The sequence below is a fragment of the Strongylocentrotus purpuratus genome, unplaced genomic scaffold (assembly GCF_000002235.5).
Source record: "Strongylocentrotus purpuratus isolate Spur 01 unplaced genomic scaffold, Spur_5.0 spur5_scaffold_3, whole genome shotgun sequence".
Lineage (NCBI taxonomy): Eukaryota > Metazoa > Echinodermata > Echinoidea > Camarodonta > Strongylocentrotidae > Strongylocentrotus > Strongylocentrotus purpuratus.
The window spans coordinates 32,102,915-32,175,003 of record NW_022145609.1 but is presented as its reverse complement, the minus strand read 5'-3'; the positions used below and the strand labels follow the sequence as shown (position 1 = coordinate 32,175,003).

Sequence of the window (72,089 nt, the reverse complement as noted above, 5' to 3'; positions counted from 1 at the left end):
CCCACTACTGGACTTGTTTGTGATGATGTCATCTGCGGCTGAAGATGTTGTTCTGCAGTACGGTGGTCAAAAAGTTACAAGAGGTTTTCCAAGATCAGGAATATCTCGTCATCTTGGCTCCTGCTGGGGTTCGGGTGGTAACGGTATCCCAACTACTGAACTTGTGGGTGACAACAGTGACTGTGCCTTGAGGCGTTGATCTGGTGTACAGTAATCCTAAAGTTATTGCAAATGAAAACAAGAATTCTTATGACTTTTTCAACAATTTACGCAAAGTTGCACAATCAGTGTTAAATCTTAAAACGCGTACCATCCCAGTAAATGCTTGGTGGCCATGGCTAAATACTCACTGCTAAGTTCATGAAATTATTATGTAAACTAAACTAGAAATGTAATGAAAGACTTGAGAATTGAACATGATTCAAATCAAGAAGAGTAAAAGTGAGGTGAACATATTCTTCATGGATCATGAAGCTCAAGATATTTTTGAAAAGAATTGATAGACTAGGGCCCTATCTTACAAAGAGTTGCAATTGATCCAAATCAATCTCAAGTTTGCAATCTTTTATCTCCTCTGTACATAGTTGCGATTGATATTAAATCTGAGATACACTTGCCTTACTTGTTATCAGTGTCTGTGATATGGTGTAATATTGAAGCCCTTAAAAAAAATGTAATTCAAAATGATCAAGAAATGCCTCAAAAAAGTAAAAATCTTTGAGTGACCGGTTTTACCACACTCGTTTTCCCCAATAGACGGTAGTGTTACGAAAACCGTTTGGCAAACGGTTTTCAAAATTTGTAATTCCAATCATAAATATCTTGATAATCAGACAGGCGATCGGCTTGTAAAAGTCATGGGGTTCCTGACTGACCTAAAGGTTCATAATTATCATTGCAGCATGAGCTAAATCCAGAATTTTGTTTCAGAATCTGAGACAAAGTTGCCGGATCCCTTTAACTCTTTGTAGGACGGGCCCAGTTGTGTTGAATATGGATCTGAATATTAAACTCGATCTTGACTTCAGGTACTGAAAACTTGCCAAATTATTGACTTGTATGTAAGCAACAGCTCATACACATAAAATGCATTCATCAGGTAGATGCTTCAAATGGGAAACCCATCGTGATATTAAGTTGGTTTTAATAGAAGCAGAACAACGAGTAGAACAGGTCAGTAAAAAATTGAGCAAAATCCAATTAGGAATGAGGAATTATTGAAGTTCCAATCAAGCAAACACAAAAAAGGGAACTCTGTGACATATCTTGCAAGGACCTTTCAAAATTCACAACATTCCTATTTTTAATAGGACATTGCTCAAACTTTCACTCATATATTTTTCTCATTTTGCTGCCAGCTAATTATCAGGGTGGACTTCCTCTTTAACAAGATCATGAGCTTGTTTGTAAAAATGGATTTTCATGAAAAAACAAATCTAACAAGGCCTCACCCCATCGTCATAAAATTGATCTGTAAGTAAAATACTAACTTTCATCAGACTCAAACAAATATTGAAAATCATTTCAAATTAACAAATGAATTAATAACCTCCTTATAACAAATTCTTGGGACCGGCCGTCTGGTTGCTTACTAACAAGCATTTATGCTTTCTTAGCAGTCAGGGAAAATAACCACCACCACGAAAGTATCTTCTTGGATTGAAACCTGGTTATATCAGGGTTAGAAAAAGAAGATGAAACAGCAAAAATTACCTAGTTTTGTTTTTTGTGTAATTTATTTTTTTTGTCTGACTGCTAAGAAAGCAGGTGTATGTTTGTTCGCGATCAACCAGGGGACCAACAGCTTCAAGTCATTCTCAGAGGGACGTGGTATGCCTCACCAGAGGATACTCATGCATTAACTTGGTTTTGAACCAACGACCCCCTGGTTAACCCTATTTTAACTGGGCTATTTCAGACCAGGTTTTTACTGGGGGGGGGTCAATTTGACCCCCCTTAAGATCTCGGCCGTTTCACGGCCGATCGCTGCGAAAATTTGCATACATGTTAAGTGAAGTGTATAGAATGATATGGTAATTTCAATTTTTTGAAAAATTCACTCATTTACATATTTATGGTAATTTATGCAAATGAGGTCATAAAATTCACATTTTTGCCCATAAATCATACATTATTGATATTTAAGCATTCTTTTTCACTACATATATTTGTTAGACCCTTTGGAATAATAATACAACACAAAAAATTAGAAGAGCCAGGTTATTCCTTATGTTATCTCTTGTTTTGATAATTTCTTATGTATTTCATTGTTTTTTCAACTTATGTATTTTTTTGTTTTTGTTGTTTTATTTCATTTATAACTATAATTCAACTATTTTGACCCCAAAACAAACACCCAAACTTTAAACAAGACTAAATAACCAATGTTTTATCTCTTTTTAGGAAAAATGACATTTCCATATGTTTTGTACACAAATCACAAAAATGAGCGATTTTCGGGCTGACATGCAACAACAAAATGTCACGTGACTCCGTAACTATACGTCCGATTTTCGAAAAAATTGTTTTAAAAGATGCGTAAGACTCGAAAGAAAAAAGTCATGAAAGGAAAATTTTATATCTGCCGCGGTTTCGGAGTAGTCGCGAAATTTCTACAGGGGGGGGTCAAATTGACCCCCCCCCAGTTAACGTAGGGTTAAAAGACCACTGCTCCACCACTGAGCAACTGCATTGCACCTCGATGAGGTGTGATGTTATGTACTGCAATTTGAAAAGAATTAGCACTCACTTGTGAAAGAATAAAATGGGACACATACCTGGAGAAAGACGTTGGCTAGGTTACTCGTTCTCTTGCTGCTTGACCCTGTAAACCTCTGCATGCACTCAACAATAGAGGGTGCTGTGATTTCTGCAAGACAGAAAAATCATTTAAAGAAACAAACTAATATAACTTAGCGATCAAACCTAGAGAGGGTGGGACAAGAACAGTTTGTAAGTTAAGGAATTGCAGAGGTCTTTTATATCTCTTGCAAACTCCCCTCCCCCCCCCCCCCAAAAAAAAAAAAAATGATATTGTGGAGTGCCAGGAGTGTCAAGTCTAACAGACTTAAGCACTATACAAGAACCCACTATTATTATTATTATATCACTGGTCACAGTTTTCCAGAATGGGAGGGGGCGCATAAGCTCTATGCACCCTTTCAGCCCCCAGCCTCCATATTTGCATCAATCATTCACCGATTCAGATTGCAATTGAATGATTTGTCTCTTACTTTGAGTGAATACTAATACCGAGGCATGTTTGGCAACTAATATGGGAGGGGGGAATTCAAAGTCAAAGAATTTTTTCATGACATTGGCAACAATTTTTTGAAAAAATATAAATAATATACAAGTTGTAATTACCTTCTTTAGAAGCTGGTGTCATGAGGTACATTAGAGTAGTGATGGCCGACAGTACAGTCTCTTCATTAGGACTAGAAGAAAATATGACATATGGTCAAGATTAACTCTTATTTTGAGTGTGGGTACTGACAATTTGCATTCTAAGAACTAGCTAAACATTCCAGCAGTTTTGGAATTCACAATACAAAGTTTCTAAGTTGTAAAAGAACAAAATAGTGATTTTTTTTTTTAAATACGGGGTACTTTATTTTGATAATGTTTTCATGAAGATAAAGGGATCCAGGTATACTATCCCCCTAAAGATTATGTTGTAGATCTTGGACTAACTTTCTTTGCTTAACTTGATTTTAGATACAAGTTCCCTTGGAGTACTCGGGAGTACAGATTACATTTTAGTAGAATATCAGAAATTATGTTATATTTGACACAATAGTATGATTAAGAAAAAAAAACATTATGATCTTTTGACATATGGTGTTGTACAGGAAAACAATTATATGATATACTTCACATAAAATGAAAACTGACTTTGTCTGTTACCGGTATTTACATATTTATTACACATGTAGGTAGTTGACACCAATATATATGACCTTTTACTCCTTTTTATGTTGTGCACCAATATGGTTCATTTCATATTTCTTAAGTCATTACTTCATCTCACCTTGACAAGCAATCTTTTACAAGAGAAACACCATCGTTTGCTAGAATATGAGCCTTGTTCTCCTTATCTAGGAAAAATAAAAAATAAATAAAGGCATTTATGAAGTGTGACAACCATATCAAATGTAGACGCCTAGATGGAGGTAATTAATTTGTCTCTATATACACGCACATATTTTGACACATATAATGTGAGCTACAAATTATCTTCAATCTAAAAATGATAGAAAATGACCCTATTTGTGATTTTAAAAAATAAACTTTCAAACAAAGCTATAGAATATTTATCCAATGAAGATGGAGGGGGTTGTAAAACTGAACAGGCCATAATCTCCAAGTGACAGACATTGCTGGTAAATTTCAAGGGGTTATCAAACCCCCTGTATTCTTTAATTACTATGTTTTTGACAATGATTCTTAACATCCCCTTACCTAGAGCAAGATTGCAGAGTCCGCCGATACCAAACTCGACAAGCTTTTCTGATGGTTCACTCAAGGTATCTGTCAACAACAACAAACAAAAGAAATCAAAACAAAAGAATAAAACAAAACAAATGAATACAACTGAGTCAGGAAACAAAGAAAAAGCTTCTGAAGAAACTGTAATCCTGTTTTGACATCAAGGTCCTGTTTCATAAAACAAGTTACAATAACTGTTATAACTAAGCTACTGAAATTGTGGCATTTGATCAGCTGATCGAGTGCAAATACGTCATAGAAATTTAGCATTTGTTATTGATAACAAGTTCATGAAACAGGGCCTTGGGGTTTAGATGATACAACACAAGTGGCAGTGACATATGACATTGACATTTATTCCCATGGCCATGTTACAAAGGGTATTGGAGAATTCAATCATGCAAATAATAATAAATTGTCTTCAATACAGAAATTCAATGACATATCTAATGGGTCTCCTACACTGTTAAAATCTGTCAAGTCACCAAATTACAATACATATCAAGTTTGCTTGTTTTCTCTTTTATTTTCAACACTTTTTTATAAATACCACCAAAAAAAAAATACTGTTTGATGTGAACAAAAATATTAGTATAAAATTTTAAGTACACTGATACACATTTGTGAAGGTACCGGTAAAGAGGCAAGCCCGATTTAGAGACTGTGGCCCTTTTTTTTCTCTTTCTTTTTTTATATTCAAAGATGTGATATGAGCATCAAAAGCATGAAATTTAACTGTTGAAAGTGACAATGAACACTGCATTGAAATAATATCATGGTCTTATGATATAGCCAGAGGATTGTAAACATTTGTTTTGTTAAATCAACAAATAAATGCTTTACTTACCTAGGAATAGATCCATCACATTCAACTGTCTGATATGTTCATAGTTCAAGGGGTCATAGGCAAAGTTGGCCAAATTTGCCAGCACTTGCTCTCTACAACCTGTAAATGAATTCAAACAGTAAACAATGTTTGTCAATGTTTTGTATAGGTTCGCTTACGTCCAACAAGAGAGAGAGAGAGAGAGAGAGAGAGAGAGAGGGAGAGATAATGCAGAGTTATAGGGATCACCTCTTCACAGTTGTGAAAAGAAGACAGCTTCAGTGGTTTCAGCATGTAACTAGATGTGAGAATAGCTTGGCAAACATCATCTTGCAAGGAGGAACTGATGGGAGAAGTATGAGGGCAGACCAACTGGACTGATAACATCAAGCAGTGGATGATGGGAATATCATTTGGGCGGCTAACTAGAACAGCTGAAGACATGAAGGTTTGGAGTACCTGTGTCTCAAGGTCCATTTCATTGTCGCCCCAACGGCCTCAATGCTATGGGACATAGACATGACAGATGGATAGATAGAGATAGATATGGATACAACAAATAATAATACCACTATTAAATATCCCTTTGGTCAGTTTGGAGGATAATAGAGAGAAGTCAAGAGTTATAAAATACAATTCAAATCAAATACCAAATAAACTGAAGAAAAAACTGCCATTAATTGAACAAATGAATTTTCTGTCTCTTTAAGAATTTGTCAAATTGTGTCTACCTCATTTTCCAACATCAGTTGTAGACTATATTTGGAGTTTTACTTCGAGTATGAGGGTATACCGTATAGATCAGGCCTTCTCAACTAGTTTATTAGAAGCGCCAAAACAAAAATTTATTGTGGTTGAAGTGCCAACCTGTATGTTTGGTGACTGTGTTGCGAGGGAGCGTAGCGACCGAGCCGATACCGGGTGGGGTTCAGGGGGCGAAGCCCCCGGAAGCTAGTGTATTTTAGGGCTTAACCCACGGTTTTTCTGATTGTTCGGGAACGCATATGGATGGCGCCCCGCCGCTCGCTGACTTTTTTCTTTTGAGTCTTGCGCAACTTTTAAAAGAATTGTTTTGAAAATCGGACCTACGGTTACAAGGTCACGTGACCTTTTGTCTTTGCATGTTAGCCCCAAAATCGCTCATTTTCCTGATTTGTGTACAAAACTATGGAAAAGTCATGTTTTCCTAAAAATAGATCAAACATGGGTTATTGGGTCTTGTTTAAAATTTAGGTGGTTGTTTTGGGAGTCAAAATAGTTGAATTGTAGTTAGAAACGAGATAAAACAACAAAAACAATAAAATACATAAGTTTAAAAAACAATGACATACATAAGAAATTATCAAAACAAGGGATAACATAAGGATTTAGCTGGCTCTTCCAATTTTTTTGTCGTATTATTATTAAAAATGATCTAATGAATATATGTAGTGAAAAAGAATGCTTAAATATGAATAATATATGATTTATGGGTGACAATGTGATTTGTATGACCTTATTTGCATAAATTACCATAAATATGCAAATAAGTGAATTTTTCAAAAAATTGAAATTATCATAGTATTCTATACACTTCACTTGACATGCGTGCACATTTTTGCGGAGATCGGCCGCTTCACGGCCGAGATCTTATGGGGAGGGGGGCATAATGCCCCCTCCCTCCCCCCGGCCGTACTAAGTAGACCTCAAATAGCCCGGCCTTTTTAGGGTTAAGGCCCAGATGTGGCATTTTTAACACCTTTTTGTTCCATAAAACATCAATCATAATTTCATATTGATGTGAAATAATAAGTAGAATTCCTGAAGTTTTTTTATTTTAAATTATAATTTTTTAATTTGTTTTCTCTTTAATTTTTGAATTTTAATTTGTATTTATTTTTTATTAATTTTTTGGAACAGCCGCGCGCCACTCTGACTGACCGCAAGCGCCACGAGTGGCGCGCGCGCCGCCAGTTGAGAAGGCATTTCTGGATGGGGAATAGTCTAGATCCACTCTATTAGTTAATAATAATATAGGGTCTAATGAATCGTCTTTTAGTTAGTGATTAGATCTATGTCACATTAGTTTCACGTACGTTACGATCTAGGGTTTTGATATGTTACAATTGCATGAATTCTGTATAGGGTCTATGTTGTAAATAGGTGTAATTCTATGATATGAACAATTAGAATTACAGTCTAGATCTAGATCTAGGTCTAAATAAAGTCCCTCGAATTCGAAAGAGGATAGATCTAAATAGACCTAGAAAGAAAAAAACATACCATCGTCTTGTGTTTGTTGAAACTCGGTCACCAAGTTTTGTAAATGCTGTAATCTACCAATCCCATCGACTGGTGTGCGAGCTTCAAGCCTTTCCCTTGAGCCAAACATGGTTTCATAAGTTCAACAAGTTGTATCGGTACTCTCTGGAAAAGCTTGTCCGAAACTGTGAGGCCGAGATCACGCCTTCGTGCTCGCCCTTTATGTTGCTAGCTAGCTAACTCTAATCCATTTAGCTAGCTAGAGGCATGGCACGGCGCGCGCTTTTGCAATGTTGATCAACAAATCTGCACGTGCTTGCGCGCGTTCAAATGTTGCCAATCTTTAAATTTAATACAAAAATATTAAATGCTTATTGATTCATGTTGATAATTTCTTTTTAATAATATAATACTTGTAATAATCTATTTTCAATTTATATTTTATGATTAATAAAATTGATAACAATTCATACATAAAAAGAACCGTACAAATATTATAAATACTGACAAAGCTTGAGCAATTGACCTCGAATATGAGCCCGAAGTGAACCCGAACGGCGTCGGAATAATTCGGCACGTAAACACGAGATAGATATCGAGAAACTTACGAGCTGAAAAAACAAAATGACGACCATAAATTCAGGAGTCAAAATTGGACACTATGTCCTCGGTGAAACAATCGGGATGGGGACATTTGGCAAAGTAAAAAGTGAGTTATCTTTTGGAAACATGACGTATGAGTTTTGTGAATTTTGTGAGCGTGTTTGATGTTTGCAGAGTTATTTCATGATCGTGATCGTGCGGGTGATAACACGCCCACTCCAACGCATTGCAGAGGCTGCCCTCGGCACGAGTGCACACAGGTACGCCGTACGGTTAACCTGGGCGCAGTGCACTGGACTAGCTGGAAGCGTCAGTGCAGTGCAACATTCAATGATTCAGCTAGCAGCTGTAACATGATGTAGAATTGTAATCTGTGATGTTAGACCTTAGGTTAAGGGAGCTAATGTACTTACGTACTGGGCGCGTACGTGCCTGCTTCATTCTGTTCCACGTCACCCGCAAATTTTCAATCAATATTATTAGTTTAGTAGATCTAGAAGTCTAAATGGCCGATCTAAATCTAATAGACCTAAGGTCTAAGGAGTAAGGTCTAGACTCTATTCATAAATTTATTGATTAACGGAGTGGCAATTATTTGAATTAATGTACTTTACTGTATGTAGATCTAGATTCTAGTCTTAAATTTACTTTATAGAGTCTAGGACTAGGGTCCATGTCCAGACGTCAGACCTACCAAGTCTCACGCATCTGAGGTGTTCACCGATTTGTTTGATGCTGTCTTTAAGTTTATTTTCATTTTTTCCTTTTAGTTGTTGGTCAGCATGTTGACAATGCATTTGACTGAACATTTTGAAATGAGGTCTCGGAAAAGAAGTGCAATTTGTAGTGTTAGCTGTTTGAAAGTATGAGGGCAAACAAGCTATAAAACCTAAGACTTTAACTGAAGAGAAAAATAAGGAAAAGGAATTTTTAGGTGCCTTTGTAGTTTACTCCAAAAAAAAATGTCAAAAGTTGAACAAAATAAACTAGGTTACAGCCGCCTTGCTCAAATAACGAAACTAAATGATGATGTTTTTTTAATTCAAGAAACAAAACAGAGAAATGAGCTTGAATGTGAGGAGAAATTGGTCAAATTTTGTGTTATCAATATCACTTTTAATTGAGAAATTCAGAGCGTCAAAATAACATTTCTCTTGATGATGCGAGTTATTAACCACAGAACATGAAATTTGATTGCTCTTTGCTGGTGACATACATGTTTATATTTATCTAATATGAGAAGTGTTCATATTTGAATTGGATACCGTAATCAGTTGTTATCTGGTGATTGTTTTCATAACATCTGGTGACAGAAAAAGTAAAATATAATTTGGTTCTACATGCATGTCCTTTTCTTATCTCATAAAATAAACACCTTAGGGGGGAGGGTATATTTACTTATATTTAGTAAATATTTATGTGCCATCCTTTTTTTCCTTCCCCTTCCCCCTCTAAAGTGGGTGAACATCTATTGACCCAGCACAAGGTGGCCATCAAGATTCTTAACAGACAGAAGATCAAGAACTTGGACGTGGTCAGTAAGATCAAACGAGAAATTCAAAATATGAAACTCTTTCGCCATCCTCATATTGTCAAATTGTAAGTATCGTGTGCATTATTCCGGTAAGAAGGGGGCGGGCAGTGGCGGGTTGGGGGCGGGGCGGGGGCGGGGCGGGGGCGGGGCGGGGGGATGTTACTGTTAGTCTCCATAGTGTGCCAATCACCAAGCAGTATTTTGTTCTGTATGTTTATAGTTGTTCCATGTTGTATTAATACTACATATTCAAAATATGGACTTAAATATTACTTCTGAAAGAGATCTTGCAAGTTAAATACACTCTCATCAATTATTAAACATAAAAGCAACTGTTTAGTACCGGTAGACTACCCAACGCACCTTTACATTCTGTCTTGAAATAGGCCCTGCATGTAACCCATGCCCGTATGGGTCCCATGCACATAGTTTTGTGTTAGTTATTCTTGATATTCTTCATAATCCTTATCTATTAGCACAAAGAAAGTCAGGTGATCTTTTAATTTTTGATTCAGATTGAGTTGAGGGTTGATTCAAACTGAAAACAAATATTTATTTTAGCTGATGGTGCAGTTGTCCAAACAACCCTTCTCTACGCAATTTCACCCTCCAAAATAATTGTTCCTTTACTGAATCTTTCTTGTGTATTTTAATAATGGGTCTTGATTTTGGTTCAAATCACTTTCCTAAACTCATTTCTTATTTGCTTGGCAGGTATCAGGTTATCAGTACACCCACAGATATCTTCATGGTGATGGAATATGTGGCAGGCGGAGAACTCTTTGATTATATCGTCAAACATGGAAAGGTGGGTAGTCTAACTTATAATGAATTTCCTCTTGCTACATGTATATGATATGATAGGCTTACTTCAAGTCATACCTGTAAGGGCATCGTTTCACGAAAAAGTACAAGTTCACCAACATCCCATTGAAATACATGTATTAAGTTTAATGCGCGTTTTAATGGGATGTCGGTGAACTTGTACTTATGATGGTTTCATGAAACGATGCCCAGGTCATCACTTCCGTTCGGGTGGTCGCGTAACATGACCTTTCGAAGATTTGCCGTAGCGTTTTTCACAAAGTGTCAGGTAACTTGGACCAGATCATTTGTAGATAAGGGGTTTATTTCACAACTATTACCCTGACATTTCATGCATAAATGGGCATACTTTCACAAAAGGTTGGGTAACGCAACCACCCGACCAGATGTGATGGCGTGATGATTCAAAGTGAGCCATATGATAGGACCTTCCGGGGGTCACCCTTCCTCTAATTGATGACCTTCTTGATTTACATTTTGTCCACCAAGTAAAACTGATGCTTCCCCCCCCCCCCCCCCTATTGATTTGACAAGTGGCCATTTAATTCAGGATCACAATCATCTTGCACAAAGTGATTGCACAAACCACATTTGTATGTATTATAATTTATTGCCAATGTAAATTGTTCATTATTCAGCCATCTGGCTGCGAAGTGCAATCAATAAAACCTTTTCAATCTCAACATCTCAAGAGGTACATGATTTATATTGCCAGAGCAGTGCTTCACTCTGGTTCTTTCCATTACAATATATTGCTTAATATTAAATCGATCTAGCTTATTAAGAACTGTATGCTTGGAATCACATGAAAGGTTAGGAGTTACAATCAGCCTTTCTGTTCAGTACCTCAGCAAATGTGTGCATTTTATATTTTAGTGCATTGTACTTGTGGGAATTATGTGGGAATTATGTGGGAATTATGTGGGAAATTCCAAAATGTATATTACATAGATGTACATTTTCTTTGTATGTGGAGATGCAGATGGGCAAGAATTTCTTTTTTGACCTTAACTTGTTTGCTAATATTCTCTTCTTGTTTGCATTGTACACACAGATAGGTCAGGGCAAAATTTATTTGTTACTAGATTGCAATCTAAATGGGATAGAGAGAAAGAGAGAGAAAGAAAGAGATGTGGAGAGATGGGGGTGGGGTGGAGGGAGATGGAGAGAGAGAGAGAGAAATGGGGTGGGGTGGAGGGAAAGGAAAGAGAGAGAGATGGGGTTGGGGTGGAGGATGGGGGGGGGGGAGAGAGAGAGAGAACGGGGAGTGAGAAAAAGAGAGCAGGCCTGTAGGCAATTGTGGTTCTGATAATTGTATTATTCAAGAATACCTGTAGTAAAATTATACCCATAATAAATGTGCATGTACATGTACTGTGCAACACTTTATCCAGGATAAAGGGGGGGGGGGCAGAGATTAAGGTCCTCAACTCAATTGAGATTGAGTTGGTATTTCAGCATCAAACAATAGTTTGAAAGCTTAGTGGTATTTATTTACTATGCCTCCTACTAAAGAAATGGCAACAATCCCAATCAAATTACAAAATACAGTAATAGAGCAAATATATTAAGATCTTCTAACCACGTCGTAATGCTTTTCTCACTATATTTCCCCGAACAGCTGAAGGAGCATGAAGCAAGACGGTTCTTTCAGCAGATTATTTCCGGTGTGGACTACTGCCATCGTCACATGATCGTTCACCGTGACCTCAAGCCAGAAAACCTTCTACTTGACCCCAATCTTCATGTCAAGATCGCCGACTTTGGTAGGTCCAAGAATTTCTAGCCGCTTTTGGCATTCCTCTGTTTCTCTCGTTTCCAACTCTACCAGAGAATAGATGCCTGTTTTCTTTATGGTCATATTTTGCTAATGAGTACTTCATTGATCTTTATGAGTTTGAAATATATTGAGAGAACATCGCGATATTGTTTTTTTTTCTTAAGTTAACCAGTCTTGATAGAAAATTAATTCCTTGAATACTAGAGTGCCATTAATGGCAACCATACTAAAGCAGGGGTAATAACTGTGGAGCCCCAGGAGTGTGAAGCATAACAGACATGAGCGCTTTATAAGAACACAATATTATAAGTAGTAGTAGTAGTAGTTACTATACATCAGGTTTTGTTTACTTTCTATTCCTGTTATAAATAAACTGTCAACAACTCTCGTCTTGTGTATGACTCTTGGTTGCAGGATTTCATTGTGATATCCTTATCTCTTTTTCTGTTTTGATCAGGTCTGTCTAACATGATGACCGACGGAGAGTTCTTACGGACAAGCTGTGGGTCACCCAACTATGCCGCACCGGAGGTCATATCTGGCAAGTAAGTTGGGTCAAAGGTCACCAAAACACTCTATATTATGTGCAGTGTGTGCATTCTGTACACCGGTTCTAGTACTCAGCAAACTTTTTGGCCCGAATTCACAAAGCAAGGTTTGAGCTCAGACCAAGGTTTGAGCTCAAACCTCCTTTTGTTTCGCCAAACCTCCTTTTGTTCTTTACAAACCAGGTTTGTAAAAAATGCGTAAAACGCGTCATATGACGTACGAAAACCAAGGTTTGTCGATAAACCTCCTTTGTGAATTCGGGCCTATAAGTCTGATTTTCAAATTTCAAAGGTACAATTTCTTCACCGAGGCTTTTGATTATAACTTTCATTTGCAACATATATGGATGTTCCTACAAATTGATCATTCCTGATATATTTGTATACATTTTCAAGCTAAAACTATATACTGTCCAAACTAAATCAAGTCTGCGATGTACTGCTATTAATGAAATATCGCGCATGCTCCCTAGTAGTTGTATTAACTATGAACAGGTGAATATGCATGCGACACCTGTTCTACACATTTTTACATAATAGCAGTGAAGGGATGTCCCTTTGTCTACCACAGCAATTGTTGAGGGTAGAACGAGGAACTGTATATTTTGTCCTCTTTCTTTGTCCGTCATGTTCATAGTGATTGTAGGTCTACATTAATGATGCTAATAATAATTAGATTTTACATTGATATATTGCTTTGCATGAATACTTTAATGTTATAATGTTAAAAATTATTACCCCTGGTAAGTGGTCTTCAACCCTTCAAAGTGTGCACCATCTCCACTCCCTAGGGAGTATCCCTACCATATTGCATCGTATGTTTGCTCATGTATGGATGTTCATAAGGTCTCTTTGTTTCAATGTGTGTTTTATTTCATAAGGCTTTATGCAGGACCCGAGGTGGATATCTGGAGCTGCGGAGTGATCCTTTACGCCCTCCTGTGCGGCACGCTACCCTTCGATGATGAACATGTTCCCACGCTCTTCAGAAAAATCAAAGGTGAGATCATGTTCATGTGGAAAGATGTATAGTGATGATGAATGAGAGAAATTGTGTGGGGAGGGGGGAGGGAAGGAGAGGGGGAGGGAGGGAGAGAGAGTGCAGGGAGGGAGGGCAGGGAGGGAGAGAGGGAGGTAGATGGATCGTAAGTTGACCAAATATGATGAGTGGATGACAGATTGATTCATACCTGATGTCGCTATGTAAGTGTGTGTCTGACAGGGGAATATGGAATGATATGGAGGTACTTTATAAAGGACTTCAATCACATCTTTCTGGCATGTTATTGTGTATTCATTCATGTCTTTATTTCTCATTCATGTCTTTATTTCTCATTCATGTCTTTATTTCTCATTTATGTCCACTCCAGGCGGTCATTTCACAATCCCAGACCATATAGAGCGTTCCCAGGTCAAGAGTTTGATTCAGCACATGTTACAGGTAGACCCACTCAAGAGAGCAACTATTAAGGATATCAGGTAAGGAACAGAAGGTAGTAAGGCCTTGTAAAAAAATATACATGTTAAGCGTCCCCACCCGCTTCCTTTTTAGGGGCCGCCTCCTATTTTTTTTTTTTTTTTTTTTATACCTCCGTTACGAAGTAGCCGGAGGCATTATGTTTTCGGGTTGTCCGTCCGTCCGTACGTACGTCTGTACGTACGTCCCGTTCTTGTGATCGCGTTATCTGAAGAACCGATCGATGGATTCCTGCCAAACTTTGGTCATGTATGTATCTTGCAGAGCCGATGAACTGATTAGATTTTGGGGTCACGAGGTCAAAGGTCAAAGGTCACAGGGCTCATTAGGTATGCAAAAACAGCTCGTGATCGCGTTATCTGAAGAACCGATTGATGGATTCCTGCCAAACTTTGGTCATGTATGTATCTTGCAGAGCCAATGAACTGATTAGATTTTGGGGTCATGAGGTTAAAGGTCAAAGGTCACAGGGCTCATTATGTATGCATAAACAGCTTGTGATCGCGTTATCTCAAGAACCGATTGATGGATTGCTGCCAAACTTAGGTCATGTATGTTACTTGCAGAGCTGATGAACTGATTAGATTTAGTGGTCATGAGGTCAAAGGTCAAAGGCCACAGCACACATTATGTATGCAAGAACCGATTGATGGATTCCTGCCAAAATTAGGTCATGTATGTTACTTGCAGAGCCAATGAACTGAGTAGATTCTTGGTTCATAAGGTCAAAGGTCAAAGATCATGGGCTCATTATGTATGCAAAAATAGCTTGTGAACGCATTCTCATTAGAACTGACAGATGGATTACTATTTAACTCAGGACATCTTGCAGAGCCAATGAACTGAGTAGATTTTAGGGTCATGAGGTCAAAGATCAAAGGGTCATATATTTACATGAGAAATTGCTTGTAATCACGATATTCTGAGAACCTGTCAATGGATTACAATTGAACTTGAATTCGAAAAATTTCTTCTGTTTTGGTTTGTAAAATTGCTCTATGACGGAGGCATCATTTTCGACTGCGTGCAGTCGAATTCCATCTAGTTTTTTTTTGAATTTTTTGATTTTTTGATTTTTCTTAATTTTTTTTTTGATGCTAAAATGGATCTATTGCTGATTTAAAAAAAAAAAAAAAAATGTCGGCTGCCATCTTGAAAAATTGCCCGAATGTCAGGGAAAATGTACCGAGCGGCCATTTTGAGTGGCCATTTTGAAAGACAAAAAAAAAAAAAGGGCCTCCTCCTTCCTATTTTTAAAAAAAACAGGACGCTAAACATGTTTGTTTGTTTTTTTGGCCTAAGTCCCTGTGTACTATCCCAGCGGCGGGTTTAACTATGGAATAAATAGAATATTGGCCTTCCGGCTGCACCAACTCGAAAGTTGAGTGTTTCAAATTAGATGAAGAGTTCTGACTCTAAACACAAAAGTTTATGTAACTCAACTGGTTTAGGATGTTGTAAACACCTCTGTAATGATCTGTTTTTGATTGCCTTCACAGAGAGCACGACTGGTTCAGGATTGATATGCCACAGTACCTCTTTCCTCAGAATGATTTTGATGATTCTATCGTAGATGTGGACGCTGTCAAAGAAGTCTGTGAGGTAAGCCGTCGTGTCTGCTTTGGTGTAACATAACATTTATAAATGCCTAAAAAACGATGACAATATTGGATATTTCTATAGAGTACATGTATTACATGTATATAGCCACCACACACGGTGCTTCAATACCAACCCCGGCTCTGCTAGGTTACCAAGAGCTACCGGTACCCATTCAACACCTGGATGGAGAGTGGCAAATGTAGATTAATGTCTTGCCAAAGGACATTAGTGCTGCAGTGTGACTTTAACAGCGATGCATGTGATCCATAGTCCGAAGTATAAGTTATCTATCATAAGTTTTTAAGTTCAGTTATCGATTTCCTTTTCCTAAGAGTATCAAATGGCAGTATGATGAATTCATGATTTTGCAATAAATTCTTTGATATCTTGTTTTCAGAAAATGTATTGATAAACTTTGATTAATTGTTCTTCTATTCAAATACGATTGTTTAATTTTCTTTGTTGTGTATGCAGAAATTCAACGTGAGAGAAGGTGAAGTCCAGAACGCATTAATGTGCGGTGATCCTCATGATCAGCTGCGGATTGCTTACTATCTCATCATCGACAACAAGAGGATCATGGACGAAGGTTGGTTTCTATCATTATTTTCGGCCATTTTGATCCTCAATGTGTGTTCATCGTCGTGTTCATTTACATATCACATACTATAAGATGATGAAGTGGATTCTAATCAAATGATTGGTTGAGAGCGTGCACGTGACCAGGCATTGATTTTGCCTAACACAGAATTTTACTAATGACCAGTCATTAGTAAATACTTATGACCGGTCATTAGTAAAATCATTTTATAAAACATCATTTTATGAAACAAATAAAACATCATTTAGTTTGGGCATTAGTAAAATTATCCACACTCTGTACCTTTGAAACAGTCCAAAGGTACTTTGTGTGGGTAATTCTTACTAATGCACTCACTGCTGTGTATTATTTTATTATTATTATTATTTATAGACAATTAGAGAATCAGTGGTGAAAGTCAAATTTACGTATGTCTGGAATTCTGTAGACTCTTAATGGAGCACTTCGTCCCATATGTTCACATTCGTGTTTGAGCTTTTTCTTTGCAAGATTTGAAGAAGTACTGATGTGCCATAGGCAAAATAGCATCTGTAGAATCAGAAAATATGCAGTGGCGAATGAAAGAAAAATAAGTTGTTATTTCCTAGTATTTTATTTGAGATATCTGTACATTTCAATGTACCGTATTTGCCGGCGATAAGGCCGCATAGGCCGCACCACCAACTTTGTCATTTCAAAGAGGGGGGAAAAAAAAAGTAATGGACAAAACAAAATAATCGTAATTTTCGCGTAGATCACTATTGTTTTTTTACAAACTGATACCAAATTCATCTATATTCTTATAAATTACCGGAAGTTTAGCTAAAAAATGATCGCAGGCAAATTTGGTATCCGATACCCCTACCACAATGTACGTGTAATGCGAAAATTGCATGAAATGGATACAAAGATCAGAAAATAGACTTGGTGCGACTTCGGCTGGATGCGCAATTGCATTCGTGGCAGCTCCGGAACGGTCCCTTCTTTTACTTTTTAGCATGCATTGGCACGAACTTAGATCAAGATCTATCAGCAGATGTTGTTTTATGAAGTTTATTTTCGTCTTCATGTCAACAATGCAAGATAAAATTGTCGGTAAGATGTGTGGAAATGTCCTGTACCCTAGTGGTATAGTTATTGTAGTCCCATATGTACAAATTTGTGCTGTTTTTTCATGGTTTTGACTTGCGATTTTTTACTCTTTCGCCGCAAAGGCCACACCCCGACTTTTTGATATTTTCTCTTCCAAAAATACTGCGGCTTTTACGCCGGCAAATAAAAACGGTATGCCTAATTGGTGTAATGGTACAATGTCGTTACAAAAATCTAATGTATTTCTTTTCTCTCTTTGTCTCTCTCTCTTTCTTCTTTCTCATAGCTTCTAAGACCCAAATGAAGGATTTCTACCTTGCCTCAAGCCCGCCACCGAGGGAGTCCTATCTGGAAGTCCAAGTAAGTTTCACGCTTTATATCCAGTGGAAAAGGTGCTATATAAATTCCAACTATTAGTAGTCCTAAAAACTCTGTAAGCCTCAGAACCTTCTGCTTGTATATATCGTCGGTGGGGTGACAAAACCTTGTTTCTCAAAAATCATGAATTTTCAGGAGAGCGAAAAAACATTTCCTGTCTCAACGGATTTAGTGCTGTGACACCGTCCTTTGTGTGGAATTTGTGAAAAAACCGAGACAGGAGGCGTTCCATGGATTTATCAGGTGGTGTCGTAGGCCATTAGGTACACAATTATGCAAAAAAATCAAAATCTCAAAAAATTGAGATACAAGGTTTTGTCACCCCACCGACGATATGGTTGATATACTCAGCAACAACATCCCCAAACGTTTTGCATGGTTTCTTTCTACAGATACTTTTACCTTTTACATTACAGAATTCAAATATTTCCCCATGATTAGGCCTCTTCAAAGGTACAGAGAGAACTGGGGTTATTTATTTATTTATTTATTTATTTATTTATTTATTTCGTATTATTCAAACAGGGTAGCCCCGTCAGTAATCAAAGTACTGTTTTCCAGGGGCCCCTGTAAACAAATGCAACATATATGAAGATACAAACTACTTGAACAATATAAACATCATTGAAACATCAATACATAGTAACATATAACAGAAAATAAGTAAAGAATAAGGGGTTAGTCAGCATCATTGTTTCTCAGAGAAGGGAAATTAAGATTGCTTCAGGACCTGCTTTGTGTAATATCTGTTAATAGATTTTGCAAGAATCTTCAGGAGTGAAGGAGGCAGAGTCAATAGAAGATTAAGAAGTTCAAATAAAGAAAATACACTCCAAATAAAAAAGAAAAGCAACTTATAATGTTTCCTGTCTTGACAGTCAATAGTCTGACAGTTTGCGAACATTGCGATGAGACGGTGTTGGTATATATATTTTTATTCTATAATGTATTTTGTATTCTTTTTATAACAGGAAGGAGGTTTCCTTCTACCCAAGGCTCACCCTGAGAGATTAACAAGTGAGTGCAGACTTCACTATGCATGTGATGAAATATTGTTTGTCATTTTTTGTAGAGGTGTCGTGTCACCGGACTGTGGGTCACAAAGTCCGCTGTTCAAGTCCCAATGCGGCACTAATGTCCTTTGGCAAGACATTGATCTACATTTGCCACTCTCCACCCAGGTGTTTAATGAGTACCCGGATGCGAAAGCTAATGTGCTTAGATTAGCAAGTGTGCGCTTGTAAAAATGACGCCTGGCTGGAATGCTCCCCAGGGAGTGGAGAATGTGCATACATTGTTTGCGGGTAAGCCTGAATCCGATGACCGGGGTAAATAATATATATATATATATATATATCTGTAAAGCGCTTTGAGAGCGCTTTGAGAGGGCATTCGGTCCTGAAAAGCGCTATATAAGAACTAGCTATTATTATTATTTTAAAATGATGTACATCTTTAAGATTACATTTTGGATATTCAAAACCATTAGCTTGTTTTTGAATAGTTGCTGTATTTTGTAAATATTAAATTTGTCCAAGGAAGTACAGTATCAATACTGATGAGGCTACTTTTGCTAAAAAAAAAGACAATATTATTACTACAGACAAACCTGCTTTAGCGACCACCTGTATAGAAAGACCATGGTTTTCGTTTCCCATTGAAACCTGTACTTAAAGACCACCTGCATATAAGGACCATTTTTCATGTTTCATTTGAGCGTTCTTTACATGCAGGTTTCACTGTACTACCATGTTGAGACATACTATTCTCAACAGTTACAGTGTGAAATTGATCAAGCTGTCATTTACCCTTTGTTCTTTTCGCTTGTAGCTATGACAATGAACACCCTAGAGAACTTCAACAACCAGAGCTCTGAGAGCCAGCGACGAGTGTCGGCGACGCCCGTCAAGAGGTCAAAGTGGCACCTGGGTATCAGGTCACAGAGCAGGCCACATGACATCATGGGAGAGGTCTTCAGGGCCATGAAAGCGCTCAATTTTGTAAGTGGCCTGGGACCTGTTTCACAAAGCCTTTTTCCAATGACAAAATGACAAAAATCAGTGACAAATCTGCTGATGACCAATCAGAAGCAAGGATTTCAGTAGCTTATAACAAAAACTGTCATTGTCACTGATGACAAGTTTTGTGAAAAGCCCCCCCTGTTCTTCTGGTTATAAAAGTACACAGAAGTTTATACGTGGGGCTATACAGTCATAAATCACTGTGCATAGGTCAGGCAAGACGTTGTTGATAATTTCTTTTACATACATTTACCACAAATTATTTTCAATTTAAAATCTATGTATTGATATAGCCTTTTCAAAGTGGTTTCTAATGACAATTTAATAATAGAATGATGGCAAATGAGTATTGCGTTGTTATCAACATCATTTTCACTATCTTCATTAGCAGTATGTCACTATTATCACCCTAGATCATTTGCAGCAGCATTGCTATCATCACTCTCATCACCATCAGGTAGGAATCCATTCTATGTGAGGGTCAGACGTTCCAACCCGCTGACCGGTCATCATCACAACCACCATTACCCCACAATCATTAGATTATCAATACCATCTTGACATTTTCATAATTGCCGTTCTTTTCGTTATTGATTTTATAGGAATGGAAGGTAGTGAATCCGTTCTACGTGAGGGTCAGTCAAACCAACCCGCTGACCGGTCATCATCACAACCACCACCACCACTACCCCCACAATCATTAGATTATCAATGCTATCTTGTCATTCTCATCATTACCGTTCTTGTCGTTATTGATTTGATAGGAATGGAAGGTAGTGAATCCGTTCTACGTGAGGGTCAGACGAACCAACCCGCTGACCGGTGCTCAGATCAAATTGGGTCTTCAGCTTTACCAGGTGGACAGTAAGAGTTACCTGCTGGACTTTAAGAGCTTGACCAACCCCAGGGACAGTGGCATGACCAACTTTGGTTCTGGTCAGTATAATCATTGTAGTAATACTATACGTTATTTCGGTAGGCAGCCTGGATTTTTACCAGAATTGTGAAATTTATTTGTGCGTGATCTGCATAATATTGATAGGAATGATAATAATAATAATAATCACAAGAGTAATAATAATGATAATAATAATAATAAAGATGGTAATAATAAAAATAAAGATGATAATGGTTATGATTATCCACCTGAAAGAAAATTCTTGAAGCACACTTGTGAAATAAAACAGAAACATGAATTAGGATAAATCAAGTTTTCGCATGCTTAGAAAATTACAAAAGTTGGTAAGGGTATGAATAATTTAGTTGTTAACTGTACCGGAACATTCATTCCTGCTCTGATATCATGAAAAGAGGATGAATTGATCTTCATTGTGAATAACACACATTTATCTGGAAGTAATCATTGTTTTTTAACACTGTTTGTGCAAGTGGAATATCTAGCTCTAATAGTTTGATAAAAACCACATTGTACAAAACCTGAGCAAAATTTTGAAAAGTAAGAGACTTTTTTTTAAAAGTTTCTTTAAATGTTTTAAAGCCTATCTGTACTAGTTTGGCCAGGAGGGATTGGACCTCCCTGCACAGTCACTGGCAGGTGGTTATCTCATCAAATCCGCTCTCAATTAACATAAGAAAAAGAGGATCATGGGGGACCAATGGTCACCGATTAGCGGGAGCAAGTAGCTACAAGTAGTACAGTGGGGCTTTAAGTTTGTATTTTGTTATTTGCTGCATTTTACTTTTAAGGAAATTTCATGATTCATTACCCATGTGCAAACACTTTGTCTGATGTTACATACAGTTACATGTAACAACCAAATTATTCATACCCCTCGTAAAATTGATGATTGTTGTTTTTTGTAACTCAATAATGAAAGGTGGACTGGATGAATTTAGCGCCTTTGTTGATTACTTACAGATGTAAGTTTTGATAGGTCATGTAATCAAGAAACATAAATTGGGATAATTCAAGTTTTCGCATACTTAATGAATCAAAAAAGTTTGTAAGGGTATGAATAATTTAGTTGTTAACTGTACAGTCATTCCTTCTCTGCAGTATGATAAAAGAGGATGAATTGATCTTCAAAGTGAATAATAAAAATTTGTCTGGACAAATCATTTTTATGGTAATTAATATGATTTTTTAAAAACATACTATTTGTGCAAATGGAATATGTAGCTCTGATAGTTTGATAAAAACCACATTGTATAAACCCCAAGCCAAATTTTGAAAAGTAAGAGACTTTTTTTTCTCAAAATTTCTACTTCGTTCTACTTGATATCATTCTAGACGATCGAATGGAGGTGGAGGAGCCCATGTCACCGCGATCACCGACCACGCCGACCTTGCCACAATCCCCCGGTTCACCCCGCTGCATGCAGCACTGCACGATGGAATTCTTTGAGATGTGTGCTAGCTTGATCGCTACCCTTGCACGATGAGGACGACGATCCAGAGGCCGATCCAGAGGGCGATCAAAAGGCTTCGTACACTGTAGAGCCAGAAGGGAGTTAACCCATGTTCTAAACAGAGTCAATGCCTTTCTTGAAAGCAAGTGCGATATTCCCTTGTATCTCTCAAAAGAAAAGCAATATCATATTAAATCTAGGGTGCGTTCAAGCGATTTTTTGACACTTGAATCACAAACATGAATTAAAAATTAAAAACACTGTTAAAATACATGGTTACTGCGGGAGAGTGTCAAAACGATTTTTGTTCATGTTGAATCTCGCTCATTTCAAGCCCAGCCACTGCTTAGCACACTGCGCAGTTTGACCCAGGAAGTATAGGGCAACTTCGCCACATGCTTTCTGAATTTGTTCACAGTCGACTGTCAGCCAAACCAGAAGCACGCCACGATAATGACGTTATAGAATCTTGATTGAAATCTCGTTGCGTTCAAACAATTTTTAATTTTTAGCGAACGTGCAGAATTACGATACAAAGGCATCTTTTTCAGCGTTTCATGTTTGTGTTTTGAAACGCGTTTATTTTCACGACCGACGAAAAATCGCTTGAAATCGCTTGAACGCAACCGTGTTTTAAACTAAACATCTTTAAAAACCGTGTTTCTAGGGTGAAAAAGTGTCGCTAGAACGCACCATAAGTACATCAACTTGTACCCGTGACATCCCTTTTTTTCGGTATTAACTTCAACATCAAACACAGGGAGGAAAACCTCATTTCTGTTCTTACTTAAGCAATTTGCAAGTGCTGCACGCTTACATCCATTCTCGCAGCCTACCGTTTTTAAACAAGTTATCACAATTTATGCGTTCACGCACTCCAAACCATGATATTTGTAAAAAGTATTACACGGTCATCCAGGTACCTTTGCGCAATGCATAAGATACACTTATTTTTACGGTTAGCACAAAACCCTTCATACAAATAACAGTAGTTGATATCTTAAACTTGGAAGAAATGTCCAGGATTGTTTTTGGATTGGCAACAAAGAATCATCAACCAAAGAACTGAGGGTATAACGTGATATAAAGGAGGTAATATTTGGCCTGCTTTTAAATCTTAAAGCAGATTTATTGTAATTTCTTCTAGTTAACACTGAAAATGAGAAAAATCTAAAACTATTTCACTTTTACAGTACTCTACATTTGATGTCATATTAGGATGTATTAGGTGTATGTAATGGAGGTGGTACATCAAGGGCTATTCAGACGATTCTGATTGAAAACCAAATTGTTCATGAAAAGAAAAAATATCAAGAAACAGATTGAATGAATGTTCATTATACGAAAGGAGTATAATTGGAAAAGCAGAAAGTGGATTTGTTTATAGTTTACATTCATTATCATGGCTTTACAGGCTGATGTTTAGGGACTAAGAAATTGGAATTGAGGTTTGTAGTAAAAATGCAGCTACTTCACTCAGTCTGGATGTATATTGGACCAATTTGATGGTTTCTGTTATGAGATGAAATGAATGAAAAGGTTATATGTGCCCTCTTGTGTCGATCAAAAGATAATGAAGATTTCTGATTTTATTTTCTCATTAGCTGATTGGTATCTACTCAGCTGAATGTAATTTGACTTTCATCAAGTTTTGTAATATAATGAAAAAATTATTGGTTTGATTTTTTTGAAGAAAAAATGTATGATGTGTAGATCATATTGAAAAATGCAAACAGCATTTCAACGAATGTGTAACATGAAACAGAAATATTTGTATTTATTTTTCTTAAACTTTGTCAAAATCATGACCACTGTCTGTGGTCAATAAGATATGTTCTCACATTGACAGTTTGTGTTGAGACAAATGAATCAAAATTTTAAAGAAAAGTTGGAGAGATACTTCTCTGTAATTTCATTGATTGCTTTGATGTTTGACTTTTATTTTGCAATCATAGTTTGACATGGTCATGTTGGCCTAGCCGAATGATGAAATAAGTATTAAAAGATGATATAAATATAAGACCATATTGGCCTAAAAGGTTTAGTATGATTTAAAACTTTGAAATTATAGAATACCAATTATATTTTTGATGCAATTAGCGATAAAGATATGTAATGAAGGCTCCCACTTGAAACTTGAAATATGTACATAGTAAAATGTTTATACGAGTGCTGATGCTATGCCAGACCGATATGTACAGTGTAAAGACAGTTGATCTGAGAGATAGAACTCTTGGGTGTGTATACATGCATTTTGTGACTCTGTGCAAAGGGTACTATTGAATGTTTGCACATGATCGCAAGAGGAAATTATTTTTTGTATACCGCATTAGAAAAAATTATGATTATTTAGTTAAAGGAACATTCATGTTCATTTTTTGTAAAGAATTATGTTAATTCTTCATATACCTTACTCCTCTGTTCAAATTACCATAAAATCATATAATTATGCCGGAGGTATTTTTTTTGTCTTTTAGAATGACTTTTGAAATAAGTAATGATCGTAAGAGAAACATATATGTTGATTTTATTAAAGGATAGATAAGAATTCTGCTTATATCGCGGTACAAATCAACCTGTAACTCATAGATGGTTTATGAGGAGTCTCAAACTTGGCAGGAGCAGATCTAGGGATCATGACATCCCTCTCAAGAGCCCCAAAGGGGTGGGATGGAGAGGGAGGGGGGGGGGGGTGTTACTCCAAGAAAGGCTTATATTTGCATATTATTTTCCTTTTCCCCTTCTATCTCTCTCTCTCTCTCTCTCTCTCTCTCTCTCTCTCTCTCTCTTTCAAAGGGGCAGGATGGGGGGGGTGTTACTCCAAGAAAGGCTTATATTTGCATATTATTTTCCTTTTCCCCTTCTCTTTCTCTCTCTCTCTCTCTCTCTCTCTCTCTCTCTCTCTCTCTCTCTTTTGCTTGCTTGCTTAATGGGAGTGGGGGAAGGTGTTTTTTCACCTAGAAAATTTTGTCTTATGCTCCTTCCTCAGGAGGGGGATATTTTGACCCTTAATCCTTAAAATCTTGCTTCTCATCACCTGTCGGACAGATATTTTAACAGTTGAAGAGTACCTTTCTGATTAATACATATATATATAAGTCATTTCATCTGAGAGACAGATGTCATTTGAAGATGACCTCTAATGTCAAAGTTGGAAGTACTACTCAAAGTGTAGATATATATGAAATAGATGTTGATTGTGCATTTACTTAAAGTTTGTTGCACATAGTGCTGTACTAATCTCTTGATATATCCAATATGCATGCATTTGTTTGTGTCTGTGTATATTTCAGAGGGCAAGGATTACCGGTTTCAGTTACAAAGCTGTGAATATTTTGCGATCACAGAAAAAGAAATATGAACGCAAGATATATGGAAAATGTCAAGTAATTAAAGTGAAGAAACCTGAAATTTGTCATTTTTGAAGATGCAAAATTAACAAATCTCAATTTCTCTGCTTTATATTTCCTTGATGGTGAAAGGGCATACACGTCCCTTTTAAACGTATTCCTGATTTTCAATACATTTGGGAACAAGTCTCCTGTACTCCCTATATGTTCTGTCAATAGCATACCGCTTTAATATATGTATAATGTACATGTCATGTTGATGCTTTATCCAAGTATAAAGTTAAATGGTCCATGTTCAAGAAAAATTAAGAAAAAATGTCAATACAAGGTATATATTACATTGATCATAGCAAGCAAGAAAAGCAACAAAACAAATATAGAAGAGAAAACAAAATTTGAAAGCAAGCAGATATTTTGTTAATAGAAATCATTCATCAATTTTAGATTGCAAAAGATAAATTTATTATAAATGACTGCAATTGTGCTGGATATTTTTCAAAATTTGAATTATAGAATGTCTCTTTGGCTTGTTAAAGTAAATTGTCATCAATTTAGAGCCCTTCTTCTGTGCTTCCTCGTCTTGTAAAAATGTCAAAATTGAAAGTACTTTCCTGTCGAGCTATGTTTGTATGCATGCCTAGGATTATTATATCATGTGTGTTCAGGTATGGTTGGAATTGTATATTGTATATTGTATGAAATAAAATACAACTCAGTAAAAGAAATGGCTGTGTGCTATTTTGTGTTTATATTCGTTTGGGAGTCATTTGTAACAAAGCCATCTACGATTGATCTATTAGTTTAAGTAACAGGTGTGGTATAGTTCAACTTCGATATATACAGTGCGTCCCAGATAAAACGAAACCAAGAATTATCGATGTTTTATCATAACTTAATCACAATTATAATTGATAAATGACATATTTGGAAAGCTTAGATCCTCCTCTTTCATTTGATGCAACTCATAATAATGCATATTTCACACATGAGGAATTAAAATCAATGTGAAGAGAGGAAAACAAAAAGTCATTTTGCGGACGATATCTGAATTTCTAACAGAAAATCACATTTCTAAAAAGTTGAGTTTTTGCCCTTTCATATGACACCTCAATCAGGAAAAATGAGCTAGGAATAAAAAAGTTCTGTTTGTTTAAAGTAGTGCTTGCATTTCCATAATTTGATTAAACGAATTCGTTTTCACTGGCTGCCTGCCTTTGTTTCGTTGACAATCGGCTGTAGACGAAAGACTTCATGCATGGCTAATTGTCAACGAAACGGAGTTAAGTCTTTTGTCAATTCTGCTTTTTGCTACGGCAGGCAGCCAGTGAAAACGAATTTGTTTGCTAAAATTATGAAAATGTAAGGGCTACTTTAAACAAACAGAACTTTGTCATTCCTAGCTCATTTTTCCTGATTGAGGTGTCCTATGAAAGGGCAGAAACCCAACTTTCTAAAAATGTGATTTTCTCTTTGAAATTCAGATACCGCCCGCCAAACGGCTTTTCAGTTTCCTCTCTTCAAATTGTTTTTCAATCACTCGTGCGTGAAATATGCATCATATGAGTTGCATCAAATGAAAGAGGAGGATCTAAGCTTTCCAAATATGTGTCATTTATTAATTATAAATGTGATTAAGTTATGATAAAACATCGATAATTCTCGGTTTCGTTTTTTCTGGGACGCACTGTACAGTCTGAATTTTGCATATCATACCCAATGAAGTTACAAAATCTCACGGTCTGCTTTGCTTTAAGATGATATTATGTTGGGTAGAAAAAAAAGATACATTATGCTACAACATATAAATTATGTCACTGATGAATAAACAATGATGGAAAAACTATGACGAAAAAACAAACAAACGGAAAGAAAGAAGAACATGACTCGATCAAATGTAAAATAATTCAATTTGTGCAATGTAGCTTTTATTGTTCTGATCACGTAAATTTGTAAGAATTTCATTCAGGTGCATGAATCTTGAACCTTTTTTGTGTGTGCTTCATATATATCTGAATACATATACATATACATAATTATAGTAGTATAGAATCTATGAAATAAGTATAAAGAAGTAAGATATATCCAATTTAGCTCTGGCATTTTAAAGCATCTGTGTATCAACCATTGTATTTACAGTGTAGCAAATCATAACAATTGACTGTGCAAGTGTGTATAAATGACCATTCTCAAATGGTATGCAATTTTTTAGCAGACACAGTGAGTGAACTTTGGCCCTTAAATAGCTTGTTATTAATTGAACACAATGACTCTCACTAATTTCATGTATTACATTTATAACATCGGTACATGTGCCCGAACACTTAGCTTAGAGGCATATAGCCTATCATCTTGACATATTAAAGATAAAGACCAGTTATGGTCATGCGATTGCATTGTGAAAGAAACGTTGAGGAATCGATCAGAAAAGGTTGATCATCTAGCATATAAGTATTGGTGTGTACTAGATCAAAATGATAAGAAATTTGGCCCAGTCTTGGTACAGTTACAAGCACTGTACACAGAAAGATGTACATGGGACTACGCACATGTGCGTTATATCTATCAGTACCAAATAGATATGGTAATTTACCAAATATATCAATTAGTAGCCGGTTTCTCAGCAAAATTTGTATGATCACGTATAAGTCAAAACATATTCTTTCACATGATTGGTAATAAGAGCTTCCATTTCATTTTTTTGAGAGGGGGGCGTTTCCAAAACTGGACTTTACCTTTAAGGTATGCTTGCATATCTCTGTCCAGACAGTGGTTTGGCTCAATAACTTTTGATTAAGAGCCCTAAACTATATCAGATGCACGAGTAGAAAAGGCAACAAATTTCTGCACACACTGAGTCAGTTTATTTCGCATGATTATATTGTGCTTGATGCCAGGAATTTTAAAAAGAAAATGAGCTTTAAAACCCTTGAATTGGCAACACATTGAAAGGTTCAAAATCATTGTTTTCGATCAAATTGGCAATATTTTTCAAGTTTTGGACAGAGTTGCTACCCACATTGTTTTCAGAGACATTCAATTGTATTAAAACTTAGTAATAGAAGAAAATATTTTTGTTGATCTAGTTTTTTTCTTACAAATTAAATGACGTTAAAAATATGAGTTTGAGCATGGATGACTACATGTAGCAAACTATGGAACTTGCACAAACATGAAAAACACAAAATCGAAATGTGTTCATAATATGGTCTATTGCATGGAACACACAGTTACAGATTCATAGGGGAAAAAGGAAAAAAATGATGTACAAAATTCACACAATAAATAGAATATAAGGTTTGAAGCCCCAGTTTCGAGTACATAAATTGCACAATGCGGCATAGATAAAAGCGTCTATTACAACAAAGATTATATTCGACAATCTGTAAGAAAATACACGCTCTGTATTCTAAGAACAATAAATAGATATCAATAAGTACAGCTTCTATGAATAGCACTTCGCATCTGTTTGTTTTCAAGTGGGAATTACAAGAAACAAATATATACAAAAAACTAACACATAAATAAAAAATAAATAAAATATGCTGAATATTTCAGGTATCCAGGATTGATTTGTAAAAATGAAATATTTTTTTCAAATTTCATTTCCTAAACCCAAGAAGGAAAGGTATCAAACTTGATTAATTAGTAAGCATCTAGACAAACTTATTTAGGGGAATGTTTTAAGGGGGGACGGATTAATTGTAATACAATCACGGCATTGTATTTCGTAGCAGGTTGCAAAGGGTATGAAGGCTAGAGACTCTCCCCCTGTCCACACACAACATTTTCCGTGATTAGGCGTGATTAGCTATACCGTTTCGCGATAATGATACCGTTTCGCGATAGTTTTACGCTCACTAACGATACGTCATATAACGAAACTAGTCTAACGAAACGCAGGTTTGGGCATCGTTTCGAACTGATCACGCCTAATCACGGAAAATGTTGTGTGTGGACAGGGGGTATGCCGTGCCATGCCTACCGGCAGCGCGGACCACTTTCAGACAAAGATTAGATGGCACAACTAACTGAACTGCAAGTGAATCCTGCATGTACTAATTATGACTGTACTGGTATCCATGGAAGTTGTATTCTTTAGGCCTAAGGTTAGGTCCTTATTTTACTAATTCCTTTAAAGGTACTATGTCCCATTTGCAGCCAACCTCAAATTCTGTAGAACTTTGCAGGAATTATGAATATGTCATGTATGTCCTATCTGTGAAATTTGAACGTTAGCAGTGTCCTCATATTCAAATTATGCAAGGAAACCCGTTTACTTGCTAGACTTCACTGTCAGACACTATTGAGTGAGTGACTGACTGGCTTTTTTCTTCTTTGGTAATAACATAGTGTACATGAAAAGAGTTGTAAAGGGTACATGAGCATTTGTCTACATCAATAGCCCACTTCTTGTGATGGCCAAGATTAAACTGATTGAATCTTTGTGCAGTATAAAACGTATGACCATTCGGTACAATTGTCTGAAAATCAAGACTATTACTTTTGGGCTCTATAGCCTATTTGACAACTAATAGTCGTTATTTTCCCACTTGAAGACATTTTCAAGCCCCACCTTTTTTAGGGAAGTTCTAAATTAGTATTATCTTTCAAATGCAGTTGGAATTTAACTTTTTTGGCCTGCAAATGGGACATAGTACCTTTAAACCTGACCCTGTTGTCTTAGGGAAGGAAAATTTAGACTTCTGATTAAATTCCTGAGTTTCAAACTGAATTTGAAGGAGAAAAAAACAACTCTATAAGCCCAACCTTGGGTTTAAACATATGAGAATATCATATGGCCTAGTATGGTTGCATATGTGACACAGTTACCATTACCAGACATGCAATTTGCGGAACAACAGAGTATCAACATGTTTATGCCATGCTTACATGGTTTCCAGTCATGTTTTGTTTTTGAAGGTTGGACTTTGGAGTTGGCATTCAAATCTATTCCACTTTACAATTAAAAAAAATGACAATTCCTTCTTCGCCCCTGAATAATTCCTCTAAATGATCCTTCAAATTCAACTAACAAAGAAATACATGACTGAATACTATAAAAATAGCACATAAAGCTTTTGCACACTGTCCATAAGTATTTTTCTCTCCATACACATGTACATGTAATCGAAGATAAAACAAAGTACTAAATGAATGATAAATAAATGATGTACAGAATAGACCCTGTGCAGCATGTGAACTTGTATTTATATCCTTGAGTCTATAAAAGATAGCATTCTCATCGAGAGCTAATTTATGGCCAATAAATTAGCTTCCATTAGAGATATTTCATTTACCTGTTATCAATGAATGAACTCCAATACTTGGAATCCAATCTGCATACATTACTTGTTGCTGTGTCTGGAAACCCTCAAAAAAGCCTTTGGGCTGTCAAGATCAATCTGTGCTTCAAAAGTGTGCATACAATTTGAATATAATTGGTTAATGACCAAAAATGTGCACACACAGTATCAAAGTTCACATAAATATATGAGCAGGCAAACAAAAAGTTACTTTTTGGTTTGATTTACATTCACATTGTTATGACAATGATAAGATCCTTCACTGAAAGGAAAGATAATGATGACAGATAATGATGACTGTTAATGAATACTGCCTTTGGCCTATACACTAGGTAAGATTTCATTAAAGTTTACTGACTGCCAGTTTTTAAAGTGATACTGAACTGATGAACTTTCTGCCCGAGTGAACTGTTTATTGCACAGCGCCATCTCATGGTCAACTTGATAAAAGTGCGCTTCAAACGCTTAATTTCTGCTTCGTAGACTGAGGACTCAATGCGAGAACCAAAAGTGCGCCAAGGTACGGGAATATCATGTACAGATTTGAATGGCAAGGCTTTAACAAAATATCATCATAGCAAAAGTTAAAGAGAAAGAGGAATATTTTGCTCATATTACAATTCATCAGAGTCTCTTGAGGGATTTCTTAGAATTGTTAATTAATTATGCATGTTCCGGTTTTGTAATGTTTATAAACAAATTACTTTGTGCTATGCTTACTAAATTGCTCGAGTGACTATGCATTTTGACTACGCATTTTAATTGGGTGACTCTGGGTATTGGTGCTAATGCATTATTTTGTATACAAATGTCCTTATTTCATTGTGTTTTAAATTCTCTCCTCTAAATTACATCTTTCTCTACTGCTACTGTTTTTCATCTACATTACTTTTTTTTTTCAGGAACCTATATTATACAAGCATTGCTTTTTGATAGGATCCTCACATTCTACTTAATCTATTATATGAATTGAGAATCATTGATATGTACTCATTTATACTACAATTATATTGTATAATTTTATATTTTATATGTATGTTTATATTTTCTGTAAAATGTGGAACAAATAAAACTTGGAAAAAAAAAATTGAAGGTACTAGACCGAGAGGAAAGCAGAGAACCAACTGAGAGGAGAACGTAAAAACCTGAAGTGGAATGACACTGCAAGAGTGTACTAATATGGCAGAGAACAGAAATGCGTGGAAATGTGTTGCAATCAACCTACGAGCTGGGAAAAGATACCAGGATCGACAGAGTAACTTAGTTCATTTACATAAATATAATATAATGAATTAGAATCACATAATGTTTCATAACTTTATGTCATAAGGTGGCTCATACCTTAGCTAAGGCAGAACAACATGCACCATTTGGTTCTGTATTTACTTTTCTTTGGCTTTCCACAGTTGAAATACTTGTTGAAGTTGTCTCCATATATACCTCTGAATATATCAATGTGCACTAAAATCTCTTTCACCAAATGTCTCATGGTGTTTTCATCTAATAAAATGTATTGTACAACTACTATCAAATGCCATGCTAATATATTGCAAATACGAAAGTACAAAATTATTCAGTGTTCTTAATTAGCAATCCTAAGGTAACTTACTGGAATGTATTCAGGGGATGGGTACAGCAATGGCAACATTTCAAATCATCATCTATCTATATTGCTCTCCTAGGGGTCTACCCAATGAAGCTTAAAGATAAAGTTGAGTTCTGGTCATGCGATTGCATTGTGACAGAAACGGTGTGGAATAAATCAGAAAAGGTTTATCATCTATAGGTATTGGTGTGTACTGCAAGGTTCTGGAATCATCAAAATGATAAGAAATTTGGCCCAGTCTTGGTAAAGTTACAAGCACTGTACACAGAAATATGTATATGGGACTACACAAACATGTGGCATAAAAATCTGTCCCAATTTTTTGGGCTGTTATATGCCATATTTAGAATATTAAGGCATTAACTAGAAGAGCCATGCTTTTCAGGGAACATTTTATTATCTGATGTTCTTCCACACTTGCATAATAACAATGATAATGCTCTCAAATTATTTTTCACCTCTTCCCAGAACTCAACCTTCTCTTTAAACCACTATGAAACACAGGAATAGAAAACTATGTACAACTTTATCAATGGCTCAGTGTGTTGGATGTAATGCGGAATGTCACATTTTCAGTCGTCATATTTTCAGCTGAGAGTCAGGGTCCTAGAGGCGCTCCAATGTAACCACGGGTCTTGCTAGGCTACTGATTTCAGTGCTCACAGCAGTCTAGAAATTACTTTTTACCTTTTTCCCACGTATGGGTGAACCGTGTATTTTCATTAGATGGATATTATTAAGTACTTCTATCATTATTTATGATGATTACTATACTTTGGCATCGAAAAACTGATCATAAGACAAACAACTTTTACTATCAGAATACCTATGCTTTGGTATTGTTGTTGAAACTGTTGGGTCATGTCAAAATCCTTTAAGCGCATTGAATGATGACTTAAGATCATTCAAACACTATATCATCAGTTGAGGACCAGAAGAGTGTTAACTCTATGGAGTATGATTTAATGTTTTGGCTCTCAGCAGACGATATGAAGAATGGAAGATGAATCTCAGAAGTGTTCTAAAAGCATTGCTTTGAGCTGCAGTTTCAGCTCAAGGCATTCTGCGAAGCTGAAGACGAACTAGGACCAGACGACAGGTCCTGGTCTTCTGCACCATTAGTCCGTACTATCCCATCTTCAGTTGATTCTGGTCCATCTATTGGTCCATCTACTGGTCCATCTACTGGTCCATCACCTGCAGGAGAGTCCTGGTCCTTGTCAAGCGAGTCCTGGGACACTTCGGTTGTAAGGTTCGATTCCAGTCCATCTTCTGGTCCAGGCCCTGCCTCGTCCTCTCCTTCGAGGTTGAGCGAGTCCTGGGCCGGGATCTCCGAGGATTGGGCCATCTTGGTCTTTAGGTTGTCCAGGGCAGCGTGCATCTTGAAGTGGAGTCGGTTCTCCAGCATGTACTTCTTGTTGTGATGTCTGGGCATCCATTATTAACATTGAGAATGAACAAGTGACAAAGAGATAGAGAGAGACAGAGAGAGGGAGAGTGAGAAAGGCAGAGACAGAGAGAGAGACACACACACACATACAGAAAGAGAGGGAGAGAGAAAGACAGAGAGAGTACAGAGAGACAGAGAGACATAGAGAGTGAGAGAGAGAGAGTGAGAAAGTTAGAGAGAAACAGAGAGAGACATAGTGAGTGAGAGTGAGAGAAAGACAGAGAGAGAGGGAGATAGAGAGAGACAGAGACAGAGAGAGACAGAGATAGAGAGAGAAAGAGAGAGAGAGAGAGAGAAAGAGAAAGAGAGAGAAAAAAAGAAAGAGGCAGACAGAGAGACAGAGAGGTGGGAGGAGAATGAGTAAATGATCACATTAACAGTATTTCAATATTTCATTAGTCATATAAATATCTATGTCTTCACCTCATCAATTTTTCATTTTGTCTCTTTGTTGCTGTTGTTGTTGCTAATGTTTTTCAGAAAATTACCTTTAACTTTAAATTACTACTCATTTAATTATCAATAGACTTTCAATTGATTACCTAATTAATTAACCCCCTTTTTGTTGGGGGGGGGGGGATGGATCCTTTCTGGTGTTGTTGACTAATGAAGATTTTGCAATTCTTTTTTGACAAAACACATTAATTCTTGCGTTTTCACTTTTTGGCCAGTGCCATTTGTTGATCTTTTCACTGCTGCACTTCTCTACGCTTACATCATTTAAATCAGTTAAATTACCCATTTATCATTTAGGGGAAGGGGATAGAAGGGGGATAATTAATCTGCAATACCTGCATTGGGTGAGGAACGTCTTAGCTTCCTGAAGTCTGTTATACTGTAGATAAAGCAATCCAAGTTCCAGCGTTGCATAGGGCACCACGTAGTGATCATAATGGAGATCTCGTTCACTGTTAAATCAAGCAATTGGAAATTAAAAAGGAGGAAAAAGGTTTAGATACAGTTACACTTTTTAAAAAATTGCCTGTTAATTTGGAAACCAAATTGTTTATCCTCTGAATAACCTTTTTTTTTAAATGTAGATGGACCAGTGGATAGACATGTGGAGAGACCCTTAACCATGATGTAACATGTAACTGGAGTTTAGCCATTGTATGTGCATATATATATTTGTAATCATTATGTTTCTGTTTTGTGTTCTGTAGAAACACGCTGAACAACTCATTTAGAAAACAGGTATTGGGGGACTGGACAATTTCTGCCTCAAGCCTAGGGTGACACATGATAAGATAGTCAATAGAACGGTTCACTAATATATTCATATTTGTGGATGTTTCTTTCCTGGGGACCTAGTTACAAGTTATTCCATTAGCCTGTTATTAATGAATGACCTACAATCCTTGGAATCTAGTCTACATACATTATGTGTTGCTATGTCGGGCAAGCCCCCAGACAAGCTTTCAGGTTTTCAGTAGCAACCTTTTTCTTTAAAAGTGTGCACAAAATTTTAAAGGGGAAGTCCACCCTGAAATTAAGTTAGTTTTAATAGGAGTAGAAAAATGAGAGAAACAAGTCAGTGAAAGTTTGAGCAAATTCCGATTAAAAATAAGGAAGTTAGGATTTTTGAAGTTGTGATCAATCAAACACAAATTGGCAACTCTATGACTTATCATGCAAGCTCAACTTCCATTTGCTCAGTACTAAAAAAATCTAAAATTTTCATTTTCCCTCAAGAAAAATTTCAACCATACATGCACCCTAAATATAATAATTGCAAATATGTTTCTATACTCCCCCTGCAAGGAACAAATATATATTCCATCATCAATAACGAAGAAAACATGATTTTATGGAATATTATGCACAAAGCAAATGAAGGAGAGCTCGTATAATAAGTCACAGAGTTGCCAATTTGTATTTGATTGATCACAACTTCAATAATTCATAACTTTCTTATTTTCATTCAGAATTTGCTCAAACTTTCACTCACCTGATTTTCTTATTATTCTGCCTCTATCGAAACAAACTTATTTTGGGGGTGGACTTTCCCTTTAAATATGTCAGTAAACAGGGACCTGTTTCTCAAAGCCTTTTTTCAATGACAAATTACAAAAATCAGTGACAAATCTGCTGATAGCCAATCAGAAGCAAGGATCTCACTAGTAGCTTATAACCATTATGCCTGCAAATCAAGACCTCCAAATAATTGGCTTAAGTCTGGTAGGGAGCTGTCTTAGATTTAGGGTAAAATAGTTAGCCAAAAGTTTGAATTGAATACCAAAATTGGCTAAGTATTTTATCTAAGCCAACTACTAAGTAAAAAGCTTACATTTTGTACGTAAGTATGGAATTGAATACGGTCCCTAGTCTATTGCTTAGGAAAGGTTCTAAGATACCTGAGAGGCGATGATGAATCTTACTTTGAGATGACTTCTTGAAAGCAGAGTTCAGCCTGAGAAGGTCTTGATAGATATCTCAGGGTGATTCCCTTCAGCAGCATGGCTAGACTGTAGTCGTCCCAGTAACAACCGCTACTTCTACTTGCTTCACCTGAAAACACAAAGAACAGTTTAAAAATCATACAGTTTGTGACCTTGATATAAAGGCGATCTCAAAAAAAAAACCTTTGAGGAGCATTGATAATCTGTAGTTGTCTAAGGAACAATCGATACTTGTACTTTCAATACAAACATTTAGATTGTTTAGAAAATCTGGAAAAAATGTACTGTTCTTCACGAGGGAGGGCCATTGTGTAAAAACATGAAATAGTTGAGGTGTTGTGATCCAGTGGATAAGTCTCCGGACTGTGAACCACAAGGTATGGGGTTCAAATCCCTGTCACATCACTAAAGTCCTTTGGCATTTGTGACATTAATCTACATTTGTCACACTCCACCCAGGTGAGGTTAATGGGTACCCAGCAGGAAGTAATTCCTTAAATGCTAGAGCACAGTAATGGCAGCCATGCTGAAGCCTGGGTAATCATAATGGAGCGATGTATGTGACATGAGCGTTATACAAGATTTCACTATCATTACTACCTTTTTTTGTATTAATGTTTGTTCATGATCGATTGGTTGAATTCAATTCAGCTTATATCTTGATATCTCTTAGGACAAACAAGAAAACAATCCACTCCACCCACTCTTCGAACAACAGCCAGTGGGCAAGCGGCACAAATCCAGACACAGCTTTCTGCACTCTGTAGAGCCTCTTAATACTAGCCCTCACAACCAAAGGATGACTTTGTGGTCTAACCACCTTCAGACCACTCCACATAAACTCTCCCTCAGCCCGAAGGAATCCCTCGCAACCGGCTCCAGTGAGACTTGGCCTACCTGGCTTAGCCTCAACCGCCTAAGAACTGGCTACGGTCGATGCAGAGTCCTAATGCAGAGGTGGGGTCTAGGAGACGAACAAACGGCATGTGAATGCGGCCAGGAACAGACAATGGAACACCTGCTAGTCTGCCCACTCCTGCCAGAGCCATGCACCCAAGATGACCTGGAAGCCGTGAATTGCCGTGCCAAAGCCTGTGTGGACCACTGGACGGGACTTGTGTAGTGACTCGATAAGAAGAAGATATCTCTTTGTTTGCTTGTTTGTTTTTGTTTTTGCTTCTGTGTGCTCTCCATGGAATGTGTCATTCATGTCTAGCACATGTACTATCACTGTTGTCAAATATTATACTGTGAACTCACCTTTAGTTTTCTTGAGTTCTTGAAGAGTTGCCTCTGTCAGCAGGAGTACTGGCTCTAAGAGTTCTTTCTTCTTGGCTAAAATTGAGAACCCATTCCAGATGTAGATCAATTCCTGAACAAGAAAAAAAGTATGAAATTATAAAATTACATATTGAATGTTTTCTTAAAATAATATGTTTAAATTGAAACTTTGATATATAAACTGTCCTGTTCGTTGAATTGTGTATACGGTATACATGTACATGGACCTATTTTTAAAATGGTCAATTAAAGGCATACAAATATATGATATTCAAAGTAAAATAAAAACATTCAAATGTTTACAAGCAACACAGCCCTTTAATATTCAACATCCAGATATGCTAATAGCTCAATCAGCGAGCTCAATTTGAAAGTTCCAGCAGAGCTGAGATGACAGTTTAGGCAGCAGATGAATGATATGCTCACAGCTACATGATATACTAACAAAGAATATATGAAGACCAAGAAATATCACGTAAAAGGGTCACATGTTTCAAGGACGGGCCTTCGACTCGTTTAATGTACAGCATAGCAAAATTAATAAAAATAGTGTACTTCTTGCTACTTTGTGCTTGATAAGCAAATTTAGGGTTTATCTTTAGCTTATTTTTTATCTGCATTTATGCAAAAAGGGGTCATATTTTCTGGAAAATGTTCTTGAAAGTCCTCAAAGAGGAGGCCATTTTAAAACTTTGCTAACAATCATACGTTACCCCTTTGAATATGAAGCGACTCCTCCGGGATGTAAATACACATTACTAAATGCCTATGCACTAGAGAGATGTGAGTTGGACTAGCCAACTTCATCAGCTCTCTGTCTTCGCCTACATACTGGCTCAGGTGACCCCGGTTTAAAACCGAGTCGCGTCTTTTGGATGATGACGTTAAAGGTGGGTCCCCAGACGTGAACAATCATATATTATTGAAACAAATCTGTATAAACCTAATAACACCAGGGGGTGTTTCACAAAGATCATAAGTTTAACTTATCTCTAAGTTAGACTTAACAATTATGGAAAGCCATAAACATCCTTGAAAGTATTTTGTTAAAATTATTTTAAAAGGCATAAAATGTTGATTCAAATCATTCATATTTTCTATTATCATGGGAGACTTCATGTTCTTGATGTGGAATTTATGAAAAGTCTAAAATACTTGAATTTTCGCTTTTGAATATATTTCATTATAAGGCTACAAATGGCTCTCCATAATATTTAAGTCCAACTTAGAGTTAAGTTCGACTTAAAATCTTTGTGAAACACCCCCCAGGGGTGATAGTGAGCACCTCAATCACGCCCCGGCCCCTTGAGTAAAAAAAAAAAGACGAGGATTCGGGAGAACAAATGGCATCTAACAACATTCCCCCCCCCCCCCCTTTTGAGTAAGAAAAATTAGGAAATAATAGGGAAAAATAGGGAAGAATAGAGAAAATAAGGGAAAATCCGGACAAAAAATCGGGGGAAAAAAAAAGTTTTTATCAGGCCTGTTACACATGCACATGCACACCTACATACATACCAGTCCTACTAGTGAGTGTTCTGTCCCATGGACCAGCTGCTTCTTGGCCTTGCTCACTGCAAACTTCTCCATGGGGATGGACTTGCCCGCGATGCGCTGCTTGAGGTCTGGTACCTTCGCATAGATATCGTTGATGTTCTGTATGCAGGCCTCCGTGCGTGGCAGGTGCATGGCCAAGAAACTAGCCTGCTGATGGTGGTAAATGGCCTGTGAAATTGTAGACAAGAAAGATTAAAGATAAACTTGAGTTCTGGTACAAAAAGGAAAATGAATTCTCACAGAATCAAACACTAAATGTTCAAGATTACAAATAAATGTCATTTGCCAAACTATTTTGGTAGAAAATGTATACTGGCTGAGTAATGAGCAAATAAAGATAAGGAAATCAATGTAAGTAGGTCCAACACCATTTGTGTAGTCCCATATACATCTTTCTGTGTCGAGCTTGTTACTTTACCAAGACTGGGCCAAATTTATTATGATGTTGATGACTGCAGAACCTTGCAGTACACACCAATACTCACATGCTACATCATCAACTTTTTCTGATCCATTCCACACCTTTTCTTTCACAATGCAATCGCATGACCAGAACTCAACTTCATCTTTAAGTGAGATATTGTGATACGTAATATAAGCATCCATGTACATCCACTTCAGGAGCGCCAATGTCTAGTTGCCTAATCAAAGGTGCCGATGAAACTTCTGTATATCGTAATTAACGGTGTATAAACCGCCCTCGTGTATTAACCGCACCCCTCTTTTTCGGCAGCAAGCCAGGTCAGTGTCAAAAAACCCACGCAGGAAGGCCTTTCATTTAACTGTGAGGTGCAGCTGAATGTGTAAGATCATTAATGTAAATTTAAAAAATAGTAGAGGACCTAGGATGGAACCTTGTAGTACGCTGTGTAATAGAAGAAAAATTGGAGGAATTATTATTATAAACTACATATTGACATCTATCAGAAAGATTACTTTCAAACCAAGATGACAGACAAATTGGAGTGTTGTTCTAGTTTCCGAGAGGTGAGTCAACACACCGAATACTGAGCTGGGAAACATTGCCAGGCATAGTGCCAGGTGGAGGGGCATAAATCGAAACTTAAAAAAAAATATTTAAACAATTTTTTGGTGTACCGTGTATAAATTGCACCCCCGACTTTTAATTTTTTTTCGGCGGCAAAAAGGTGCGGTTTATACTACGTTAATTACGGTATGTCATAGTTCACTTGGAAAAGACCCCGGTATCCTGGCTAGTTGTACGCAATGCGGAATAGGTTTGCCTTGAGCTGATTTTTTAAAGAAGGCTGCAGATACATTCTCAGAAAATTGACATCTTGTCTCTTCACCACACACAGAGCCATCAAGATACAGAGTTTGGCCAACCTGGTTCGAGTCGGGCACTTTGCTTTGTTGGGCAAGCACAGAACAAAAGAATATACGCCATGTTGTGATCAACTGAAACCAAGAAACCGAACTCATGTGTATAGATGGCTTAGGGCCCTGTTTCATAAAACTTGATATCAATAACAAGTTACAAGCTACTGTTATAAGCTACTGAATTCATGCCATCTGATTGGCTGAGAGAAAATTTGTCGTAGAAATTTAGCATTTGTCGTTGATAATAATTTTATGAAATAGGGCCCTGGTGATATTTTGAGTAGTGAAAGGTCAGAGGTCAGCCCTTACCTTTGACCACCTGCTTTCTTCACACAGCTTATGTGCATACTGAGCCGCCATTGGCCAATCCAGCTTGTAGGCGTGGCACCACATGAGCTCCCAGTAGCACAAGTGGTGGAACTGCCTCCATTCCTGCTGTGATGCGATGCACTCCTGGAACTTCTCAATGGCCTGCAACGGAAGAGCAATAGGGATTCGGTTAGACAATCTGCTATAACTGTTGCTCTGTGGTCAATATCCTACTCTGATGAAAGTCCATTTAATCCTAGATTAACTACTTTGCCTAACCCTAACCTTAAAGATAAAGGTGAGTTCTGGTAAAAAAAAAAAAAAAATGAATTCTCTCCGAATCAAACAAAACTTACACTGAATGTTCAAGATTACAAATAAATGTCATTTGCCAAATGATTTTGGTAGCAAATGTATACTGGATGAGTAATGAGCATAGAAAGATTAGGAAATCGAGATTGGTAGCCCCGACACCATTTGTGTAGTCCCATATACATCTTTCTGTGTACAGTGCTTGTTACTTTACCAAGACTTGGCCAAGTATATTATGATTTTGATGACTCCAGAACTTTGCAGTACACACCACCAATACTTACATGCTATATGATCAACTTTTTCTGATCCATTCCACACCTTTTCTTTCACGATGACCAGAACTCACCTTTATCTTTAACACTAAACCTAACCTGACCTAAAACCAAATTGCAATCCTCAACGCAACTTTATAGCTATGATGTCATAATGTACTGCAATAGAGGAACTAGTTTAAAACCTCCTTCAGGGACCACTCTTTCAAACATCGCTAACAACTGAGACCATTTAATCTAGTCCTTTGTCTCATCAAATTGACAATTATATCTACATTTGTGATTAAAGGTACACCCTTCTATCCATTTTTTATTTAGAGCAAATATTGAAAATGGTAGAACTATCTGAAGTAAAATTGTCTTTAGAGACTTACAACTATGGGATCTCATTTGGAACCAGCACCATTCGGGTATTTACCCAATAACAGATGTTCTCTGTTACATTTACTTCACATTTCTGACAGACAAGTCTTAAAGGTAAAGACCAGTTATGGTCATGCGATTGCATTGTGAAAGAAACGTTGTGGAATCGATCAGAAAAGGTTGATCATCTAGCATATAAGTATTGGTGCGTACTGCAAGGTTCTGGAATTATCAAAATGATAAGAAATTTGGCCCAGTCTTCGTAAAGTTACAAGCACTGTACACAGAAAGATATATATGGGACTATATGCACACATGCACGACACATGTGTTTATCTCTCACAGACCATATATATAAACTCATTTACCAAATATATCAATTAGTAGGCGGTTTCCCGGCAAAATTGTTATCATCATGTATTAGTCAAAACATATTCTTTCACATGATTGGTAATAAGAGCTTCCATTTCATTTTTTGAAATTGAGGCGTTTCCAATACTGATCTTTACCTTTAAAGAGAAGGTTGAGTTCTAGGAAGAGGTGAAAAATAATTTGTGAGCGTTATCATTGTTATCATGCAAGTGTGGAAGAACATGAGATAAAACACCTTCCCTGAAAAGCATGGCTCTTCAAATGCCTTCATATTCTAAATATGGCATGAAACATCATAAAAATCGGGGCAGATTTTTTCGCCACATGTTCATTTAGTCCCATATACATCTTTCTGTGTACAGTGCTTGTAACTTTACCAAAACTGGGCCAAATTTCTTAGCATTTTTTGATGATTCTAGAACCTTGCAATACACATAAATTCTTATATGCTAGATGATCAATATTTTCTGATCTATTCCACAAGGTTTCTTTCACAATACAATCGCTTGACCAGAACTCAACCTTCTCTTTAAGTAATACATACACCGTAAGAAAAACCACACATCAAAGGAAATTCTCTTAGTGAATCCCTCGCCAGAACAATATCTTAATGCTATCTGATCTATCCCAACAAGTTTCAAATAATGTATTTTCAAGTGGGCCACAAGTGTCGCTGCATATAAAAATAGTGTACACACATTAACTGGTAATTTCACTATGTCTAGTACAAGCAAACAATGATGCACTTTTCACAGACACTCCCAAGGGTATGTCTTTACCTGCTGTAAGAACACATCGCAGCATTTCAGCCAAAGACATCAAATTCTAACCAAGTTAGACAAGAAATTTCCACTGCTTGTATTTAATCAAGTGACATATTCCCTTGTTTGTTGTTTGTTTGTATGTAAAGGTGCTGTGGTCTAGTGGGTAAGTCACCCAACTGCAGATCACAAGGTACAGGGTTTGGCAAGACGTTAATCTACATTTGCCACTCTCCACCCAGGTGTTAAATGGGTACCCGGTAGGATGCGAAAATTAATGTGGTTAGATGAGCAAGTGTGGGCTAGTAAGAATGATGCAGAGATGCCAACCTTCATCAACAAAAAAAAGTATTCTTAAGAGCAAAAAACAGTATTTTCGAAAGAATCGCCTAATCGAGCAGCTTAAAACAAAAATGGCAGTACCACATACCGTAAATCTCCGGGTATAAGACGCACCTCTTATTTTGGGGGCCAAGAAAAAAATAAAAAGAAAAAAATAAATAAATTTAAAAAATACTCTCGGCAGCAAGCCAGGTCGGTATTAAAAAAAAACATGCAGTGAAGGACTTTCATTTAACTGCGAGGTGTAGTTGAAGGCGCCGTTTGTGCTTATGAACTTGTCACAAATGATATTAACAATGTCATTTTTAGAAGAATGTGCAAGATCATTAATGTAAATTAAAACCGGTAGAGGACCTAGGAAAGAACCTTGTGGTACACCATGATATTGAGATCTATTAGAAAAATTACTTTCAAACCAAGATGACAGACAAATTTGAGTGTTGTTCTAGTTTCCAAGTAGTGAGTAAACACACCGATTACTGAGCTGGGAGACATTGCCAGGCATAGTGCCAGGTGGAGGGGCATAAATTAAAAAAAAAAAAAAAATTAAAAAAACGTAACAAAACATACAAAAAACATACTGCCGTATTCATAGCAAAAAAACGGAACAAATACGGCAAAAACGGAACAGTTGGCATCTCTGATATTGATGCCTGGCTGGAATGAACCTCAGGGAGTAGGGAGTGGAGAATGTGCATACATTGTGTGCGGGTAAGCCTGAATCCGATGACCGGAGTAATAATATATCTGTAAAGCGCTTTTAATAGACACATCGGTGATGTAGTGAACCTCAGGGAGTGGAGAATGTGCATACATTGTTGTTGTTGTTTGTTTGTTTTTGTTCTACTCACTTCATCCATATTTCCCGAGATCTCTTCTATCCTTGCAGCCAGGAATAAGAAGATGACCCCCTTGGGATAATTCCTGAGACACGGTTCTAAGATTTGTCTGGCAAACTCGATGTCTCCATCAGCAGTACCTACAAAGAAGAAGAAAGACATCATTTGGAAGGCATGCAAGCATTGTCTTGTAGGTAAAGACAGAAAAGGACCAAATGTCAGACAAATTTAATTTCAATTCAACTCAAGAAGGGTTTATTAAAAATTTTAAAAATTCCAGCCGAAGCTAAATTGCATGGTCATTTACAAGGCCAAGTACATCATAACGGTTAAAAAACAGCATTATACATGTAAAAATTAAATATCAATAACATATAAAAGGATAAATATACTACAGCTCCATTCTAAAGTAAGTGCTAGGGTCTAAAAGATCAAAGTAATGGATCAAGTTCTTGCAAGATAGTTCTAATATCCATCTGGCCAGGTCGTTGCCTCTATCAGAAGTACATAATCGAGAGAGAAAACATGAACAAAATCCCTATATAAACATTTACGAAAACTGTACAAGTAACAAGCCTAATATATAAATACTCTCCATACGATTGATGGATGTAGAATAGACATTCAGACACCTTATCATCTAGCATAGCAATACTCATGAAATACATATTGCCTCGGTCCTGTAAAAAGACAATACATGTGATTATTAGAGATTAAGTGTAGACATTGAGACACCTAATCATCTAGCTGTACTCACCAAACACATATGTTCCTATTGAATGGTAGCTAATAATCACCATAGAACACATAGGAGACCTCAGACAAGGCAGCTTGGAAGCCCTTTCTAAGTCAGTCAGCCCTTTTATCTGTGTAGGAAGCAATGGAAGAGATGGGTTAGTTTACCAGTCTCTGAATTTATGTTCATTCAAGTTCATTCTACAATGCACAGATCATTGACATATGCCCCCCCCCCAAAAAAAAAAAAAAACATGTTCAATTATCTATACAGTGTCGCAGAGAAACAGCAACATGTAAAGGCAAACTATAGAGAAACTATAAAGAAACTATATGGAACATTATGAATCAAATCGGAACAACTGTAGAAGGAATGACCTGTCAAAAATATAATTTCTTTAATTATAATTCTCTTTAACCACTTATCTTGGCACATTGGTCTTCTAAAGCCTCACTGAGATATGACTCAGCAAAAGCCTCACTGAGATATGACTCAGCAAAAGCCTCACTGAGATATGACTCAGCAAAAGCCTCACTGAGATATGACTCAGCAAAAGCCTCACTGAGATATGACTCAGCAAAAGCCTCACTGAGATATGACTCAGCAAAAGCCTCACTGAGATATGACTCAGCAAAAGCCTCACTGAGATATGACTCAGCAAAAGCCTCACTGAGATATGACTCAGCAAAAGCCTCACTGAGATATGACTCAGCAAAAGCCTCACTGAGATATGACTCAGCAAAAGCCTCACTGAGATATGACTCAGCAAAAGCCTCACTGAGATATGACTCAGCAAAAGCCTCACTGAGATATGACTCAGCAAAAGCCTCACTGAGATATGACTCAGCAAAACCACTGTGTGTTTGTTATGAGGACATGAAGTGTAATATATGCTTCATATTTCTGTATCTCATAACACACAGCTCAGTGAATATGCACAGGATCTTTGCTGTGCACAGTTGCCATTCATTTACATGTACACAAAAAAAGCGAAGGATTTTTGTGGCGGTTTACTGCATCATATCTGAACTAGCATTAAAATGACTCGGTAACATTGTCGAAGGTTGATGAAAAAATTGCTCAATTTTTGTATAAAATGTTACTTACTATATTCCTTCTACTGTACTAACCCTCTGACATGCAAACAATCCTGAACAAATTCTCAAACCACAAAGATATCAATGGTTTTCTTTGAAGGAGTCGATGTATGACACCCTCTAACAGTGATTAACAGTAAATTCTCCAAACAATTTTTGAATTTTCCCAACCGTTTTTCCATGAAAAAAAAGATATACATGTAAAACAGGCTATAAAAAATCTGTCAACACTTAAATGTCTGGAATGGAATGTAGAGCCATTTTATTGCTTTGGGACGATTTCCATTCACCTAAAATGTAATTAAATTGTACTAATATAGTTGGGAGAATTAAGGAATCGATCAGATCAGTTTTTCCCAATTTGTACCATGAATAATGGTCTGTTTTCACTCAAATTTTCAGATTCTCTTTAATTGTACATCTAGCATTGAAGTCGCTACCTTTTAGCACCACTATCTCTCATCTGAACAATGTTACAAAGTCCCTTTAAAGGATTAAACTTTGTCAAGCATGTACCAAATTTAGATGTCATTTACATTTCCTAGAACATTTAGTTCAGGTTCGTTATTTTTCACAACAATACACAAAATACACAAAATTACAAATGGCTGCTCCAATTAAAAGCAAACATGGACAACATGCTCTGGTAAAAAAATATGGGAGGGAATTGTTTTTATAATCTATTCTCAAAATGTTACTTTGCCTTTAATACAAAATCATTCCTCCACATTGTGTGATCAATTGTTTATTTAATCATTGAGAGACAAGAACCTGAAGTTAAAAATAGTTTTAGGATTGTTTAGTTTAGAGCAGTACAAGGAAATATAATATATAATAATAATAATAATAATACATAAGATTTATAAGGCGCCAAATCCACTTGACAGTCAAATGCTCAAGGCGCAGCTTGTGCAATAGATGAAATACATACATGATACATTTATACAAAGTGCAATAGGAAAGGTACATACATGAAAGGTTATGGTAATCAATTATAAGCTAAATTAAACAGATATGGTATGAAAATACTGTTCATGTCGTAAGTTAGTACATGTAGAAGTTGTTATACAAATTTTGATTCATCTGTCTCACTAATTCTTTTGAAAATTATATACAGACAATTCTAAAGACTTCACTACCGCACTCCCCCTCCCCCCTTTCCTCTCTCTCTCTCTCTGTCTCTCTATCTTTGAGAAGTTAATAATGCACTTATGATCTTCATATTACAAGATACAAAGCATGATCATCATTCTAAACTATTTCTATGTCCTATACTTTTCCCTGGTTATCAATTATTCACTCTTACTTTCATTTAGTTTTGAGGGGGTGTAGATTACACACAATTTCTGAAGTCCTCGTTAAATTTCACGTTTATTTTCCACAAGTTTCCTGAACGTATTGAAATAAATGGCAATGGCTTGCATACAGCAAGATTTTGACCACATATTTTGATACAATATGAAGAAAAAAATTGAGAAAAAGAGACAGAGAAAAAGAAAGACAGAGAAAAAGAAAGAAAGAGAGAGGGGGGTAAAAAGAGAGAACAAGAGAGAAAGGGAGGGAGAGAGAATGAGAGAAAGAAAGAGAGAGAGAAAGAAAGAGAGAGAAAGAAAGAGAGAGAGAGAGAGAGAGAGAGAGAAAAGACATGAGAGAGGGGGTACGTAGATAGAGAACGGGAGAGAGAGAGAAAGATAATATTGATATATACACATGTATATAATTTAGACAGACAGACAGACAGACAGACAGAGGCAGACATTATTTACTTATTGAGGGAAAAGGAGCCCAAACTTACCCTATTTCCTGAGAATCCTACAAACTCCAGTAATTTCAGTATCCTCTTGGGCAACATTGATATACACTAGAAAAACAAAAAAGAAACAATTCATAATACATGTATTTATAAATATTGTCATAACAAAATACACACCCATAGTATCATTATTCAGTCTACTTTATAATGCATGTACTTCCTCTATTTTGATTCATAGAGTTAATGTTGTATCACGAGGCAAAGTATGAAATTTGATACGAGTAGGATGGCCATATGTTGCACAAATTGTCTTTTGATAATGTCGCAAAAAGTTAGAAGGGATACGAAGGTACATGTATATAAGCTGAATACACTTTAAACCCCTATCAGGTTTTTGCAAGTCCTCAATAACTTATCTCAAAATTAATCTGAAGCAGCATGATGAATTTAAGACAGTTTGTGCAAAATTTGAGACCAAAAGACCCTGTGGTTTTCTCTAGGAGTAAAATTGAAGTCCTCATATTGTACACAACGAATGGGGTGAATAAAACACTGCCAGTTGCAAAATTCAAGTTTGAAAAGAAAAATTGTTGTAATTTTGGTAATAATGAATATTTGCCACCACAACTTTTAAGAAGTTGTCACCGACAGTCTTACAACATTTTTGCCATTCTACAAGTTTTCAGATTTTCACCGTGCAAATCCCTGCAATGCAATTATACAGAGCATTGGTAAAATGGTTGGAGTAGACTTGCTCCTACAGTTACCCAATTTCCTATGTAGCCCTGCATGAAGTCAGGAAAGTTGATACAAAATTATCCATGTAAAAAAAGTGGTCCACATATGCAATAAATGCAAATACACCAACATAAAATTAGACTTACCAGATTAAATGTACCACTACCAAACTTGACACCACTCTCAAATTGTTGCTTGGATCTAGCTGACGGCCAAGTCCTATTCTCAAACATCTGTACACATGATCTGCAGAAGAAGAAAAATTGTGTTTTTTAAATTTATAGTTCAACTTAACACATTTTGTCATTAAACTGAAGAACACAATGTCAAGTCCCATGCTACATTTATGGACAATTCCCCAAAGATTGGAATGACAACATGACCTGAATTTATTAGCCATTTACTGCTAAATTTTGAATTTCCTCACTGGACAATCTTGTTTGTTTGTTTGTTTTACCTGACTGCTAAGAAAGCATATGTATGCTTGTATGTAGGCGACGAGGGGACTGACAGCTTTCAGTCCTCTCCGAGGTACTTGGTAACGATGATTAATGCCTTACCAAAGAGGGCAGTAGAACATCAACTTAGTTTTAAAGGGATAGTTGAGTTCTGTTGCAGAGGGCGCTACACAAAATAATTTTTTTTTGCGATAAAGAAAAACTGAGTGTCAAATTTGAAAGCTACATACAATTTAAATCACAAAATCATCTTTGTTTGATCAAAATCGGTTCAGAGACGGCTGAAATATCCATAAATATAACAATTTCTAATACTTGTGTACCACCACAAATATTTGATAATTTGAAAAAACTGTTCAAAAAAAAATAGGAGGAAGAGGGGAATAGGGATGGTGCTTGAGAAATGGTGCTTGTGTAGTGATGGAAGGGGCAGGGGTAAGATATCTACGATAAAAGATATTGAGATAAAAGCTTGAATGTACGGGATAAAGAGAGAAATAGAAAGAATTACAATAACAGACAAATGCAATTTAAAAAAAATTAAATTGCAAGAGAGATAGAGAGGAAAACCGTACTCACTTGTAAGAATGGTAACCATTTCTTATCTTAAGCCCGCCTTTGATGAAATTGATAAGATTGTCATCTTGGATGAAAGAAAGGATTGCACGCTCCAAGAGTGATTCAGCATAGCACAACTCGGCATGGACCTCTTCTGTTTACACACAAAAAATGCAATCTTAATCAAATAAATTTAATAAAATATATTTCAAGGGAAAACACAAGCACACAGTATGAATTAAGAGCCTGTCTACAAGTGAAATTAGTTTTTAAATTTGCCATCTTATGATCCAAAAAAATAGAAAACTTATTTATTCAAGTGTCTCAGAGTGTAAGAAAGTTTTACAATAACAATAATGCTAAGATGCAGTGCTTGTGCTAGTTTTTGCAAAGCTACCTACCCAAGGCCTACCAATACCGACTCTGATTTCAAAGACATCTAAACCCAGCCTCATTCATAAATGAATGGTAAATTATCTTAAGGAAATAAATATGACAAAAGCCAAACACTTCAGCAACAACTGGCGGAATGATTGCTTTCTGCAACACAATGGCTTTGCAAAATTTCCAATTTCCAGTCTTGATTTAGCTCCATGACAACCCTTTAGACACTTTTATAGACTGATCTAGCACTTGAAGCCTACGGTTTATCTATCCCATGAAAAATACATTGTAACACAGGGAGAATATCTGTTTTGCACAATTGCCTATAATAAATCTGAACACACAGATCACAGAGTACACATGGGGGAATTTGTTGCACTCTGGATTTTTTACCTAACTTCAATCATTATAATTCTTTTCTTCTTCTTTTTTTTTTGGGGGGGGGGGGATTTTTTACAGCATCTTGTGTGAGTGTGTATGTGTGTGTGTGTGTATTAAGTGTTTACAGACGTGTATCAATCAGATATGATTATTTACATCTGGGGACCGACCTTTAAATGTCGCCGTCCGAAAGACGTGACTCAATTCGAACCTGCGTCCTCGTCTGAATCAGTTTGTAACTTCCATTGTTAGCTGGATTACAGGCGCACGCCACAATGCCCAGTTAAACTTGCTGAACAGAGCTTTATAACAGCTTACTGAAGTATTAGAAACACTTCATGTTGCTGAGGTTCTTGTTTTACGGTGTTGCTTACCGTCTGTGTATGTGTTATAATTGGTCTTCCACATCATCTTGGACATGGAGGTTATGACGCTCGTCTTCTTGCGGAACCGATTGGCCACCTCGATGGAGTTCTTGATCCACTTGATGGCCTCCTGGATGTCCGCGGGGTCAAAGGTCATGACGGCCTGGAGGTAGCTGATGGTGCCGTGGCCCAGGGCGTGGTAGACGCTGGCGTGGGACCTGGTGCGATGAGAGAGAGAGGGAGAGAGACAGAGAGAGAGACAGAGAGAGAGACAGAGAGAGAGAGAGGGAGAGAGACAGAGAGAGAGAGAGAGAGAGAGAGAGAAAGAGAATGAATGAGAGAAAGAGAGAGAGAGAGAGAGAGAGAGATTAATACATAAATTTAAAGGTGGAGTGGGCACAAAAATGCCTCTAACATAAGTTTAAGTTGAAATCAAAACATCCTAGACAACCTTAAATTAATTTTAAAAATATCCAAAAAAAATTAAACACAGACATTCCATCTATTAAATGCACAGCAGATGTAAAATACATGTACACTTGAAAAAGCACACATGTAATAATTTACTAATGTGACAATTATCCAATATAGAATATTGTTCACCTTTTTATGATAAATCAAAAGAACGAGTGCGGATAGTGCTAAACAACAATCACTTCTCAAGGGACTTTCATAATCTCACTTACCATGGTTCAAAGATTGCTCTAGCTTCACTGAATCTGTTATTAAGAAAGAGGTTGAGTGCTACTGTCGTCTCTTCTATAGCTGTAGCGAGGTCCATTTCTTTGACTCTAGTAAAATAATAAGAGGAGAATAATTAACACATTTAGCCAAATGACTACTAGATTCTCTTATTCCAATTAATTGGCTTAATACAGTCAAACCTGCTTTAGCGACGACCTGTCTATAGAGACCACATTTTTTGTTTCCCTTGAGCAGACTTTCCCATTGAAACATGTATCAAAGAAACCTGTACATAAAGACCACCTGCTCATAAAGACCGCTTTTCTTGTCTCCCTTGAGCGGTCTTTATAAACAGGATTCCCTGTACTTACAAGGACCATCCAGTTCCCGTAGACAATGAGTGCTGATTTTATATACAATGTAGGTTTATGAACACCAGTGATTAAAATGATATTTTTGACCTACATGTACTGTACCTTTTAATAACACACTTCATTTTGCTATAGCCATCTTGCAAAACATGTATAAGCTATTTGTGTACATTTCATCCTTCAAAAAATAAACTCTACTCATTTATCCATGCTACAACTGCTAATTGTTTCCACTCACATTTCATGTACCGTAAATCTCTGTGTATAAGGCGCACTTTTTTGCCGCCGAAAAAAATTGAAAGTCGGGGTGCGTCTTATACACATGTACACAAAAAAGTTTCAATTTATGGCGCTATGCCTGGCAATTTTTCCCAGCTCATTAATCGGTGTGTTGACTCACCACTAGGAAACTATAACAACACTCAAATTTGTCAGTCATCCTGGCTTGAAAGTAATCTTTCTAATAGATCTCAATATGTAGTTTATAATAATAATTCCTCCAATTTTGCTTTGGCGTACCACAAGGTTTTATCCTAGGTACTCTACTGTTTTTAATTTACATTAATACACATTCTTCTAAAAACGACATTGTTACTTTTATTTGTGACAAGTTCACAAGCAACAACAACAACAAAACATTTTTTTTTTTTCTTTTTTTCTTCCTCAAAATAGGGGTGCGCCTTACACACAGAGATTTACGGTATGTACATGTGAATGAACGTTTATTGCTAAATATCCGATAATGTATGTTTCCCCATGTTGGAAAAGAAAATGCAGAGAAAATGATAACATATCGTTGTTGAGAAACAGTAATACTCTCAAAAGAATATAATGCACCAATTGATATTGACATCAACAATGACAAGAAATCATATTAAGGAAAATACACCAATATGTACATGTAACAGAATATAGGACATTCATTGTATAAACTCAGAACTGAGGGGAAAACATTAGCTAATTAAAAAAAAAACGGGGTAAATATAAACACCAACGAAATAAATAAAAGGATGCATCAACTTGGGAAAACACTAAATAAGAAATTCATGACTGCTTCATCTTTCCTTCATCAACCTTTTTTTATATAAATGACATAAAAGCATTTACTCTGAAGTACTCAGAAGTACTGTACACAACCAGAATAAATACATGACACATTCGTCTGTTTGGAGTCAGAAGGGCATTATAAACTCTGTGTTAAAGTGCATGAGTTAATCCCCTACTGGCTCAGAAAAAACAATACACAGTGTACATGTAAATCATTTCCTTTCCCCATTATTTGTTCAATTCATCCCCCCCCCCCTCTCTCTCTCTCTCTCTCTCTCTCTCTCTCTCTCTCTCTCTCTCTCTCTATGTCTCTCTCTGTGTCTCTCTCCATCCCTCCCTCAACCCCCTCTAATTATTTTTAAAACCTCATCTCTGTATTTTTTCTTTCCACCTCTCTCTCTCTCTCTGTCTGTCTCTCACCATACCTGTCTCTCACTCTCCTCTCCTCTCGATCTTACTATTAAATTTTTCAATGCGTTTTGGACCTCTTGCTTTCTCTCACTTTCAGTTTTTTTTTTAAATGGTGGCAAAGACAAGAAAGGAGATGGAAGCAGGGCGATTAATAGAGGAATTTGTATATTGCTGTCTGGACTTTCTTACAACCTCTATAAACAAGAGACTACACATATTTAGGTCAAATTTTTAAAAGAGGGTAAACATGTACAAAATAAAAACAAATGTAGGAGATAAATATCAATGAAATTCAAAGCATATATGAAGAGAGCTAGCACACTGCCATGTATATATTACGACACCAATATTCCTACCTCTGTTTGCATGGGCTCCCTCTTCTGTGCGAGGCAATGGTAATTTGATGAAGATACATACACATAAAGGTTTATTGATCTGACAAACTAGCACGTTGGTCGTTAAGTGCACGTCATAAATAATGGAAATACAGAATATTAATGGACTATAGATAAAGTACATATACTAGTACATGGCACAATAAGTTAAAGAGAAGGTTGAGTTCTGGGAAGAGGTGAAAAACAGTTTTCGAGCATTATCATTGTTACTGCAAGTGTGGAAGAACATCAGATAAAAAAATGTTCTCTGAAAAGCATGGCTCTTCAACTGCCTTAATATTCTAAATATGGCATGTAACAGCATAAAAATCAGGACAGATTTTTAATACTACATGTTCGTGTATGCCCATATTTCTGTGTACAGTGTTTGTAACTTTACTAAGACTGGGCCACATTTCTCATCAATTTGATGATTCCAGAACCTTGCTGTACACACCCAATACTTATATGCTAGATGATCAACCTTTCCTGATCGATTCCACAACGTTTCTCTCACAATGCAATCGCATGACCAGAACTCAACTTTATCTTTAAATTGCTCCTATGGACAAAACATGGCCTGAAAAATTACACTGTATGTTCTCAAATTTGTTGGTGTTAGAAATTGACACTGGACTTGTCTGGAGCATGCACGGTAGAGTCTACAATCAATACAAACAATATTGCTTATTGCAGAAATTGTTAATCATATCATATTTACATATCATGTTTTACCTATGACAAGAACATCATAATACTAATGGGTTCTTGTATAGCGCTCATGTCAGTCAGATTTGACCCTCTTGGTGCTCCCGATTATTACCCTGGCTTTAGCATGGCTGCCATACCGCGCTCTAGCATTTCAAGGAATACATTCCTACCAGGTACCCATATCATAAAGCTATTATGATGGCCCCATTTTTCTATGTAAGATTTTATGTGACCATGTTAAAAACTCATATATTTGTGATGATTTATATGGAGAATAACTAAATATCAAATCAAATTAAAAAACGCTGGTAAAACATCAATAAAATCCTCATTACGGTATACATATTACAATTTACATGCACACCTAAACAAGCTTTAAAATACAATGTACACAGTGATCTTGTAAACAGACTAGTGCCTGTCAACACTAAGTCACTACTGATCTGTAGTATGCATGGAAGCTTGTTCGCACTACTGAACCATAGTCTGCATGCACAAACCCTTGTCAGTCCTAATTATACATGTACATGTATGTATGTACATAAAAGGTAGATCAACTGAACGTTCTACTGCATGTTTTGCTGCGCATACACTGTACATGTACAGTTAATGACTAAATTATTCATACTGCTTGTACATGTAAATTTGATGTTTTTTGTGTTTTTCAGAACTCACAAATAAAAGTTGGACTAGTTCAATAGACCAGTTCACGGTTAGCACATTACTGCGATGACCCCGAATATTCACAGATCTTCAAAACATGAAGAGGTCCCACTTTGTACATTTTAAAATAATCTCTCCTACAGCGATGGAGGTGCTATATAAATAGCCTTTGTTTCCCCTTTTTAAAGAATACTTCCACCTGTGTATCAAGGGGTGCACTTAATGTGCATTCATGAATAATGATTACATAACTTTCATGAGCACGTATCCAGTATTTCGTCTCCGTGTATTTCAACATTTGTTCTGCAATGATCTTTATCTGCTCATGCTCAGACTGCAACCGTGAACTGGCTTATTAGGGCCTGTGTTGAATAATTTTAGATGTGAGATTTAATATGTCACATTCTCAAAAACATAAATCAGGATAAATCTATTCTTCATGCGTAACTTGGTAAGGGTATGAAAAAATTTAGTATTTGACATCATATTTAGACTCACAAATTTAGGCTAGGCGCAAGGCATCGTGGAATAGACCAGCTCATAATTAGCATATGTGGTTTTAATAAATGAACTTGAATATTCACAGATCTTTAAAAAATGGAGAAGTCCCACGTTGTGTAACTGCCAAAGTCAAGGAGGTGCTACATGTACAATGTAGATGTACCGGTATACCTTGTACCGGTTTGCCCTCTTCAGAATACTTCCACCTGTGTTCCATAGAATGTACCTCATAGCCTCAGTGCATAAATAAATGATTGCTCAAACGAGCATGTACCCAGAATTTGTCTCGGCTGGTTTTACAATCATCATAGAAGAAATGACCCCTCAAATCTGCCTATAGATGCGCAGATTGTATACGAACTGGCTTTATGTGTTTAAAATGCCATCTTTAAAAAAAGAGTCTGATCATGCAGACTAGCTGAACCATCTGCTCAGTATATCTTGCGCTACAATACAAGAAGCCACTTATGGCTCAAGCAATTTCTAGTAATAATTACAACCCTGTAAACTGGATTAGCATTATGAATATCAGTCACATCATGGAATACACAAGAGGATATAAATGATGATAGCATACTCCATCATATTAAACCTGTATAACTCATCTACACATACATGTACTACGGGTAGTTGTTACAGTAAATAAACATTTATACATGCACAGTCCATTTTAAAGGTAAAGACCAGTATTGGAAACGCCCCAATTTCAAAAAATGAAATGGAAGCTCTTATTACCAATCATGTGAAAGAATATGTTTTGAATAATACATGATGATAAAAATGTTGACGGGAAACCGCCTACTAATTGATATATTTGGTAAATTAGTGTATCTCTTGCCTGTTGAGAGATACAAATGCATGTGTCGCGCACGTGTGTGTAGTCCCATATACATCTTTCTCATGTGTACAGTGATTCTAACTTCATGAAGACTTGGCCAAATTTCTTGATGATTCCAGAACCTCGCAGTACATCTGTGCTAGATGATCAACCTTTTCTGATCGATTCACAATGTTTCTTTCACAATGCAATCGCATGACCATTTAACTGGTCTTTAGCTTTAAAGGGATCCGGTAACTTTGTCTCAGATTCTGAATCAAAATTCTGGATTTAGCTCATGATGCAATGATAATTATAAACCTTTAGGTCAGTCAGGAACCCCATGACTTTTACAAGCTGATCGCCTGTCTGATTATCAAGATATTTATGATTGGAATTACAAATTTTGAAAACCGTTCGCCTGACGGTTTGCATAACACTACAGTCTATTGGGGAAAACGAGTATGGTAAAACCGGTCACTCCAAGATTTTAACTTTTTTGAGGCACTTCTTGATCATTTTGAAGCGCAATTTTTTTAGGGCTTCAATATTACACCATATCACAGACACTGATAACACGTAGGGCCGTGTATCTCAGATTTAACATTGTTAAACGATCCTTTTAAGAGGTGAGCATATTTTATGGAAAATTGTCATTCTTGAATTTACCAATAGCTTGTCCAACTTGAAACAATTGCAAAAGGCCACATGAGAAAAGACCAAATTAAGGCAAAAGGCCACATGAGCATTCACATGCTGACTAGAATAATTCTTGCTATAAATATCTATTTCAAAATATTACGATTATGAAGGCAACAGTACAGTATGTATGTACAATGTACATAAGGTCTTATTTACTATTTTGTTATGGTTGTACATGTACTGTACATGTAAATACAGAACTTCAACTTCAATAATCCATTAATTTGTCATACATTTGATGTAGACAGTAGAGAGTATAAGGAAATACATCCATCAAAATTTTCAGAAAACATTGATGTTTAGTCAAGGTGTTGTTTTAGTGAGGGGAAAAGTACTGGTAATGTTTACTTGCAATATAATTAGCAACAAAAATTAGATTCATACAAGTGTACAACTACACCAAATAACAATCCCTACACTGCATGTAGGTTGATCAGTCATTTCATGGTCATAAGATTCATTAGACCTTCCATGGATGTTGCTTTAAGTCCCATTTGCAGCCAACATCAAATTCTGTAGAACTTTGCAGGAATTATGAATATGTCATGTATGTCTTATCTGTGAAATTTAAACGTTAGCAGTGTGCTAATATTCAAATTATGCAAGGAAACCCGTTTACCTGCTAGACTTCACTGTCAGACACTATTGAGTGACTGACTGGCTTTTTTTCTTCTTTGGTAATAAAATGAGCTGTAAAGGGTATGAGCATTTGTCTACATCAATAACCCACTTCTTGTAAAAATGGCCAAAATTAAACTGATTGAATCTTTGCGCAGCATAAAACGTATGACCTTTCGGTACAATGGTCTGAAGATCAGACTATTACTTACTGGCTCTATAGCTCTTAAGTCTATTCGACAACTAATAGACGTTATTTTCCAACTTAAAGACATTTTCAAGCCCCCTTTTTTTTAGGGAAGTTCTAAAATAGTATTTTCTTTCAAATGCCGTTGGAATTTAACCTTTTCATTCTTTTGGACTGGTTTTCAGCAGGTGTCTTTAAAATACCAGTGTAGAACAATGTACATGTTCTGTCTATGCAAGTTAATCTGAATACACTGTATGTGCACATCAACCTTGATCTCTAAAGTGTACATGTAGTCACACTGGCAAATATTCCAGAAAATATATTTTTTTGAATATTGATTCCAGAGAATTTGCCAGCCTGACTGCGAATTACCTAAAATCATAGTGTACTACTAGTAAAACTCTGTAAGAATACTTCCAATGAGTTCTGTTTACTGTTTTATAGTGCTTACTAATTTGTGAGAAATTTGATGCTGCATGATTATTTTTACTCCAGTAATAGATGTATACAGCGGTCTGATAGTGTTTGGACATTTGCTCCAGGAACAATAGCTATAGGCTATGTGTTAGGGTTGGGGTAAGGGTAAGGTATAGTGTTTGGGCCGGGGTAGAAGTCGTAGAATTTGTTTTATTGTTTAGTTTAGAAATTTGACTGCAGAGCAATAGTCGCATGTCATAGAACCAAAATGACAGCGATTGAACTTCAGGAAGCTTGTAAAGTTGTAATGTCGTACACAAAAGTAATCCAAGGTGCGCAGTTCAGAAAATATTTGAGCACATGAAAGAATGATTAAAATTTCCCTGAGTTAACAATATTACTGTTATTTTCAAATGGTAATGTGAATGCACACTAGAAACTCTGGGAATATTTTAAAATTTCATTTCCTGGAATATTTGCAGCTTTCAGCGTGTCCACACACAAAACAATTTATCCCGAAACGTCGTATAAAGAATCATTGTATAAATTCCAGGATGTCCACACACAGAAGAAAGTAATCCTGAAACTCTACAGCGAAATGTCGTATAGGTGCGCAGTTTGCTACTGCGGTCATGAAATGGTAGCGGAAATGAGAGGTCTGGTCTCCTTTCGCTCGAGGTCACGTTAAGCCCGGCCCAGTTAGTTACACTAGTTCCGTCCAAACACAACACCTTCCGTGATTAGGCGTGATTAGGCGTGATTCTTTATTGAGTTTCAGTTCGAAACGATGCCCAAACCTGCGTTTCGTTAGACTAGTTTCGTTATACAACGTATCCTTAGTGAGTGTCCACACACACACAATTTCATCGTAAAACTATCGCGAAATGGTATAACTAATCACGCCTAATCACGGAAAATGTTGTGTGTGGACAGGGGGTTTGACTGCACCATGGCTGTACAAACATGATGACTATAAACCTAAAATGGGGGGAGGGGCAAGTCCTAATGATTTTCAAAAAAGATGCAATGACAACTTGTATGCAGAACTACAATGAATCCTTCTCAATCATGACTGCAAAAAATTCCCTAATACTGACAAGACTAACTAATCCAATCCAATGCATACCGTATTTTATACAATGTACAATTGTACATGTATCCTCAATTCTGCGTACCGGTATATTGATGCAGTCAAAACTCACCCTTCATCCTCCTTAGCCTCAATGGACATAACACTAGCAGATTCCACGAAAATTCAAATCAATATATAGACATCCACAAATCCTTGCACTAGATATGAAGTTCTAAATATGAAAAATGTCAATATTCACAGGTCCCAATGAAATCGCTCCAAGCTGAATACCTTATATCCACAAATCCTTGCACGGGTTATGAAGTTATATGAAAAACGTCAATATTCACAGGTCCCAACGATAGCGCTCCAAGCTGAATATCATTATCCACTGACTGTACAGGAGTATTAGCATCCCCCACCAGCACTACCAGCACTATACCGACGTATCATCACCCCCCTCATCAATCTAACGGCCAGCATCCCATAAACTCCTATGCATACATTAATGATAATTCAATCCCATATAGCCCGACGTCCCACCTGATTCGCTTCAAACGTCATGCATGGCTAATCGGAAGAAGTGGAGTGTTCACACGCACACACACACACACTCGCACACACACAATGCACAGGTATTTGATCTGTCAAGCCACCGGTGGGCTAATTGCGTTTCCTGTCGCAAAGATGCCTATTCTCGTTTGGAATGACCCTCTGATTAATTATCACATTTGATTGATGGACGAGGCTTTCTCAAATTAGATCAGACGATGCCACGCATTAGGCCTCTTTCTTAATGCGCTCTATTTTACATGGCGGTACATGTAGCTGTAAGATGTTGACAAATTTGTGTACATTTCCTAGACTTAAAGTGCATGTACTTGGTACTACATCATTATATCTTTCTGATATCATATGAGGAATCTACATGTACATACTTGTGCACACATTTTCTAATGAAATGTACTTGGACATGTATAATCTATAATAGAATTTAATTTAGTATGAAATACTTGTCATCTTGATGCATCAACTGGGGTTCTAAGGCTCTAAGCTTTAACCACCACCAAAGGCCTAAACCTTACTAAAAATTAAAGTAACTAAAACCCCAACAAACTACTAGCAACCTTTAATAATCCTAACCCACTATCCTTGACAAAACACGAGATCGCCCTTTAAATGTATCAATTCCAAATTGCATGTGCCGAAGACAGGCATTGTATTTTGCCAGCATCCATTCTTTTGCAAGGCATTCAGGATTTTACTTCTTACGGAAAATTAAGCATGATAGTTGTAAATACAACTCATCCATTCAAAAGATTACCAGTATTTGAAAGGGTTTTTGGTTAATACCTCTATGAAATAAATGTACTCATTACATTTACTGGTATATGTTGCAGTCAAGATCAACATTGTAAATACACACACAAGTAGTATACATTCAAGTAGGCTGATACACTACAGCTACATGCATGAATGTAAATGTAAATGTGCATTCGACAAGGCTTTATGAAGAAGACTAAGATCATTATGAAGACAAAAATTCTCAAATGTAAGGTCAAGAAACTTAATATCAACAAAGGTATGGATGGCCACCAAATAATAAAATGTGGTTTTCTGTAGCAACGTGTAATTCTCTAAAAAAATATAGACAGGTACGTACATGTACATGTACATTAGCAGGGTAGCTTCAGACTGGGGTGAGTAATTTGTTGATATGGTAAACAATGATTCAGATATAATCATAAGAATCAACAAAGTTGACATTCCACGTTGAGCTGTTGTTACATAAAGTATAAACTGTCATACATGTAAATGAATGATAGGATTATAGTCACACACGCACAAATATTGACATAAAAACATCCTCAAGGGCAATCGCTCTTTAACTGGACGAGGACATGGAGTTTGCACACAGGGTCTGAATTCTATTAGCTGGAGACTACAAAGTACAAACCACTGTAGCTAGTACCACTTGTTAAATTTTGACAGCAACCATCATCAGGAAGCTGGGTTAGGATTCATTCAAGACAAAAACTTATTTTTTTCTTAGTGTCCAACTAAGGAATGAACCTGTACTTGCACTGAGACTACACACGTACAGTGTAGTCTGGAAACCAAGCATTTTAGTGCCACACAAACCTACTCTTTAAACATTTCATCAACAAACTATAAATTTGGCATTTGTCAACTTGTCGTACATGTACATGATTATAATAAAAATGCGACACATTCAATTCTTAGAACAAACACACAAAGTCCAATAACTTGTTCAGAGTTCAGTCAAGAAGAAAATAATTGTATTTACAAAAACATCATTTGTCATATACAGAATCATCGTAAACTATATTTAAAAGGGCGCATAGCAAAAGGGGCATACTCCATGTACATGTACACATTGTGTAGAGGATTGTGGAAGACTAGCCTTGTGCTAATTAAGTAATCTAATAAAAAAAAAAAAAATGAAGTAATCCAATAAAAACCTAGTAGTCTACTACAGTACTTCTATGATCACATAAAAACATGTTGTACTGTCAAATTATCAGGTCAATTAATTAACAACAGAGGATCGGGAGGCCAGCAAACACATTTTGTAGAGCACACTGTGCCCTGTATTTTTTTTTTGTTAATGCAGAGGAAAGTCAAATATAGAGCTGGAGAAATACAGTATATGGTCGGACATAAAAACATGTTGTACTGTATAAAGAAACCATTTTAAAACAAAATGATCAGGTCAGTTGACATGACAGCAGGCCGAAAATCACGATAAGCCCACCCCATCCCACGTCCCCCCTCCCCATTTACAAGAGGGTTTTCGTAGGATACAGTATTCAGTCAGGTTCTTTGTACAGCTCTCAATCAAAACAATGCTTAGTTTCGCTATACAATATTTTGTTATTCAATGTTGGGAGTTCAGACTTCAAAAATGTAATTACAGCATACAGTTTTCACATAGCCATACAATTAATGAATTTGTTAGTTTGTCGAAGGGGGGGGGTCTAGATAAGTGTACATGTTACCCCTGAAAGAGCAGCTACATGTACATGTATTGTACAACCCCATCGAACATCAATAATATCATTACACTATAAAAAGAAATAATCCAGACATTGATGCAATACCATGTTGCAAATCAGCCATATCCTCCTACATGTAGCTACAATATGTGGTACCCATTAAAGGCCCACTGCACTACTTGTAGCTACTTGCGCCCTCTATAGATAACAAACAATGATCAATCGGTGACCATTGGTCCCCCATGATCCCCTTTTTCTTATGTTAACTGAGAGCTGAGTTGATGAGATAATCACCTGTCCAGTGACCTTGCAGGGCTGTCTAATCCCTCCTGTAAACTATGGCAGATAAGCTTTAATACTATTTTCCTCATGCTAAAGTGATGTGATCTAAATGCATACATGCCAACATTTGAAAATCAGAAATCTGTACAAATTATGCTATTTTTAAAAAAAAGAGGAACAATCCTAACTCTCCTATTCAATACTACAGACAAATTTGTACAGGAAGAGGAACACCTGCATTAAAATGATAATTATCTTCTCCCAAAAAGAGGAATGTTCCTCTTTAATCTGAACAGTTGGCATGTATGTAAATGTACATTTTCTTTTTTGCACCTACATGTACCTGGTACCTGTATGCTTAGCAGATGGTTGTCAACTGCTAAAAATGTAAACAAAATACAGTAGGCCTATATCAATGGGTGGGAACTGAAAAGAAAAAGGAGTGGTTCAACTTACGTTTGAAAGGTTTCCATCGCATCTTGGAACTGCAAAGATACAAGGAGACAAATATTACCTTATGATTAAATGTAATATTCCCATACAGTATGTTAAAAAGTTGCAAATGATGGTCGATTCAATCAACATTAAAATGTGCATAAAAACAGATTGATTTCCATAATAATAGTAATAATAGATTAAAGGTAATACAAAGTTTTGGAAAATTTCCAAAATTGGGTGGATCACGATTCTTTACAACTTTGATATATTTGGATGACCCTGTGGATGTATTATAAGCACTAGAAAATTTAGCCCCTAAAACACTTCTGCTTTCGAGAAAACTTGAATATAACAATTTACTGGTGCTCCCGGTAAATTTTTATAAATTTCAAACAGCTCCTACGGCCGTACAATGGTAGCTGCGACCATGAAAATCTCAAAATATGTAGTTGTGATATATAATTTACAAACGGGAATAGCTCACATCAGACTTGAATGCGCCTAGCAGGCAGCCGTCTCTGTTTTTTGCTCTGAATTTTACCGTGTTTTACCACTGATAATTTGAGTCTATGCTGTTTTATTGTTGATCAACTGTCATCTTATGTACTTGTGACACTGCATGACATTTTTGAGGTGATGTATTTATATATTAGATACTGGAAACGGTTTTTCTAAATTTTGATTCAACGGATGTGTACACAGTACATGCAAGTAAAGCCATTTTACACTGGGCTGTTACACATGTACTATACTGCATGGATGTGTGAACGTCGTTCGTGTGTGACTGATTTGCCTATCCGTGGTGTGACATTCATCTACATACAATGAATAGTCTTGATACGCACTGATGGATACTTACAAAGTATACGTTCTTTTCTACATTGCCCTATGTATAACTACTGGCCTCCGTGGGCATTCGAGTTACTCTAAACATGAAACTGCGTTTGTTCCCGTTCGTGCTCCTAGCCGAGCTCATAAACAGCTTCATCGTAGCGGATATCACAAAACACCAATTAAGTATTATGCTAATGCAAGTGCAACTTTCACTTTACCTATCATTTGTTGCGGTGATGTGGAATCTAACCCGGGTCCGTTCGAGTTGACATCATGCAATACAAATAAACGATATAAATATACGCGAGGTGAATTGGTTAATATTAACTCAAATTCTTGTGGGAAAAGCTTACGACTACCAGTCCAGACATGGAAAACAATTTCAGAGCTCGAAATTGGAAAAGAGTTTAAAACCCGTCGCGGCTGCAGAGCTGGTGTTCGAAAATTGAAACATTTCAAGCATCCCATTCCGATTATTCTACCTACGGCCCGTACCAAGCTTCCTAAGAAATACCCTAGGTTCCCTCGCCGAAGATGCTTGACTTCTGTCCCAGTCGCCCCTAAGTCTGGGTGCGATTTGCCTTCTTTTCTTTTAAGCAATGTCAGATCAGCATGCAATAAGTTTGATGAGCTATCAGCTGTCATCTCGTATCTTCATGTAGACATTGCAGCTATTACCGAGACCTGGTTTAGGAATGACTGTCCACTCGATAACTTCTCTATACCAGGTTATTATCTCTGCGCTAAATCACGTACTAATCGTATAGGTGGTGGAGTAGCTATCTACGTGAGAGAACTTTTGAATCCTTCTCCAGCTGATGTCCAAGTCCCTATAAACCTTGAAGTGACTTGGGTGAAGATACGCCCTCCTCGTCTTCCAAGATCCATCTCCTGCATTTACTGTGCAGTCGTATATTACCCTCAGCCTGATGTTGAACTTGAGACAGAACTCATAGATCATTTGGAAACAACTATTGATGTTATTTTAACTAATCATACGGATGCAGGTTTTGTAATATTGGGAGATTTTAATCGAATGAATATTGATCCGGTGCTTTTAACCCACTCATTTCGTCAAGTCGTTGATTGCCCTACTAGAGGGGCTCACATTTTAGATAAGATTATCACAAATATTCATCAGTTTTATGATAAACCACAGATTTGTTCTCCTATTGGAATGTCTGACCACAATTCAATTATGTGGTTTCCTCTTAAAATCAAACCTAAATTACCAAATACTACTCGTTATGTATTTAACAGACCCATGACAGATAGTGCAATAAGGGCGTTTGGACAGTGGATATCCTCTTATGATTGGCCAGAAGTGACTGAAGATGTTGATGTAAATGTTCGATGTGGTTCTTTTTATAGTACTTTAAATAATGCAATTAACATTCATTTTCCAGCTCGTAAGGTATTATTGCACTTTAGAGATAAGCCCTGGATGACAGGTGAAATTAAATCTCTGATTCATAAGAGACAAATTGCATTTCATCAGGGTAAGGGAATTTTGTGGAAACGTTTAAGAAACAAAGTAAATTCATCAATTCAGAAAGCAAAAGTTAAATATTACAGGTCACGTATTCAGAAACTTAAGAAAAGTAATCCTTCACGATGGTATCAAGAAATACGCATTCTCACAAAGGGAAGTCGTCAATCACTCAATATCCCAGTTGATGGTGTAGATCCTAGTGAGAGGGATAAAATTGCGAATGCCATAAACGAACATCTCATATCTGTCTCTTCTGATTTACAACCACTAAATTTAGCAGCTTTACCTGCATACTTACCTTCTAAAAGTTTACCCGAGATATGTCCTTGGCAGGTTAATAAAGTTCTTTCTAAAATCAAATGCTCGACGGCGAATGGCCCAGATAATATTTCAGCACGCCTAATCCGTCTTTTTTCTGTTGAACTCTCGGGACCTTTAACCTATATAATTAATGCTTCTTTTAGTCAAGGAAAAGTTCCGGCCTCATGGAAATGTGCTATTGTAGTACCGATCCCAAAGGTGAATCCTGCACGTATTGACAAACTCAGACCTATATCATTAACAGATCACTTTGCTAAAGTCATTGAAGGTTTCATCGCAAAGTGGATGTATCAGGACATTGCCCAACATATTGACCCCTATCAGTTTGGAAACCAGAAATGTTTATCGACCTCACACTGTTTGATTAATATTCTTCATTATGTTTTTTTAAATGCTGAGGTACCAAAAACGTCATCGACGATACTTCTTACAGATTTTCAAAAAGCGTTTGATAGAATAGATCATACAGTTGCCATCAAAAAGTTAATTGAAATCGGTGTACGACCAGCGGTAGTTTACTGGATATCTGATTTTCTCTCTGAACGTAAACAAAGAGTTCGCTATCACAGTGATCTCTCAGAATGGTGTCAAATAAATGCAGGTGTGCCCCAGGGTACGAAACTTGGGCCCCTAATTTTTCTTGTGATGATAAATGATTTCAAATCTTTTGAAAGCATACATATGTTTAAATATGTCGATGATCTAACCCTAGTTGAGTGTCGTAAAACGAACCAAATTTCAAACATGCAAGAAGCTGTAGAATGTTTATCTTTGTGGGCTGATACTAATAAAATGCAATTGAATCCTGCGAAGTGTATCAAAATGGACATTTGCTTTTCAAGAGTACCAGTCAATCAGTCTTCCATCATTCTCGAAAATTGTGTTCTTTCAACTGTTTCACAGGTGAAATTACTTGGTGTCACGATACAAAACGATTTGAAGTGGGAAGCCCATGTCAGAGATATTGAAAAAAGAGCGAATGCGAAACTATATATGCTCCGTTCTTTAGGGAAGTTCGGTTTTTCACATGAAGATCTGATTACTATTTTTATTGGCTATATTCGCCCAATCCTTGAATATGCTACTCAAGTTTGGAGCGGAGGCCTCACTAGTGCACAAAAACAACGCATAGAAAGAATACAAAAACGTGCATTGAGGATTATCTTTAGAAAGGATTACCATAGTTACGCAAACGCTCTTACTAAATCGAAATTACAAACATTGGAAAGTCGTCGAAATGACTTATGTGTTACCTTCTTTAAAAAAACTCTATCATGCACAAACCAGTTCAAACAATTTATACCCCAAAGAGCACACAATAGAACTTTGCGAAGAACTAACAAGATCCCTGAACCCAGGTGCAAAACTAAACGTATGCAGAATAGCCCAATCCCAGATTTGATACGCTTGTATAACAAAAGTTTTTTATGATTGTATTTAATATACTTTGAAACAAATAGTATATAATTAATTCATAAATTTGAGGTCTGATTTTTTACCAAGTTTGTCAATGTAATTTTTATGAAATGAAGAATGCGATGCATATCTATATTTATATTTTAATATCTCTAATGTTCACCTAATAATATTCATATTTGTCTTGCAATGTATCTTTGTATTTTATCAGCATGTACATAATTGTTTTCCCTCTCTGTCCATCTGTCCCCTTTCTCCCCTCTCTCTCTCTCTCTCTCTCTCTCTTTCTCTCTCTCTCTCTTTATCTCTCTTTCTTTCTCTCTCTCCTGCTTTCCTATCTCTCTTTCTTTTTTAACTCAAATTTTTAAATTGAAATATTGTATAAGATTAATGGTATATACACGCTCTTCATAATTATGTAGATTGTAGTGTGACATCTTGAAATGTATACTTGCTTTTTCCAGCAATTTACTCATGTGCAATTCAGTTACTTTTTACTGTGATATCTCTTGAAATGTATAATTGTCTTCACCATCAATGTTTTATTCATGCACAATTCAGTTACTTGTAACTGCGATACATGGAAATGAATCAATAAATACCATTTATCTATCTATCTATCTCGTTCGATTTTAGTCAAGAAACATTGTTTTATAGCTTAATTAATATCTTGACCTTGAGAGGGAGCTATACAACATAGAGGCCCGAATTCACAAGGGAGGTTTGTCGACAAACCTTGGTTTTTGTACGTCATATGACACGTTTTTACACGTTTTTTACAAACCTGGTTTGTAAAGAACAAAAGGAGGTTTGGCGAAACAAAAGAATGTTTGTCGACAAACCTACTTTGTGAATTCGGGCCAAAGAGTTTATTATTTACAATTTCATAACTTTAGACTCGATTTCAACCGCGACAACGATCACTGAATATTATACATGTAGGATCGCATATGCTTTGAATATGTTAATTTGAACCAAATTCATGACCCCATACCAAAACTTTGATTACCTTTAATATCTTGCCAAAGAACATTAGTGCTGGGACAGGGATAAGGTAGACATCATTTCGTCATTTATTCAAATAGTTTACATGTAGTTGTATTCATTCAACAAGTGTGAAGTAAACCATCTAATTTGTCAACGAGTTCTTTTAATTTGATGTATTTTTTTAGAGAGGGGAGGGGGGAAGTTTTATTATATTTTTTGATTTCTCCAAGTTCTTTATAAGTTTTCCAGAGCTCCTTTGCAACCTACAAGATTTACATGTAAATGTTACATTCTTCACACATCTATCAGTATCAGTCCCATGCATTGGTTTCTCTGTATTTATCACTGATCTTCATTACCTGTTCTTCATCACTGCTTCCTCCTGCATCTGGGTTCACCTCTGATGAAGTACCTCCACTCCTCCGGGCGGAGCTGCTCTTCTTTGCACTACGGGATGCCATCCCCACGTCTCTTCAGTCTGTATTAAAACCTGCCAGGTTCATGGAGAAAATATGAAATATTTCAGTAAATAAAGTACCATTTTTCCCCCCAGCATACCGTAAATCTCTGTGTAGACTATAAGAAGCACTTTTTTGCCGCCAAAAAGATTGAAAGTCGGGGGTGTGTCTTATACACAGGTACAAAAAAAAAATAATAAAGTTTTGATACCCCTCCACCCGGTGCTATGCCGGGCAATGTCTCCCAGCTCAGTAATCAGTGTGGTGACTCGCCACTCGGAAACTACAACAGCACTCAAATTTGTCTGTCATCTTGGTTTAAAAGTAATCTTTCTAATAGATCTCAATAGATCTATGAAGTTTATAATAATAATTCCTCAAATTTTTCTTCTATTACACATGGCGTACCACAAGGTTCTATCCTAGGTACTCTACTGTTTTTAATTTATATTAATGATCTTACACATTCTTCTAAAAACGACATTGTTACTATTTTTTGTGACAAGTTCACAAGCACAAATCGGCGCCTTCAAATTTTGGATAGGCTTCTGAACAAGCGCCAAAGTTTGGTGGCACAGTAGGTCTATGCGGAAAAGATCTAAACCCTAGGCTATGGAGAGGAGCCGACCCTACTCGTAAATATTAAGAGGCTAACAAACGAAAGAGACAGAAATTTTCAGTCTAATTTGGCCATGGCTTTTTTAGGCCTTGTTTGAGTTCGATTGATACCCTGCCACAAACAAGGAGTTGATTCATGCATGCAAAACAGCAAAAGCCTTACAGTCTACAAACACCGAGTATATTGCATTACTTAAAGTGGAAACACCAAATCTGTCAGTCATCAATTGAGGGAAGCATTATCACTCATCGATCATCATCAGTTTCAATTTTGCTCACAGACAGACTCGGTGCACTGTCTCTTAGCCAGCTCTGCATGCACTGCACTCAGGCAGCGCTGCAGCGCTGCAGCACGGGGCGGCTGCCGCGGGCTGTGTCACGGGCATCGCACTCACACACCAGCTCGGTGCAGTGCCTGAGTGGTGCAGTGTCGGTGACAGTTGTTTCCAGATTGACAACGAAAACAACAGTAAGCTTTATACTAATGACAATGAATATGCATCTTTCTTTTTCAATTATTGGAAGATGGGTACCAGAAGACGTCCATACTTACAAATATTCTAATGTTTGACTAGCTTTACTTAGATATGTTCTCCGATCTCGCTTCGCCTCCTCACTCTTTCACTTTTCATTCATGTTTTCATAGTAAACCCAGTTTTCGCTGGTCTAAATTAAACTCTTTTTTTTTCTCAACATCTTCTGCATGCATTGCTCGATATATATCCGGGATGCGTTATTTTTTTATGCGGCACAGATTGGGGCTTTTTTTTAAAAGGGGCCTTGATTTACAGACTAATACTGGTCGTGTGCGTACTAGACAGTAGTAGAGGTCTGTTTTTAATAGTGTTACATGTAATCCACTACCGGCGTACCGCATGGAAAATCATTACATCAACAATTAAAATCAAATTGGAAATCTGAAGAGGAGGCAGCACGTCAATAAGGAGAACATCACAATAATTAGTCAATAAAACTTAACTAACTTAAACGAAGAGGAATGTTATCTAAACACATAGTTCGCGATGTATATATACAAACTTCTTCGCAGCGCTAATGCGCTAGCGAACATGACTAGTCTCACGTACGTGCAGACACTATTCAGAAGTGAAATAGCGTACTTCCCATAGGTTTAACACGCGCCATGCCCCAATCTGTGCCGCATAAAAAAATAACGCATCCGGGATCAGGAGCAGCGGATTACTCATGAATATGCATTATTAAGCTCAGGAGGATTTTTTTTTGTTTTAAATATGACATTCTTCGGGTGGGGGGGGGGGGGGGGAGGGATCCCAAAGTAAGTAAAGGTTTCTAGTCATTTCAAATTTACCATGCTCTGATATATTTGTACTTCATTCTCTCTCTCTCCCCCCACCCCCACCCCATCTCTGCCCTCTCCATATATCATACCCCCATCCCCCTCTCTCTCTCTCTCTCTCTCCCCCCCCCTTCCTTTCTCTCTCCTTCTCCCCTCTCTCTCTCTCCCTTTCTCACTTACTTCCTCTCTCTCTCTCCTCTTTCTCCCCTCTCGCTCCCTTTCTCTCTCTCTCTCCCTTTCTCACCTCTGTCCTCTCTCTCTCTCTCTCTCTCTATCTCTTTTCCTTCTTCTCTCATTTTTGTCTCCCCAATACATATACCGTATTACTCACATCCCTCTCCTAACAGAATGTTATTATTACTACCCAAAAAAAATCAATCCTTCCACAACTTCTTTAAATATATTCCAACTTTATTCAATACTGTAAAAGGGGACTCAATCCCAATAGGCATCCAAGAAAGGAAATAAAAACAGCTCTTTAAAAGTTCAGATATATAATATTCAACTCTCAAAATATGGCTAGCAATCGTGACATACATTGTATATCAACTCAGACACACATGAAAATTCAAAATCATTTTAGTAATGGCCTTTTATATGAAGACAGGTATCTTATAAAGGTGCTGAACTGTATTGATGACATTACAATTATCTTCAACAGATGATCAGGAGGCCAGCAAACACATTTTGTAGAGCACATCGTGCCCTGTAAGATCAATTTTCTGTTTAATGCAGAGGAAAGTCAAATATAGAGCTGAAGAAATATATGGTGGAACAGCATGGACTGGTACCAAGTAACTATCATGATTTCTAAATTGAAAACGTGTGGTACGCTAGAGGTGACATCGACTGTTCAGAGCCAGAAGGATGTTAGTCTGGGTTGCAGTATGATAATGCCCTTCTGTTTCTCAACAGACAATACATTCATCATACAGGCCTTGAATACAATGATTAACAGTGTGTTACAACTTGTTTAAATATGAAGGACTAATATATACTTTCCTTAATTCCCCATTGATACATTATATAACACACTCTCTAAAGGGAATTTAAGAAATGTTCTCAGTATGATAGGTTTTATCATACATACAGTATATGAAGAGCACTCTGAACAGAATCATTTTACACATAAAACCCATAAACCTATTAAAGGGGGCATTCCAGCCTAATATCAAGTTGATTTTAGCAGACAACAGACAGACAATGAATGAAAAGGTCAGAGATAGTTTGAGGGAAAATCAGATAAAAGATAAAAAAGTTATGTTCTGTGATTTCCCTGAAGAGCACCTCTCCTGTTTGCTTTGTGCTTTAAAAAAAAATCAATACCTAAAATTTGATGATGAAGCAATAGAGTAATGCGGTAAACATGTTCATATAATCGGTGTTTACAAACATGTATCAAATACATGTACATACATTATCTAGGATATAGTTTGTAATATAGGATTTGCTTAGGACAACAAAGAAATATGAACTACATGTATTTAAGGAAAAACAAATAGGAGAGGTGCTCATAAGGTTAAATATTGGAGATATTAATGTTTAAGCTGAACTCATGCTAGAGTGGACTCCCCCGAAGACAGATGATTTCATGCAGTTTCCAACTTATAAATGTATCCTTATCAACTACATTTGAAA

General features: G+C 36.8%; 3 protein-coding genes across 6 annotated transcripts in view; 1 reads left to right on the top strand and 2 right to left on the bottom strand.

Annotated features, from left to right (window-relative positions):
• LOC591565 (armadillo repeat-containing protein 7) overlaps positions 1 to 7,885 on the bottom strand; it is an 8,403-nt gene extending 518 nt beyond the window's left edge. Inside the window, exons 1-7 of the mRNA XM_791123.5 lie at positions 7,577 to 7,885; positions 5,336 to 5,434; positions 4,462 to 4,530; positions 4,031 to 4,097; positions 3,367 to 3,437; positions 2,778 to 2,869; positions 1 to 216 (exon numbers count right to left, since the gene is read on the bottom strand). The exon at positions 1 to 216 is cut by the window's left edge and continues 518 nt beyond it. Of these exons, the coding sequence (XP_796216.2) occupies positions 109 to 216; positions 2,778 to 2,869; positions 3,367 to 3,437; positions 4,031 to 4,097; positions 4,462 to 4,530; positions 5,336 to 5,434; positions 7,577 to 7,685 (615 nt within the window). The 5' untranslated portion in view covers positions 7,686 to 7,885 and the 3' untranslated portion in view covers positions 1 to 108. The remainder of the gene's footprint in view (positions 217 to 2,777; positions 2,870 to 3,366; positions 3,438 to 4,030; positions 4,098 to 4,461; positions 4,531 to 5,335; positions 5,435 to 7,576) is intronic.
• A 212-nt stretch (positions 7,886 to 8,097) lies between these two features.
• On the top strand, positions 8,098 to 23,649 carry LOC100888004 (5'-AMP-activated protein kinase catalytic subunit alpha-2). The gene is made up of 14 exons (XM_030996386.1): positions 8,098 to 8,264; positions 9,616 to 9,757; positions 10,407 to 10,500; positions 12,139 to 12,283; positions 12,755 to 12,842; positions 13,727 to 13,845; positions 14,216 to 14,324; positions 15,822 to 15,924; positions 16,399 to 16,513; positions 17,883 to 17,956; positions 18,946 to 18,991; positions 19,805 to 19,974; positions 20,760 to 20,931; positions 22,247 to 23,649. Exons 1-14 carry the CDS (start codon positions 8,180 to 8,182, stop codon positions 22,396 to 22,398), a joined length of 1,614 nt encoding a protein of 537 aa, XP_030852246.1. The 5' UTR covers positions 8,098 to 8,179; the 3' UTR covers positions 22,399 to 23,649.
• Positions 23,650 to 33,031: 9,382 nt separating this feature from the next.
• Positions 33,032 to 69,798, bottom strand: LOC585926 (tetratricopeptide repeat protein 39B). Of its 4 annotated transcripts, XM_030996203.1 has the most exons (16): positions 69,690 to 69,798; positions 68,420 to 68,550; positions 63,029 to 63,057; positions 51,382 to 51,486; positions 50,705 to 50,913; positions 49,587 to 49,719; positions 48,696 to 48,795; positions 47,854 to 47,919; positions 44,983 to 45,091; positions 44,238 to 44,365; positions 40,962 to 41,123; positions 39,273 to 39,479; positions 37,734 to 37,845; positions 36,453 to 36,582; positions 34,866 to 34,982; positions 33,032 to 34,051 (listed from the first exon to the last, which is right to left on the bottom strand). In XM_030996203.1, exons 2-16 carry the CDS (start codon positions 68,519 to 68,521, stop codon positions 33,673 to 33,675), a joined length of 2,088 nt encoding a protein of 695 aa, XP_030852063.1. In that variant the 5' UTR covers positions 68,522 to 68,550; positions 69,690 to 69,798; the 3' UTR covers positions 33,032 to 33,672. The 4 variants fall into 4 exon arrangements, with proteins under 4 accessions (XP_030852063.1, XP_030852065.1, XP_030852064.1 ...); XM_030996206.1 differs by lacking the exon at positions 33,032 to 34,051 and having other exon boundaries at positions 34,876 to 34,982; positions 36,429 to 36,582; XM_030996205.1 differs by lacking the exons at positions 63,029 to 63,057; positions 68,420 to 68,550; positions 69,690 to 69,798 and adding an exon at positions 59,404 to 60,171.
• Between the last annotated feature and the right edge of the window lie 2,291 nt (positions 69,799 to 72,089).

Excerpts from the sequence above, each read along its gene's own strand:
- LOC100888004 (XM_030996386.1), top strand. The coding sequence starts at position 8,180 with ATGACGACCATAAATTCAGGAGTCAAAATTGGACACTATGTCCTCGGT. Across the intron at positions 12,843-13,726 it reads CCGGAGGTCATATCTGGCAA|GCTTTATGCAGGACCCGAGG; the intron begins GTAAGTTGGGTC and ends TTATTTCATAAG. Across the intron at positions 15,925-16,398 it reads CTGTCAAAGAAGTCTGTGAG|AAATTCAACGTGAGAGAAGG; the intron begins GTAAGCCGTCGT and ends TTGTGTATGCAG.
- LOC585926 (XM_030996203.1), bottom strand. The coding sequence starts at position 68,521 with ATGGCATCCCGTAGTGCAAAGAAGAGCAGCTCCGCCCGGAGGAGTGGA. Across the intron at positions 47,920-48,695 it reads GTAGTGGTACATTTAATCTG|TGTATATCAATGTTGCCCAA; the intron begins GTAAGTCTAATT and ends TTGTTTTTCTAG. Across the intron at positions 34,052-34,865 it reads ACGTTCCTCACCCAATGCAG|ACATCACAACAAGAAGTACA; the intron begins GTATTGCAGATT and ends ATGGATGCCCAG.